The sequence below is a fragment of the Zea mays genome, chromosome 1 (genome assembly GCF_902167145.1).
Source record: "Zea mays cultivar B73 chromosome 1, Zm-B73-REFERENCE-NAM-5.0, whole genome shotgun sequence".
NCBI classification, from domain to species: domain Eukaryota; kingdom Viridiplantae; phylum Streptophyta; class Magnoliopsida; order Poales; family Poaceae; genus Zea; species Zea mays.
The window spans coordinates 155,546,950-155,618,746 of record NC_050096.1 but is presented as its reverse complement, the minus strand read 5'-3'; the positions used below and the strand labels follow the sequence as shown (position 1 = coordinate 155,618,746).

At 47.2% G+C, this 71,797-nt stretch overlaps 2 protein-coding genes and 1 pseudogene across 3 annotated transcripts; 1 reads left to right on the top strand and 2 right to left on the bottom strand.

Moving 5' to 3' along the window:
- Window positions 1-58,211: 58,211 nt before the first annotated feature.
- Window positions 58,212-58,362, top strand: LOC111590637 (uncharacterized; annotated as a pseudogene).
- Window positions 58,363-59,982: 1,620 nt separating this feature from the next.
- Window positions 59,983-60,877, bottom strand: LOC100285468 (uncharacterized). The gene has a single exon (NM_001158361.2). The coding sequence runs from the start codon at window positions 60,810-60,812 to the stop codon at window positions 60,153-60,155; it is 660 nt and encodes a 219-aa protein (NP_001151833.1). The 5' UTR covers window positions 60,813-60,877; the 3' UTR covers window positions 59,983-60,152.
- Window positions 60,878-61,349: 472 nt separating this feature from the next.
- LOC100383778 (uncharacterized) lies at window positions 61,350-66,513 on the bottom strand. 2 transcript variants are annotated; one of them, XM_008647239.3, is made up of 3 exons: window positions 66,270-66,513; window positions 62,571-64,997; window positions 61,350-62,467 (listed from the first exon to the last, which is right to left on the bottom strand). In XM_008647239.3, exons 2-3 carry the CDS (start codon window positions 64,988-64,990, stop codon window positions 62,269-62,271), a joined length of 2,619 nt encoding a protein of 872 aa, XP_008645461.2. In that variant the 5' UTR covers window positions 64,991-64,997; window positions 66,270-66,513; the 3' UTR covers window positions 61,350-62,268. The 2 variants fall into 2 exon arrangements, with proteins under 2 accessions (XP_008645461.2, NP_001346559.1); NM_001359630.1 differs by having other exon boundaries at window positions 61,393-62,467; window positions 66,281-66,428.
- Between the last annotated feature and the right edge of the window lie 5,284 nt (window positions 66,514-71,797).

Sequence of the window (71,797 nt, the reverse complement as noted above, 5' to 3'; positions counted from 1 at the left end):
TCTGAGCAGAAAGAGTCAAGTTAATATGTTGGCCACTCACCCGATGTCATTCAAGCTAGCGAAGGAATTCGACAGGTTGAGTCTCGGATTTCTGAACAACACTCAAGGAGTGACAGTCGAGCTAGAACCCACCCTAGAGCAAGATATCAGGAAGGGCCAAAAGGATGATGAGAAGATCAACGAGATCCGGCAGCTGATCATAGATGGGAAAGGTCCAGATTTCTGTGAAGATGCAAAAGGAGTGATATGGTTCAAGGATAGGCTGGGCGTTCCCGACATCAAATCGATCCGGGAACTGATTCTCAAGGAAGCTCATGAGACAGCATATTCTATACACCCTGGTAGCGAGAAAATGTACCAACACCTGAAGAAGAGATTCTGGTGGTACGGTATGAAAAGAGAGTTAGCAGAGTATGTGGCCAGATGCGATAGTTGTCAGAGGATCAAGGCAGAACATGAGAGACCCACAGGTATGTTGCAGTCGTTGCAGATTCCTCAGTGGAAATGGGATGAGATTGGGATGGACTTTATAGTCGGTCTGCCCTGCACTCGTGCTGGTTATGACTCCATCTGGGTAGTAGTGGACCGTTTAACAAAGGCGGCCCATTTCATACCAGTCAAGACCACCTATAATAGTGCGGTGTTGGTAGAATTATGCATGTCTCGGATTGTGTGCTTGCATGGCATTCCGAAGAAGATAGTATTAGATAGAGGCACTCAGTTCACCTTGCATTTTTGGCAGCAGTTGCGCGAAGCTTTGGGCCCACACTTGAAATTCAATTCAGCTTATCACCCGCAGAGAGATGGTCAGACTGAAAGAACCAATCAGATTCTCGAAGACATGTTGAGAGCTTGTGCTTTGCAAGGCAAGTTAGGTTGGGATAAGAGGCTACCATATGCAGAATTCTCCTACAACAACAGCTATCAAGCCAGTCTGAAGATGTCACCATTCGAAGCACTTTATGGGAGGAATTGCAAAACTCCATTGCATTAGGACCAGCTCGGCGAAAGGCAGGTCTTCGATCCAGATATTTTGCTTGAAGCTGAAGACAATATTAGAATGGTCCGGGAAAATCTGAAGGCAGCACAGTCCAGACAGTAAAGCTATGCTGACACCAGAAGAAGGGAACTCAGTTTTGAAGTGGGAGACTATGTTTACTTGAAAGTGTCACCCATCAGAGGAACCAAAAGGTTTGGAGTCAAAGGCAAGCTAGCACCTCGATATATCGGGTCGTACCAGATTCAAGCAAGACGTGGAGAAGTGGCATATCAACTCGGCTTACCAGAAAATCTGTCCGCTGTGCACGATGTGTTCCATGTGTCTCAGCTGAAGAAATGCTTGCGAGTACCAGAAGAGTAGTTGCCAACGGAAGACCTTGAAGTTCAAGAAGATCTGACGTATATTGAGAAGCCAACTCATATTCTGGAGATAGCAGATCGGGTCACTCGGAGAAAAACCATCAGGATGTGCAAAATTAAATGGGGCCATCACTCAGAAGAAGAACCAACCTGGGAAAGAGAAGATGATCTGAGAATCAAGTACCCTGAACTCTTTGCTAGCCAGCCCTGAATCTCGAGGGAGAGATTCTTTTAAGGGGGTCAGGTCTGTAACACCCTGAATTTGGGGGTATAAAATTTCTTTCTAAATATCAACCAAATTCAGGTGTTACTCTTCTCTCTCTCTCTCTAGTTTCTCTCTCTCTTTTTCTTTTGGTTCGGGTTAGCTTAATTAGTGAGGGATTTTTTATTTTATTTTTGACAAAACATATGAGTCATGAAATGTTGCATCATGTTGAGTTCCAAATATTCTTTGAATTGTTGCACATGTTTGATTTGGTTTGAATTTGAAACTTGGTTTGAAATTGAATTGAAAACCCTAGAGAAAATAAATAGAAAAGGCATTAGAAATTCCCTGAAATTAGAAAAAACCCCAATTTGGCCCATTTAGCCCAAGTCGGTGCACCCTGTGCGCCCGTGCACCCGCCCGCGCTGACAGGCGGTCCCCGCCTGTCAGTCTGTCTCGCCCGCGCATTCTCTCCCTCTCTCCCTCCCACTGCCCAGTGGGCCAGGCTTGCCGACGTCGTTCCTCTCGCACGCGTGCCCACTTCTCTCTGTCCCGCCGACCCCACTTTCAGCTCATTCCCAACTTCCAGCCCACGTTCCCCTTCGTGGACGCGCCCACGACTGCGCGATCTCTGGCCACCTCCGCACGTCCTCGCCCCTTTTGAGCCCCATGCCCCGCTCGCTCACTTCCCCCCGCTTACTTGCGCCCTCATCCGAAACCTCTCGCCCCCTCTCTCGCTCTGCGCACACGACCAGGTAGCTCCGCCACCGCTCACCGAAGACCGACGTCCGTTCTACGACCGCCGTCGAGCTCGCGGCCCGTCTGTTGCCTCGGTGAGTTCCGCCTCGCCGTCAGCTACTCGGGACACCCTTCGGTTTGCCTTTTCCCTCCCTGGTTTCCCTGGTCCGCGCACACCGAAGCACTTCTTGCGCAGCCGGAGCCCACCGTCGTCGACCCGAGGGTCCACCGCACCCCCACCGTCCCTCAAGCGCTCTGGAGTTCGCACTCGAGGTGAGCAACCTTCCCGTGCCCTTAATTCAGCCGTTATTGCCCTTTTGCCCGCGCAATTCCTCGCCGGAGTTGATCCGTGCCGCCATTAGCCCGCCTCGCCATGTCCCGCGCTCTTTGGTGCTCCTGCGCCGGCGTGGTGCCCACGGTCGGGTTCGTCAGATTGCCCTGAGTGCGCTAGAGCTATTCCCCAAACCCCTAGAGCCTCGTCGTGGCAATCCCCCTCATCTCCGGCGAGACCGAGCGGTGCCACCGCACCCGCGTCCGGCCACCAGCAGTTGGATCTCGGGTGTCTGTCCGAGATCGGGGGGTTTAGAATTAATCAGAGCGGATCTAATCTCAGCCCTTCGATCCAGATCCGACTGCTCTCCTCTCTCCCCCTCACCCGCACCCATGCCGCTGGGCCCAGCTGGTCAGCCTGCCCTGGTTTGCTGACACCCTGTCCCCGCCTGTCAGTTGCGTCCAAGCGCTCGCACCTGCGCGCCCGTCCATAGGATCTAATCCTGTCCGTTGATCTCTGATCCGATGGTCGAGATCACCCTGTACCCCTTTGCGTGTATGTTTTGTTTAAGAGACCCTCGGTTTTTAGGAAATAAACCCGTCGTCCCTGGTTTTCGCGTGCAGGTCCCTAAACTCTTATAAACAGACCCCTGTGCTTTTAAATAATTACAGAATTGGACCTATTTTTATATTTCAAACTTCAAAAGTTGTTTATTTCATATCTTTTTCATATGAACTCCAAATTTAGTGATTCAAATTGCAAAATGTTCATAAGATTATTCTCTACCAAAATAAATTATGTTCATCTATAGTCTGTACACTTTAATTTACACCGAGAATATAAGATTAATGTATATGTTGATTTATTCATTTAATGAAATAAATATAAGGAAAGCCCTAGAAGTTAAAGTATATTTAATCTTGTGAGATTAATAATATGTATTACATGAATTCATCTCTGGTTTAACTTTTAGGTCTCAATAAAATGATTAGAATTAGGTTATGTAATCATGGATAACACTTAGAATAATCAACTCCTAAATTAGATTAGTTCATCCTATAATTTAATCTCTTTCTTTGTTAAATTACTACTTTACCTTTTGAGATGTGTTCCAAACACTTAAAGAGTAACCAACTCCTAATTAAGTTTAGTTCATTTTATAATTTGATCTCAATCTTCTTTAATTAATACTATACCTTTTGAGATGTGTTCCAAACACTTAAAGAGTAACCAACTCATAATTAAGATTAGTTCATTTTATAATTTGATCTCATTCTTCATTAATTAATACTATACCGTTTGAGATGTGTTCCAATGTTTGTACATGTTTGATGTGTTGTTCATTTGTACTTTCCAAATGTATTGAATGTATGATCGCTTTATTTAGACAACGAGCAGCCCGTGGTTCCTGAGTGTGTTGCCGAAGATCTCTCTGAGCAACAACCTGGTGAAGGCAAGTGTCCTCAGACCTACATGTCCTACTTTACTTTATAATTCACTGTCCCGCATTACATTATTGAAACTTAAGGATTGACTAGTTGAGAGCACCTAGAGGGGGGGTGAATAGGTGATCCTATAAAAACTTGAAACTTAAAGCCACAAAACTTGATTAAGTGTTAGCACAATGAAATCAAGTGGCTAAGGACCGAGCTCTTGTGAAACACAATAGTCACAGTGAGAACAAACACAAGAGACACGATGGTTTATCCCGTGGTTCGGCCAAGTACACCACTTGCCTATTCCACGTTGTGGCGTCCCAATGGACGAGGGTTTCACTCAACCCCTTTCAAGTGATCCAAAGATCCACTTGAATACCACGGTGTTCTTCTTTCTTTCACTATCCCGTTTGCGAGGAATCTCCACAACTTGGAGCCTCTCGCCCTTACAAAAGATGATCACAAAGAAACACGGATGTAAGGGAGGGAAAAGCAACACACACAAATCCCAGCAATACGCACACACACAAGCCAAGACTTGAGCTCAAATGAAACACAACAAATTCACCACTAGAACGGAGCTCAAATCACTAAGAATGTCAATCGAGTGTGCAAAGATGGAGCGGGAGTCTTAGAATGTTCAGAGTATGCTTGGTATACTCCTCCATGCGCCAAGGGGTCCCTTTTATAGCCCCAAGGCAGCTAGGAGCCGTTGAGAGCAATCCATGAACGCAATTCTTGCCTTCTGTCGGGTGGCGCACCGGACAGTCTGGTGTGCCACCGGACAGGCACTGCTCAGTGTCCGGTGCAGATTGCTTTCCTAAATTGGCGTAGCCGACCGTTGAAGATTTGGATCCGTTGGCGCACCGGACATTGTCCGGTGCACACAGGACAATCCGGTGCTCCTATCAGATCGTTGGCTCGGCCACGCGTCACGCGCGGATTGCGTGGTCGACCGTTGGCGCGGCCGACCGTTGGCTCACCGGACAGTCCGGTGAATTTTAGTCGTATGCCGCCGACGAATTCCCAAGAGCGGCCAGTTGACCAGACTCCAGCCTGGCGCACAAGACACTGTCCGGTGCACCACCGGACAGTCCGGTGCACCCAGACTGCGCAGAGTCTTGGCTGTTCCAGCCAAGTCTTTTTCCTTTTGCATTTTCTCTGATTCTAGCACTTAGACAAATATGTTAGTACACGAAAACAATGTACTAAGTCTAGAATCATACCTTCTTGATGTTTTGCACTTCATCCACCATTTTGCACAATTTGCACTTAAACCATTTGTGTTGGGCACTTAATCACCAAAATACTTAGAAATGGCCCAAGGGCACATTTCCCTTTCAATCTCCCCCTTTTTGGTGATTTATGCCAACACAACACAAAGCAACTCATAGAAGTGCAACATTAATGCAAATAAGAACAAGAATTGTTTTTTATTCAAATTTGGCATATTTGGATCATTCTTTGCCACCACTTGGTTTGTTTTTGCAAATCAAACTCAATTTTCTATCTCTAAGTCAAACACCCTTGTTGAGACATAAAGAGATATATTCTAAGAGAAATTGATCAAAGATTCAAAAACTCCCCCTTTTTCCCATATTCAACCATTCTCCCCACAAGAGACCAACTTTTGACAAAAAGAGACAATAAGAGAATTTTGACAAAACAAAGACTCTAACTCTACTATTTTCAAAATTCTCAAGTGGTAGCTGATCCATTTCTTGTTTGGCCTTAATTTCTCCCCCTTTGGCATTAAGCACCAAAACATGATCATTTTTGGCCCTTTAACCTCATTGCCTCACCAAAATCTTCAATTAGGAGTAAAAAGGCAATAAGAGCATGGAGATGAACTTGGAGTTAGTTACCCTCTCATCGGAGTGCAGTGGAAGTCTTTCATGGTCCAAGTCCACCTTTCCCTTTCAATCCACTTTTGAGACTAAAACAAGTAAACTCAAACACAAGATTAGTCTCAAAGTATCAAGTTGTAGCATGCCTCCCCCTAAATAAGTGCATCACTTGCAAATGGACTTGTGAGGTCTGGGGATCATGTGTACAACTTGAGCACCATACATAAGCAACAATATGCGTGAAAGAACATGATCAAAGGCATAAACACATGTATGCTATAGATCAATCCAAGTTACACGAATCTAAGACATTTAGCTCACTACACAGCCTGCAAAAGGTTGACTCATCTAGAGGCTTGGTAAAGATATCGGCTAGCTAGTTCTCGGTGCTAACATAAAACACTTCAATATCTCCCTTTTGCTGGTGGTCCCTCAAAAAGTGATGCCAGATGTCTATGTGCTTCGTGCGGCTGTGTTCAACAGGATTATCTGCCATGCGGATTGCACTCTCACTGTCACATAGGAGTGGGACTTTGCTCAGATTGTAGCCAAAGTCCCGGAGGGTTTGCCTCATCCAAAGTAGTTGCGCGCAACACTGTCCTGTGGCAACATACTCGGCATCAGCGGTGGATATGGCAACGGAAGTTTGTTTCTTAGAACTCCAAGACACCAGGGACCTTCCTAAGAATTGGCACGTCCCTGATGTACTCTTCCTATCAACCTTGCATCCAGCATAATCGGAGTCTGAATATCCAATCAAGTCAAAGGTAGACCCCTTTGGATACCAGATCCCGAAGCAAGGCGTAGCAACTAAATATTTGAGAATTCGCTTAACGGACAAAAGGTGACACTCCCTTGGGTCGGATTGAAATCTAGCACACATGCATACGCTTAGCATAATATCCGGTCTACTTGCACATAAATAAAGCAAAGAACCTATCATAGGCCGGTATGCCTTTTGATCAACGGACTTACCTCCTTTATTGAGGTCGACATGTCCGTCGGTTCCCATTGGAGTCTTTGCGGGCTTGGCGTCCTTCATCCCAAACCGCTTGATCAAGTCTTGTGTGTACTTCGTTTGAGAGATGAAGGTGCCGTCCTTGAGTTGCTTCACTTGGAACCCAAGGAACTAGTTCAACTCGCCCATCATCGACATCTCAAATTTTTGAGTCATCACCCTGCTAAACTCTTCACAAGACTTTTGGTTAGTAGAACCAAATATTATGTCGTCGACATAAATTTGGCATACAAATAAGTCACCATCACAAGTCTTAGTGAATAAAGTTGGATCGGCTTTCCCAACCTTGAAAGCATTAGCAATTAGAAAGTCTCTAAGGCATTCATACCATGCTCTTGGGGCTTGCTTAAGTCCATAGAGCGCCTTAGAGAGCTTACACACGTGGTCGGGGTACCGTTCATCCTCAAAGCCAAGGGGTTACTCTATGTACACCTCCTCCTTGATTCGCTCATTGAGGAAAGCGCTCTTCACATCCATTTGGAACAACCTGAAAGAATGGTGAGCAGCATAGGCTAACAAAATACGAATAGACTCTAGCCTAGCCACAGGAGCAAAAGTCTCCTCAAAGTCCAAACCTGCGACTTGGGCATAACCTTTTGCCACAAGTCTAGCCTTGTTCCTTGTCACCACCTCGTGCTCGTCCTGTTTGTTGCGGAACACCCACTTGGTTCCCACAATGTTTGCTTGGGACGTGGCACCAGTGTCCAAACTTCATTTCGCTTTAAGTTATTAAGCTCTTCCTGCATGGCCAACACCCAGTCCGGATCTAGCAAGGCCTCTTCTACCCTGAAAGGCTCAATAGAAGAGACAAAAGAGTAATGATCACAAAAATTAGCTAATCTAGAGCGAGTAGTTACTCCCTTGCTTATATCACCCAAAATTTGGTCGACGGGATGATTCCTTTGAATAGTCGCTCGGACTTGAGTTGGAGGGGCCTGTGGTGCTTCTTCCTCCATAACATGATCATCTTGTGCTCCCCCTTGATCACACGCCTCTTCTTGATGAACCTGTTCATCATCTTGAGTTTGGGAATGCACCATCGTCGAGGAAGAAGGTTGATCTTGCTCCTTTTGTTCCTGTGGTCGCACATCTCCAACAGCCATGGTGCGTATTGCGGCCGTTGGAATATCCTCTTCATCTACATCATCAAGATCAATTTGCTCTCTTGGAGAGCCATTAGTCTCAACAAATACAACGTCGCTAGAGACTTCAACCAAACCCGATGATTTGTTGAAGACTCTATACGCTTTTGTATTTGAGTCATAACCTAACAAAAACCCTTCTACAGCTTTGGGAGCAAATTTGGAATTCTTACCTTTCTTTACTAGAATGTAGCATTTACTCCCAAATACACAAAAATATGAAACGTTGGGTTTGTTACCGGTTAGGAGTTCGTACGATGTCTTCTTAAGGAGGCGATGAAGGTAGACTCGATTTATGGCGTGGCAAGCCGTGTTCACGGCTTCCGACCAGAACCGCTCGGGCGTCTTGAATTCTCCAAGCATCGTCCTCGCCATGTCGATGAGTGTCCTGTTCTTCCTCTCTACCACACCATTTTGTTGTGGTGTGTAGGGAGCGGAGAACTCGTGCTTAATTCCTTCCTCCTCAAGGTACTCCTCCACTTGAAGGTTCTTGAACTCGGACCCGTTGTCGCTTCTTATCTTTTTCACCTTGAGCTCAAACTCGTTTTGAGCCCGTCTTAGAAAGTGCTTGAGGGTCCATTGGGTTTCTGATTTATCCTGTAAATAGAATACCCAAGTGAAGCGGGAAAATCATCAACTATAACAAGACCATACTTACTTCCCCCGATGCTGAGGTAGGCGACGGGTCCGAAGAGGTCCATATGAAGTAGCTCCAAGGGTCTTGATGTGGTCATCACATTTTTGCTGTGATGAGCATTTCCCACTTGTTTACCTGCTTGACAAACTGCACAAGGTCTATCTTTTTCGAAAGTTACATTCGTTAGACCTAACACATGTTCTCCCTTTAGAAGTTTGTGAAGGTTCTTCATCCCCACATGTGCTAGACGGCGATGCCACAGCCAGCCCATGCTAGTCTTAGCGATTAAGCATGCATCTAGATCGGCCTCCTCCTTCGAAAAATCAACTAAATAGAGTTTGTCGTCTAGTACACCCTTAAAAGCTAATGAACCATCATTCCTTCTAAAGACAGACACATCTACATTTGTAAATAAGCAATTATACCCCATATTACATAATTGACTAACGGACAACAAGTTATACCCGAGCGATTCAACCAAAAACACATTAAATATGGAATGCTCGGATGAAATAGCTATCTTTCCTAGTCCTTTAACCTTGCCTTGATTCCCGTCACCAAATATGATTGAATCTTGGGAATCTTTGTTCTTGACGTAGGAGGTGAACATCTTCTTCTCCCTCGTCATGTGGTTTGTGCATCCGCTGTCGATAATCCAGCTTGAGCCCCCAGATGCATAAACCTGCAAGGCAAATTAGGCTTGGGTTTTAGGTACCCAACTCTTGTTGGGTCCTACAAGGTTAGTAACAATAGCCTTAGGGACCCAAATGCAAGTTTTGTCTCCCTTGCATTTTGCCCCTAATTTCCTAGCAACCACTTTCTTATTCTTACTAAAAATTGCAAAGGAAGCATTACAAGCATGGTAAATTGTAGACGGTTCATTACTTACTTTCCTAGGCATATGAACAACATTTTTCCTAGGCATATTTCTACCATGCGCAAAGGAAGAACTTGAAGCAATCATGGATGTGAATCATAAGCATTACCACTCCTATTATGATAGCATTTCTAGAAAATTTTCTATCATAAATAAATGCATGATTCTTTTGACTACTATTAGCCATAGGAGCCTTCCCTTTTTCCTTGTTGAAAATGGGAGCCCCTTGACTTGTTAAGTTCTTGGCTTCCCTCTTAAAGCCAAGCCCATCCTTAATTGAGGGGTGTCTACCAATAGTGTAGGCATCCCTTGCAAATTTTAGTTTATCAAGGTCATTCTTGCTAGTCTTGAGTTGGGCATTAAGACTAGCCACTTCATCATTTAATTTGGAAATGGAAATGAAGTGTTCACTACAAGCATCAACATTGAAATCCTTACACCTATTGCAAATCACAACATATTCTACACAAGAGCTTGATTGATTAGCTATTCCTAACTTAGTATTCAAGTCATCATTAATACTCTTTAAGCTAGAAATAGATTCATGGCATGTAGATAACTCACATGAAAGCATTTCATTTCTTTTAACTTCTAAAGCAAGAGAATTTTGCGCACTTACAAATTTATCATGCTCTTCATATAAAAGATCCTCTTGCTTCTCTAACAATCTATTCTTCTCATTCAAAGCATCAATTAATTCATTGATCTTATCAATTTTAGTTCTGTCTAAACCTTTGAATAAGCTTGCGTAGTCTACTTCATCATCACTAGACTCATCATCACTTGAAGAAGCATACGTAATAGTACTTCAAGTACTTACCTTCTTCTCCTTTGCCATGAGGCAGGTGTGACGCTCGTTGGGGAAGAGAGACAATTTGTTGAAGGCCGTGGCGGCGAGTCCTTCGTCGTCGGAGTCGGATGAAGAACAATCCGAGTCCCATTCTTTTCCAAGGTGTGCCTCGCCCTTAGACTTCTTGTAAACCTTCTTGTTCTCTCTCTTCCCATTCTTTCCTTGTTCCTGGTCACTATCATTATCAGGACAGTTAGCAATAAAGTGACCAATCTTACCACACTTGAAGCAGGAGTGCTTTCCCTTCGTCTTGCTTTTGTTGGGATGCTCCTTGCGACCTTTGAGCGCTGACTTGAAGCGCTTGATGATGAGGGCCATTTCATCCTCATTGAGCCTGGCCGCCTCAACTTGCGCCACCTTGCTAGGTAGCCCCTCCCAGCTACTTGTTGCTTTGAGAGCAACGGTTTGAGGCTCGTGGATCGGCATTGGGCCATTCAACACCTCATCAACATATCTTGCCTCCTTGATCATCATTCGCCCGCTTACAAACTTTCCGAGTATTTCCTCGGGCGTCATCTTGGTGTACCTAGGATTTTCACGAATAGAGTTTACAAGATGAGGATCAAGGACAGTGAAAGACCTTAGCATAAGCCGGACGACGTCGTGGTCCGTCCATCTCGTGCTTCCATAGCTCCTTATTTTGTTGACCAGGGTCTTGAGCCTGTTGTACGTTTGAGTTGGCTCCTCCCCTCTGATCATTGCGAACCTTCCTAGTTCGCCTTCCACCAACTCCATCTTGGTGATCATGGTGGCGCCGTTCCCCTCATGTGAGATCTTGAGGGTGTCCCAAATTTGCTTGGCATTATCCAAGACGCCCACCTTATGATACTCTTCCCTGCACAAGGATGCTAAAAGAACAGTGGTAGCTTGTGCATTTTTGTGAATTTGTTCATTGATAAACATGGGATTATCTGTACTATCAAATTGCATTCCATTTTCTACTATCTCCCATATACTTGGATGAAGAGAGAATAAGTGGCTACGCTTTTTGTGACTCCAAAATCCATAGTCCTCTCCATCAAAGTGTGGAGGTTTACCAAGAGGAATGGAAAGCAAATGAGCATTGGAATTTTGTTGAATACGAGAATAATCAAAAGAAAAGTTGAGTTGACCGTTTTCTTTTTCTCGTCGTCGTCATCTCTTTGGGAAGAAGAGGACTCGTCGCTATCGTAGTAGACTATCTTCTTGATGCACCTCTTCTTCTTCCCATCCTTCTTTTTGTGACTTGAGCCCGAGTCAGTGGGCTTGTCGTCTTTTGGATCATTGATGAAGGACTCCTTCTCCTTGTCGTTGATCACCATCCCCTTTCCCTTAGGATCCATCCCTTCGGGCGATTAGTCCCTTTCATGAAGAGAACGGCTCTGATACCAATTGAGAGCACCTAGAGGGGGGTGAATAGGTGATCCTGTAAAAACTTGAAACTTAAAGCCACAAAACTTGATTAAGTAGTGTTAGCACAATGAAATCAAGTGGCTAAGGACCGAGCTCTTGTGAAACACAATAGTCACAGTGAGAACAAACACAAGAGACACGATGGTTTATCCCGTGGTTCGGCCAAGTACACCACTTGCCTATTCCACGTTGTGGCGTCCCAATGGACGAGGGTTTCACTCAACCCCTTTCAAGTGATCCAAAGATCCACTTGAATATCACGGTGTTCTTCTTTCTTTCACTATCCCGTTTGCGAGGAATCTCCACAACTTGGAGCCTCTCGCCCTTACAAAAGATGATCACAAAGAAACACGGATGTAAAGGAGGGAAAAGCAACACACACAAATCCTAGCAATACGCACACACACAAGCCAAGACTTGAGCTCAAATGAAACACAACAAGTTCACCACTAGAACGGAGCTCAAATCACTAAGAATGTCAATCGAGTGTGCGAAGATGGAGTGCGGGAGTCTTAGAATGTTCAAAGTATGCTTGGTATACTCCTCCATGCGCCTAGGGGTCCCTTTTATAGCCCCAAGGCAGCTAGGAGCCGTTGAGAGCAATCCAGGAAGGCAATTCTTGCCTTCTGTCGCGTGGCGCACCGGACAGTCCGGTGTGCCACCGGACAGGCATTGTTCAGTGTCCGGTGCAGATTGCTTTCCTAAATTGGCGCAGCCGACCGTTGAAGATTTGGAGCCGTTGGCTCACCGGACACTGTCCGGTGCACACCGGACAGTCCGGTGCTCCCATCAAACCGTTGGCTCGGCCATGCGTCACGCGCGGATTGTGCGGTCGACCGTTGGCGCGGCCGACCGTTGGCTTACCGGACAGTCTAGTGCACCACCGGACAGTCCGGTGAATTTTAGCCGTACGCCGCCGATGAATTCCTAAGAGCGGCCAGTTGACCAGACTCCAGCCTGACGCACCGGACACTGTCCGGTGCGCCACCAGACACTGTCTAGTGCGCCACCGGACAGTCCGGTGCACCCAGACTGCGCAGAGTCTTGGCTGTTCCAGCCAAGTCTTTTCCTTTTGCATTTTCTCTGATTCTAGCACTTAGACAAATATGTTAGTACACAAAAACAACGTACTAAGTCTAGAATCATACCTTCTTGATGTTTTGCACTTCATCCACCATTTTGCACAATTTGCACTTAAACCATTTGTGTTGGGCACTTAATCACCAAAATACTTAGAAATGGCCAAGGGCACATTTCCCTTTCACTAGTTTGTATTTACCTTACCCTTGTTTACCTTTTTGGGTTAATCATGGTTAGCTTATGCCATTGCTTTAACTTAATCAATGAACATGATGTGATAATTTGTGATATGATGATGTTATCCCGATGAGGTTCTCGTGATACTTTAGGGGACTCAGGTTGTTTCCTGAGTACATATCCGTAAAGACCTGTTTGGGGAGTGACAACCCGGGATAACAGTGCAACTATGAGGGTGGAATGGGATGCCCTTAGCTGATTAATTAGAGGAACCAGAGGAGTAGTTGGCTTCGCCGTAGGGCCGTCAATGGGGTCTGGGCACAGTACTTGCTCTGCCGAGGCTGGTTGTAGAGGTTCTTGATTTGGTTTTGTTAGTCACCCTTCCTTTGGGGAGATGTATTGTGTTTATCAAACTGGAGAAACCTAACGGGCGACTATGACCTCTGGGAAATATTTGTAAATGCTACGTAGTGAGACCCTGCTAGGTCACCTTGGTAGTGATCAATGGGGAGGCTAGAACCCCGGGCAGAAAGGGAATCATGACTTGTGGGTAAAATGTGTGACCTCTGCAGAGTGTTAGAAACTGATATATCAGTCGTGCTCATGGTTAAGAGCGGCCTTGGGATCCTCTTTGATTAGAAGAACTTTGGTTACTTTTATGATGATGATTAGCAATGATGGTTATAAATTTGATCTCTGGTATTTCCTCTTAAAGGGTGTGCTTCTGGGTAATAACTGGGTTTATTACTAAAAGTTGGCTCTATTTATAGTAATAAAACTTGACCAACTAAAAGCAACTGCTTAACCCTAACTCCACATATAGCTAGTCCACTTTAGCCAAACGGGACATTTGCTGAGTACGTTGATGTGTACTCATCCTTGCTTTACAAACCACCCCGCCCCAGGTTGTCCCCACTGTACTCATTGCTGAGGAGGAGATGTTGGCAACATGGAGGACTTTGTGGAGTTCTAGGACTACGATGAGTTCTAGTTTATTTTAGTGGCAAACCCCCAGTCAGCTGCCTGTGTAGGCTTATCTATTATGTTTCGTATGTCCGCACTTTGATAGTAATGTTGAAGACAATGGTTATGTATTAGACTCTGTGGATGTCTTGGACATATTGATGTAAATAAAGTACCTTTCCGCTATTTACTTTGAGCATTGTGTGATGATGTCCAATTATGTAATCAATGTGTACGTGAGTTATGATACTGGCACGTACATGGTTCGCATTCGGTTTACCTTCCAAAACCGGGTGTGACATCATCCGGATGACTCCCTCGTGCGCGAAGGTAGGAACTAGGTCGCGCGCATAGTGTGTAGGTGGGTCGTCCGGTGAAGCCAGCCCAAGCTGTGGGTTTCTCTTCTCTTTTTCTTTTTCTTTTTCTCTTTTTTCTTTTCTTTTCTTTTTATTTTTGAATCTCAAATTTGAATCCAAATTTCGTTGTGAATTTTGTACTTTTATTAAATGTTCAAATTAAAAATACCAGTATGAAAAGGATATATTTACTTATATATAGGTTTCTTTATAATGTATCCTCCGTTCCTTTTCTTTTCTATGTTATTTTCAATTTCTAGATTGCAAATTAGGTTAAATCTCATCCTCATCATCAATATATTTTATTACTAATATTATTATTATTAAACGCATAAACAAATAAACTCCAACATGATACACTATTTATTTTATTTAATGTAATTGTTAGTAGTCTATGTGACTCCATGATTTGAGTATGCAAAAATGAGAGAAACATAACAAGTAATCAAATAAGCCTTTTATAATCCCCAATTCTTATACATTTTATAGATCCCATCCTTTGGGTATTACAAATCCTACCCCCTTAAAAATAATCTCGACCTCGAGATTAAGAGGAACTAGGGAAGAGGTAGGGAAATTCTATTCATAGCTCTTCTTCTCTTTCCCAAATAGCTTCATCTTCACCATGATGACTCCATTGCACTTTGCACATTTTTATCATTTACTTCTTGTAACATGAGTCAAAGTGTCAAGGATCTTGATGGGATGCTCCATGTAAGTTAGATCACCTTGCACACTAAGTTCTTCCATTGGCAACTATTCCTCTGCGACACGAAGACACTTCTTAAGTTGGGATACGTGGAATACATCATGTACATCAGATAGGTGATCTAGTAGCTCAAGCTAGTAGGCCATCTCCCCAACTCGCTTAAAGGTTCTGAAGGGTCCAATAAAGCAAGGGGATAGCTTGCCTTTAACTTTGAATCTTCTCATTCCACGAATTGGTGACACCTTGAGGTAAACGTGGTCACCCTCTTTGAATTCTAGTGGTATTCTCCGGTTATCAGCATAGCTCTTCTGCCGGGTCTGTGCTATCCTCAAGTTCTCCCGGATCATACGAACTTGGTCTTATACCTCTTGAACAATTTCAGGCCCAAAGAACTGTCTTTCACCAGTCCCATCCCAGTTCAGAGGGGTTCTATAATTTCTGCCATATAAAGCTTCAAATGGAGACATCTTGAGACTGGCCTGATAACTGTTGTTGTAGGAGAACTCTGCGTATGGTAGACTCGTGTCCCAACTGCCTCCATGCTTAAGAGCACAAGCTCTTAACATTTCCTCAAGTACTTGGTTAGTTCTCTCAGTTTGGCCATTAGTTTGGGGATGATAAGTCGAGCTGAAATTCAACTTCGTATCCATGTTCTTGTGAAGACTCTTCCAAAATCTTGAGGTAAACTGAGACCCTCGATCAGAAACAATCTTCTTCGGTACACCATGTAGGCACACAATTCGAGCCATGTATAACTCTACCAACTAGGAACCCTTATAAGTGGTCTTGACCGAAATGAAGTGAGCCACTTTGGTTAATCTATACATGATCACCCATATGGAATCATAACCTTTCTAGGTGCGAGGCAACCCGATAATGAAATCCATACCAATTTCTTCCCACTTCCATTCGGGCACTTTTATTGGGTGTAGCAGTCCAGCTGGCCTCTGATGTTCAGCTTTGAATCTTTGACATACATCACATACAACCATGTGTGCAGCTACATCTCTTTTTAGCCCATACCACCAGTACTTCTGCTTTACATCTTGGTACATCTTGGTGCTACCAGGATGAATAGAATAGTCTGAGTCATGGGCTTCCTTCAGTATGGTCTCACGGAGGCTGTCAATCTCAGGAACACATATCCTATTCTTGAACCATATTGTGCCTCGTTCATCCTCCGTGAAGTCTAGACCTCTGCCTTCTGCCATCAGATCTTTGATTTCTTGAATTTTAGCATCACCGATCTAACCCTTGCGTATTTCTTGCTCTAAGGTAGGTTCCACCTTTATGGTGATCCCTTCATCATGTGCAACTATTCCCAAGTTGAGCCTTTCAAAGTCTTCAACTAACTCATCAGGTAATTGGGTGAATATAGCTGCATGAACATGTTCTTTCCGACTCAAGGCATCTACAACTAGATTCGCCTTGCCTGGATGATAGTGGATCTCCAAGTCATAATGTTTGATGAGCTCCAACCAACGGCGTTGCCTAAGGTTGAGATCTTTCTAAGTGAATATATACTTTAAGCTCTTATGATTAGTATAGACTTGGCACTTGGTCCCCATTATATAATGCCTCCAAATCTTGAGAGCGTGCACTATGGCTGCCAATTCTAAGTCGTGAGTGGGGTAGTTCAGCGCATGTTTTCGCAACTGGCGAGACGTGTAGGCAATGACATGTCCTTCTTGCATAAGAACACTTCCCAAACCATGGCGGCATGCATCACAATATATGTCAAATCCCTTCTGCAGATCGGGCATAATCAACACTGGGGGTGACATCAATTTAAACCTCGGTTGATTTGAAACTCTCTTGGCATTCATGGGTCCACTTAAACTCTTTCCCCTTCTCCAATAGTGAGGTCATAGGCTTCGCTATCTTGGAGAATCCTTCAATAAAACACCGGTACTAACTCGCGAGTCCCAGGAAACTCTGGACCTCCGTGACTAAACTTGGTATCTTCCAACCTACTATCTCCCTTACTTTAACCGGATCCACTGAGATTCCACCATTGGAGATGATATGCCCAAGAAATGGTACTTCATCAAGCCAGAACTCACACTTGCTAAACTTGGCATAGAGTTGATTATCCCTTAGCTTCTGTAGTACAAATCATAGATGTTCCTCATGATCACTATCATTCTTGGAATAAATGAGAATGTCGCCGATGAATACCACGACGAACCTATCAGGATACTCCATAAACACCTTATTCATCAAATTCATGAAGTAGGCTGGTGCATTAGCTAAGCCAAACGACATGACCATGAACTCATACAGACCATATCGGGTAGAGAAAGCCGCCTTAGGAATATCAGATGGCCTAATCTTCATTTGATGGTATCTCGATCTGAGATCAATTTTAGAGAATACCCTAGCACCTCTCATCTGATCAAACAAATCTACAATGCGAGGTAAGGGATACTTATTTTTAATTGTGACATCATTAAGTGATCTGTAATCAACACACATCGTTTGTGAACCATCCTTCTTCTATACAAACAGAACTGGTGCTCCCCAAGGTGAGGAACTCAGACGAATGTACCCCACCTCCTGTAACTCTGTTAGTTGCTTCTTAAGTTCTTTTAATTCTTCTACTGACATTTTGTATGGTATTTTAGAAATAGCAGCGTTTCCAGGTAAAAGATCAACAACTAACTCAACTTCCCTATCTGGTGGCATTCCGGGTAACTCCTCTAGAAAGACACCTGGGAACTCTCTAACAATTTTGATGTGATCTCCCACAAATTTATCGTTGATCATGTATACAGCAGGTGTGTTAGATGTGGGTGGTGCAATTGTGACTTCAAATCTATCCCCATCAGGAGTAGAAAGTTCTATTGTTCCTCTAGCACAATGTATTATTGCTTTCTACTATTTTAACCAGTTCATGCCAAGGATTAAGTCCATTTTACTCTCTTCTAGCACTATAGGCACCCAAAACTTTCTTCCCAATATTGTTACTTCTATTCTATGACTCATATATGTTGCTTCATAAGCCCCTTTAGGTGTAATGACTATCAAAGGTCTACGCAGGGCAAGGTAAGGTAGACTATTTGCATGAACATAACGAGCAGATATGAATGAATGTGAAGCTCCAGAATCAAAGAGTATAGTAGCTAGCACGGAATTAATGAAGAATGTACCAATGACAATGTTGGGACCATCCTCAGTAGATTCAACATTGATTTCATTAGCCCTGTGATGCTATAACCACTGTTGCTGCCTGGAGTCTATGTCTACTTGCCCTGAGAATTACCACGAGCCGGTGTGTTGGGGTTTCTCTTCAGACAAACAATAGCATAGTGACCAACCTCACCACACTTGAAGCATGTGGTGCCTATAACAGTGCCCTGGCCAGAAGGTCTCGCCGGGGTGCCAGTGGGGGCAGCCTGACGAGTATGCGGAGTCTGCGGTGTCGTCTATGGTGTCTACTGATCAGGTCGTTTGTAGGACTGTTGCCCTCCTCTAGGACGAGCTGGTGTACTGCTCTCCTGACCCTGGGTGATAGCCTTCCTCTTCATCTCGTCCTGCTGAACGCATTTGTGTTCAACAGTTATAGCCTTGTCCAGAAGCCTCTGGAAAGATGGGAAGGTGTGAGATACCAGATGGTACTAGAGCGGCCCAATGAGTCCCTCCATGAACTGCTCCTACTTCCTTTCATCATGAGCAACCTCCTCTAGAGCATACCTTGACAGCTCAATGAATTTATCTCGGTATTCACTAATTGTCATGTTGCCTTACTTAAGTGACAAGAATTCATTCTTCTTAATTTTCATCAAGCCTGCAGGAATATGATAGTTCCTGAATTGTGTAGAGAATTCTACCCAGGTGATAGTGTGGGCAGCAACATGGGTAGCATAGTAAGAGTCCCACCAATCAGCAGTGGGGCCAGTGAGACGACCCAATGCATTGAGCACCTTCTCCTGATCAGTACATTGAGCAATGTTGAGCATTTTGTCCACTGTCTTTAGCTAGTCATTTGGCTAAAGAGGATCTGGAGAGCTGGAGAATGTAGGTGTCTTGTGACTCATGAATTCCTGGTGCTTGTCCCGGGGTGGAGCTAGTGGTGGTGGTGGTGGTAGTGGGGGTTGTTGCTGCTGTTCCAGTCGTTCCAGTCGGAGTTCCTGTCGCATTTCCTGCCGCTCCTAGCACATCTCCTGACGTTCTTGCCGCATCTGAGCTTGCATTTCTGTCATAGTGTTTTCCATTTGTTGCAGCAGCTGCATCTGAGCGGCAGCTATTTGTCACACCCGATTTTAGGGGTCCAAAACCTCGGCGCGAAATAATCACCAGGTGTGCTGAAACCAAGTCTCACACATATGATGAATAATGGTACAGAAACGAATGTCACATCTTTACTATATAATAAGAGTTCTGTACAAAATAAATAAATGATTACATCATAAGGAGACAACGATCCAGCAACCCAAATTTGACAGGGAGACGACGACCTAGACCTCTCATGAACTCGTCACAGCATCCTCCATGCGCCTCATCGTGCGGTACCTATTCCTGACCTGTGGGGGTGTGAGACAGTAAGAGTGAGCTCACATACATTCATCGCTCAACAAGTTGTGGGGAATAATGTGCATGAACTCGCCAAAGGTGGGAGCTCATGTGAAGTGTAAGGCTTAGCAAAGAGGATGGTTAAAGCTGAGCATTGCTTTTAAGGTTGGTCAAAATTTTATTAGCAATTACTAAGTATAAGTAAATACCAACCCAATTAAGTAGTAGAACAAAAGTGATAACAACACATGCAATGCAATGCATATGACAAATTGAATTTAGTACCATAAATTAATCATGTGAGTGTCCGAGCTGCTCATGACCGTGAGCACGGCTAGTATACCAGTTTTACACTCTGCAGAGGTTGCACATCTTTACCCACAAGTCATGTTACCCATATGCCAAGGGATCGTGACTTCCCATACACCTCTACCGAGGAGGCGAGGCAGGGTAACACTACGAGGACTTTACAAAGTTCCACTAGCTTCAGAAAACCCGCTACAGTTTCTAGGAAGCTCCAATGCAGGGACCCCTCGCCTGACCGCCATCGCAGCAAAATCAACCCAAGGGCCTCCCTACACTGACCACTCCCCTACTGCCCTTGCCCCTTTTGAGTAAGGTAGTCCTCCACTAGCTTTCCTAATTAGTCAGCCAAGGGCGTCCCATACCACCCTTGTGGCAGCACTGTTTTCCTGGGTGGTTCTCCATGTTCCAATTAACATAATGATCTTATCATGAACAGTAAATAACAACTGATAATAAAAGTATAATCATGAATAATGTGTATCTCTATACCCAAAACCACATAAAGCAGTAGCAGGTACTACCCAAAAATTCAGTGGTAACCAAGGTATAAAGATAGTCAAACTAGGGTAACCTATTGGGTCCCATCAAAATTAACATATGCAGATCATTATGATTAATAAGAACATGACTGGGTAAAAAGGAGTGATCAAGGGCACAACTTGCCTAGGACTTGAGATTCTAGGTACCAACTTGCTCTTCAGATGGCACGTAACCTCGCTGCTAGTCGTAGCAATACAAACAAACATGGTATCAACAAAATTAACATCACAGCAAACATAAGAATAAACTGCGTAATAATAATCTACGTGTTGCTACGAGATCGTGGAACCGAGAACTAGTAAAATCGGAGTCATGGTTAAGGAGTTATGATTTATGGGAGATCTATGCGAATTAAATATTATAAATTGATTAGTGAAAGTCGCCTAGAGGGGGATGAATAGGCAAAACCTGAAATTTGTAACTTTAAACACACACTAAGGTCGGGGGTTAGCGTTAGAATTAAATTCAAGTCGGAAAGAGAGGGAAAACAAATCAACTAAGAAATAAGGCGAGTGAACACGGTGATTTGTTTTACCGAGGTTCGGTTCTAAAGAACCTAGTCCCCGTTGAGGAGGTCACAAAGACCGAGTCTATTCCAACCCTTTCCCTCTCTTAAACGGTCACTTAGACCGAGTGAGCCTTCTTCCTTAATCTCACGGGTCACTAAGACCCCGCAAGGACCACCACACACTTGGTGTCTCTTGCGTCGCTTACAAAGCACTTGAGAGTAAGAATGGGAAAAGAAGAAAGGCAATCCAAGCGACAAGAACTCAAATGAACACAAAAATCTCTCTCTCACAAGCCACTAAGTGTTTGGAGTGAATTTGGGACTCGGAGAGGATTTGATCTTTTGTATTGTGTCTTGGAGTGAATTCTAGAGCTCTTGTATTGAATGTGATGTTCAAAAAAATTCGATGCTTGAAGTTGTGGTGGTTGGGGTATTTATAGCCCTCAACCACCAAAGTAGCCGTTGGGGAGGCTGCTGGCGATGGGCGCATCGGACAGTCTGGTGCGCCACCAGACACTCACTGTTCAGTGTCCGGTGCGCCGCCACGTCACCCAACCGTTAGGGTTCTGGAGTAGTTGACCGTTGGCGCCTTTGTCTTCTTGTGGCACTGGACAGTCTAGTGGTGCACCGGACAGTCCGGTGCCCCTCTGACTCGCTGCTCTGACTTCTGCCGCGACACTGTAGCGTTGTCAGAGTCGACCGTTGCGTGCAGGTAGCCGTTACCCCGCTGGCTCACCGTACAGTCCGGTGAATTATAGCGGAGCACGCCTATGTTTTCCCGAGAGTGACTGGTTGACCCTTATACGGTCCTGGTGCACCGGACACTGTCCGGTGGCACACCGGACAGTCCGGTGCGCTAGACCACAGCACACACAGTTCTTTGCCCTGGTTCAATTTAGTCCCTAATTAGAATCTTTTATTGGTTTGTGTTGAACCTTATGCACCTATAATACATGAGTTCTAGAGCAAACTAGTTAGTCCATATGTTTGTGTTGACAATCAACCACCAAAATTAATTATAGGAAAAGGTTAACCCTATTTCCCTTTCAATCTCCCCATTTTTGGTGATTGATGCCAACACAAACCAAAGCAAATATATAAAGTGCAGAAATGAATTAGTTTGCTTATGGTAAGTGCATAGGTTACTTGGAATTAAACCAATTGATAATCTTACTAGATATGAATGGATTGCTTTTCTTTTATTTAACATTTTGGACCACCATTGCACCACTTGTTTTTGTTTTTGCAAATTATTTTGGAAAATCTTTTCAAAGACTTTTGCAAATAGTCAAAGGTATATAAATATGATTTCAAGAAGCATTTTCAAGATTTTGAAATTTCTCCCCCTATTTCAAATGTTTTTCCTTTGACTAAATAAAACTCCCCCTGAATGAAATTCTCCTCTTAGCTTTCAAGAGGGTTTTTGAAATGGATATCAATTTGAAAATTGACCTTTAAAGATACTAATTGAAGGATTGATTGTGAATTGGATACCAATTTTGAAAATCTATCTTTAAAGATACCAATTGAAGAGATTTCCATTGTGAGGATACCAATGTGAAAATCATCAATTAAAACTTTATTTTTGAAATTTTTTGAAATGGTGGTGCGGTCGTTTTGCTTTGGGCTTAATATTTTCTCCCCCTTTGGCATTAATCGCCAAAAACGGAGACGTTGAGAGCCCTAGAATTTTCTCCCCATTAGTACAAGTAAATAAGAGTGAAGGATTATACCAATTGAGAGTGGAGGAACAAAGGCAAAGGGTAAATGATACCGTCAGAGTTGTGGAGTGGAAGCCTTGTTCTTTCCCGAAGACTCCATTTCTCTTTCAATCTACGACTTAGTATAGAAATACACTTAAAACACATTAGTCGTAGCCTTGGTACATAAATAATAAGAAATATGCATTTGTACCAAAATGAAAGAGACATGATCAAAGGTATATAAATGAGCTACGTGTGCAATGTTTCAATCAAAATTCCAAGAATCAAGTATATTTAGCTCATTCCTAAGTTTGCTAAAGGTTTTCTCATCTAAGGGCTTGGTAAAGATATCAGCTAATTGATCCTTGGTGTTTACATAAGCTATTTTGATATCCCCCCTTTGTTGGTGATCTCTCAGAAAGTGATACCGAATGTCTATGTGCTTAGTGCGGCTATGTCATTCAACGCGATTATCCGCCATGCAGATTGCACTCTCATTGTCACATAGGAGAAGGACTTTGCTCAATTTGTAGCTATAGTCCCTGAGGGTTTGCCTCATCCAAAGTAATTGCGCACAACAATGGCCTGCGGCAATGTACTCGGCATCGGCGGTAGAAAGAGCTACGGAGTTTTGTTTCTTTGAAGCCCAAGACACCAGGGATCTCCCCAGAAACTGACAAGTCCCTGATGTGCTCTTCCTATCAATTTTACACCCTGCCTAGTCGGCATCGAATATCCTATTAAATCAAAGGTGGATCCCTTGGGGTACCAAAGCCCAAACTTAGGAGTGTAAACTAAATATCTCATGATTCTCTTTACGGTCCTAAGGTGAATTTCCTTATGATCGGCCTAGAATCTTGCACACATGCATACAGAAAGCATAATATCCAGCCAAGATGGACATAAATAGAGTAAAGATCCTATCATCGATCGGTATACCTTTTGATCTACAGATTTACCTCCCGTGTCGAGGTTGAGATGCCCATTTGTTCCCATGGGTGTCTTGATGGGTTTGCTATCCTTCATCCCAAACTTCTTAAGTATGTCTTGAATGTACTTTGTTTGGCTGATGAAGGTGCCATCTTGGAGTTGCTTGATTTGATTCCAAGGAAATACTTCAACTCCGCCATCATTGACATCTCGAATTTCTGTATCATGATCCTACTAAATTCTTCACAAGTTGATTTGTTAGTAGACCCAAATATAATATCATCAACATAAATTTGGCATACAAACAAATCTTTTGCAACAGTTTTAGTAAAGAGAGTAGGATCGGCCTTGCCGACTTTGAAGCCATTAGTGATAAGAAAATCTCGTAGGCATTCATACCATGCTCTTGGGGCTTGCTTGAACCCATAAAGCGCCTTTGAGAGTTTATACACATGGTTAGGGTACTCACTATCTTCAAAGCCGGGAGGTTGCTCAACATAGACCTCTTCCTTGATTGGTCCATTGAGGAAGGCACTTTTCACGTCCATTTGATAGAGCTTAAAGCCATGATAAGTAGCATATGCAAGTAATATACGAATTGACTCAAGCCTAGCTACGGGTGCATAAGTTTCATCGAAATCCAAACCTTCGACTTGTGAATAACCTTTGGCCACAAGTCGGGCTTTGTTCCTTGTCACCACACCATGCTCATCTTGCTTGTTGTGGAATACCCATTTGGTACCTACAACATTTTGATTAGGACATGGAACTAAATGCCATACATCATTCCTTATGAAGTTGTTGAGCTCCTGTCACACCCGGTTTTAGAAGGCAAACCGAATGCAAACCATGTACGTGCCAGGATCAGTTATTCACGTACACAGCAGTTACATAATATGGACATCATCACACAGTGCTCAAAATAGTATTAAAAGGGGAAATAGTCGATTACATCATACGTCTGAGACGTCCATATAGTTCTTACAATAAATCAAAGTGCGGAAAAGAAACGTAGATAACGCGGCCTTCACAGGCAGCTGACTGGGGGTTGCCGCTAACGCACACCTAGAACTCGTCGTAGTCTTGGAACTCCTGGAAGTCTCCTTCCACAGCTTCATCTTCGCCTGAGCAGTGGTTGCAATGCTGACAACCTGGGGGGGGTTTGGTGTGTAGAGCAAGGGTGAGTACACATCAACATACTCAGCAAGTATCCTGTTTGGCTGTAGTGGACTAGCTGTATGTGGGGATAAGTCAAGCAGTTGCTTTTAGTTGGTCAGGTTATTACTTACTAGTAGAAAGCCAGGTTTTAACATTAACCCAAGTTATTAGCCCAATGTATCCTTTCCAAACGGAAAGAATACCACTTACCAATACCATAATCGTAATCAGAACCATCAATCTCATTGTCACCTGTACCAAAGTATCTCTGATCAAGTATCACTAATCTCTGGAGCTCCCTTGGCCGCTCATAACCGCGAGCACGGCTGATATATCAGTTTCCAAACACTCTGCAGAGGTTGTGCACTTTACCCACAAGCCATGATTCCCTCTCTGGCCCGGGCTTGCAAGACCCTTATTCACTCCCGAGGTGAATGGCCAAGGATTCACTACGAAGCCTTTACAAAGATTCCCCGGGGCTGTAGCCACCCGTTAGGTTTCCTAAATGTACCGCACTCCTCCCCAAGGGACAAATCAACCTTGGCAGAGCGAGCCGCATACACCGAGCCCCATTGACGGCACGACGGCGAAGCGAACTACACCCCGGATCCTCTAATTATTCAGCTAAGGGCACCCCATTCCACCCTCATGGTTGCACTGTTTTCCCGGGCGGTCATCCATTGAACAGGTCCTTACGGAGAGGCACTCGAGAAACCGCTCGAGTCCCCTTAAATGCCACAAGTATAATCATAAATAAGAACGGGAAAACAGCGTATCATAGATAACCACATCATGTTCATTGATTAAAGTTGAGCAATAGCATCAAACTAAGCAGTAATAATCCGACCCAAATAGGTAAACAAGGACATGGATAACAAAAAGCTAGTCAATCCTTAGGTATAAATGTGTGATGCGGGAGGTGAATTAAAGAATGATTAGGACAGAGATAGGTCAAAGGACACTTGCCTCCACCAACCGACTGCTGCTCAGGGGCTTCTCCTGCGAATTCCTCGGGCTCTTCGACCGGATCGTTCTCTATGCGATTGCATACATACATACATCCACCCACATTTAATACAAAAGAACAGTACACCATACAAGGGAACAAATAAAGTGAGTATGCATCAAGTATGACATTCGATATCGCATTTGTTATGGTTAGAAAGAAACGGGAAAGGGTCTCGCAGGGGGTTAAATCTTATGCACTAACGATCAATTACAATTGGTTCTTAACAAAAGAATTCTGTTATATGCACTAGTGGGAACCTAATCATTTTAAGTTGATTAACATTGCACGGGATAAACAATTAACTAAATGAATCAACTAGCGCAACGAAATTCTAAATTAAACTTCTCATTTCCATAGCATGAACAATGATTAACCTACCTAAAATAAAGTAACTAGGATCACAGAAAGTAAATAAAATAAAATAAAAATAAAAAAAACAGAGGGGGGGGCGGTTGAACCGGCCCTAGGGCGGTTGAACCGGCCCTAGGCTGGGCGGCCGAGCTGGGGGCCGGGGCGGCCGAGCTGGCCCGGTTGAACCGGCCGGCCAGGCGGGCGCGCTGGGGGGTCGGGCTGGCAGGCGGCCGAGTCGGCCAGGCGCGCGGCCGGGGCGCGGGCCAGGGGGCGGCCGGGGTTGGCCAAGGGGCGGGCCGGGGGCCAGGGCGGCGCGGCAGCGGCCGGCTGGGGGCGCGGCCAGGGCGGCCAGCGGCCACGGCGCGGCCGGGCGCGGGCTGCCGAGGAGAGAGGAGGGGAGAGGGGAGAGGGAGGGAGGAGGGAGAGAGGGAGGAGGGGGGGGCTCGCCGGCGGGGGCGGCCGACGGCGGGGAGCGGCGGCCGAGCGCTAGGGCAGGGCGGCGGTTGGGCAGGGGGTAGGGGCGGCGCTAGGGAGAGAGAGAGGGAAAATGAGAGGGAGAGGGAGAGGGTTTGGGGAAAAAAGGGGGGATGGGGGGGCGGCTGGGCCTGCCAAGGCCCAAGAGGGGGCGCCAGGGGCGGCTGGGCCGGCCGGGGTCGGCCCACGGCGCGGGAGAGAGAGAAAAAGAGGAGAGAGAAAGAGAGAGAAAAAGAAAGAAAAGATCTTCTCCTCATTTTCGAAATCCGATCTTTCTACATGAATGCATTTGCACTTTCAAAGCAATCAAAAGAAATGCAAGGTTCGGCATGGTGCATCAAACAACATAAAGTATTTAGGGTTTTTCTTACACGGGAAATCCAAACCGAATCCCGCTAGAACTTTGGAAAAGGTCAAGGTTTAGCGAGGGAAAAAAAAGAAAAAGAAAAGGTAACGCCCGAATTTTGGCGAGTAAAGAAAAGAAAAAATTCAACTGCAAAATTCGGGGCGTTACAGCTCCTCTTGCATTGCCAGCACCCAATCCGGATCTCTTAGTGCATCCTCCACCTTGTATGGCTCAATAGAGGACACAAAAGAGTAATGTTCACAGAAATGAGCAACTCGAGATCTAGTGGTTACCCCCTTATGAATATCACCAAGGATGGAGTTGACGGGGTGATCTCTTTGAATTGCTTGGTGGACTCTTGGGTGTGGCGGTTTTGACCCTGAATTTCTTGATCATCTTCCTTGTCTTGATCATTTTCATCTCCCCCTTGATCCATGTCTTCCTCTTGAGGTGGCTCATCTTCTTGATTTTCATCCTCATTATCCTGAGCTTGTTCCTCATCTTGGGTAGGTGGAGATGCTTGATTGGAAGATGATGGTTGATATTGCGCTTGTGGAGGCTCTTCGGATTCCTTAGGACACACATCTCCAACAGACATGTTCCTTAGCAAGACGCACGGAGCCTCTTCATCATCCAGTTCATCAAGATCAACTTGCTCCACTTGGGAGCCATTAGTCTCATCAAACACAATGTCACAATAAACCTCAACTAATCCAGTGGATTTGTTGAAGACTCTATATGCTCTTGTGTTTGAGTCATAACCAAGTAAAAAGCCTTCTACAGCCTTAGGAGCAAATTTAGATTTTCTACCTCTTTTAATAAGAATAAAGCATTTGCTACCAAAGACTCTAAAATATGAAACATTGGGCTTTTTACCAGTGAGGAGTTCATATGATGTTTTCTTGAGGATTCGGTGAAGATATAACTGGTTGATGGAGTAGCAGGCGGTGTTAATCGCCTCGGCCCAAAACTGGTCCGGAGTCTTGTACTCATCAAGCATGGTTCTTGTCATGTCCAATAGAGTTATATTCTTCCTCTCCACTAGACCATTTTGTTGAGGTGTGTAGGGAGAAGAGAACTCATATGCTTGATGCCCTCTTCCTCAAGAAAACCTTCAATTTGTGAATTCTTGAACTCCGTCCCATTATCGCTTCTTATCTTTTTTATCCTTAAACCGAACTCATTTTGAGCCCGTCTCAAGAATCCTTTTAAGGTCTCTTGGGTTTGTGATTTTTCCTGCAAAAAGAACACCCAAGTGAAGTGAGAATAATCATCCACAATAACTAGACAGTACTTACTCTCGCCGATGCTTATGTAAGCGATCAGGCCGAATAGATCCATATTAAGCAGCTCGAGTGGCCTGTCAGTTGTCATGATGTTCTTCTGTGGATGATGAGCGCCAACTTGCTTCCCTGCTTGGCATGCACTACAAATCCTGTCTTTCTCAAAATGAACATTGGTTAGTCCTAAAATGTGCTCTCCCTTTAGAAGCTTATGAAGATTCTTCATTCCAACATGGGCTAGTCGGCGATGCCAGAGCCAACCCATGTTAGTCTTAGCAATTAAGCAGGTGTCTAGTTCAGCTTGATTGAAATCAACTAAGTATAGCTGACCCTCTAGCACCCCCTTAAAAGCTATTGAATCATCACTTCTAAAGACAGTAACACCTATATCAGTAAAAAGACAGTTGTAGCCCATTTTACATAATTGAGAAACAGAAAGCAAGTTGTAATCTAAAGAATCTACAAGAAAACATTGGAAATAGAATGGTCAGGTGATATAGCAATTTTACCAAGTCCTTTGACCAAACCTTGATTTCCATCCCCAAATGTGATAGCTCGTTGGGGATCTTCGTTTTTCTCATAGGAGGAGAACATCCTTTTCTCCCCTGTCATGTGGTTTGTGCACCCGCTATCGATTATCGAACTTGAACCACCGGATGCATAAACCTACAAAACAATTTTAGTCCTTGTTCTTAGGTACCCAAATAGTCTTGGGTCCTTTGACATTAGAAACAAGCACCTTGGGTACCCAAACACAAGTCTTTGAACTCTTGTATTTGCCCCCCAACATATTTGGCAACTACTTTGCCTGATTTGTTAGTTAAAACATATGAAGCATCAAAAGTCTTAAATGAAATGTTATGCTCATTTGATGCAGTGAGAGTTTTCTTTTTAGGCATTTTAACATGTGTAGAATGCCTAGAGCTAGAAGCCTCATTTTTATACATAAATGCATGATGAGAAATAGTGTGACGTTTCCTAGCATGAATTTTCCTAATTTTGTGCTCAGGATAATTAGCAGGATATAAAATGTAGCCTTCATTATCCTGAACCATAGGAGCCTTACCCTTAATAAAATTAGATAATTTCTTAGGTGCATTAAGCTTGACATTGCTCCCCTGTTGGAAACCAATGCCATCCTTAATGACAGGGCGTCTCCCATTATAAAGCATACTATGAGCAAATTTAAAATTTTCATTTTCGAGCTCATGCTCGGCAATTTTAGCATCTAATTAGCTATATGATCATTATGTTTCTTAATCATGGCAAGGTGATCATCTATAGCTTCAATATTAACATCTCTACATCTAGTACAAATAGAAACATGATCAACAGTAGATGTAGAGGGTTTGCAAATATTTAATTCCTCTATCTTAGCACTTAATATAGTATTCTCATCTCTAAGACAGGAAATAGAATCATTGCAAACATTTAATTCTTTAACCTTAGAAACTAAGCTAGCATTTTCATTTCTAAGGCTAGAAATTGAATCATGACAAATGCTAAGCTCCTTAGATAAATTTTCATAATTCTCTACTTCCTGAGCATAAGCATTTTTTAATTTAACAAAATTTTTGTTTTCTTTAATAAGGAAGTCCTCTTGGCTATCCAAGAGTTCATCCTTCTCATTAATGGCTTCTATTAATTCATTCAATTTCTTCTTTTGATCCATGCTAAGGTTGGCGAAAAGAGACATTAAATTGTCTTCATTATCACTAGAGCTACCCTCATCTCTAGATGTTGTATATTTGGGGGTGGCTCTAGATTGTACCTTCTTCTTTTTGCCATCCTTAGCCATGAGGCACTTGTGGCTGACGTTGGGGAAGAGGAGGCCTTTGTTGACGGTGATGTTGGCGGTGTCCTCGTCGGAGGAGTCGGTGGAGCTCTCGTCGGAGTCCCATTCCCGACATATGTGGGAATCACGGCCCTTTTTCTTGTAGTACCTCTTCTTCTTTTTCTTCCCCTTCTTGTCGGCGTCCCTGTCACTTTCACTTGAGATAGGACGTTTAGCAATAAAGTGACCGGACTTACCACACTGGTAACACACTTTCTTGGAGTGGGATTTGTAGTTCTTCCCCCTCCTTTGCTTGAGGATTTGGTGAAAGCTCTTGATGATGAGTGCCATTCCTCATTTTCAAGCTTGGAGGCATCGATTGGAAGCCTACTCGATGTAGACTCCTCCTTCTTTTCTTCTGTCGCTTTGAATGCGACGGGTTGCACCTCGGGTGTGGACGTTTAGCAATTAAATTCAAGTTGGAAAGAGAGGGAAAACAAATCAACCAAGAAATAAGGTGAGTGAACACGGTGATTTGTTTTACCGAGTTTCGGTTCTAAAGAACCTAGTCCCCATTGAGGAGGTCATAAAGACCGAGTCTATTCCAACCCTTTCCCTCTCTCAAATGGTCACTTAGACCGAGTGAGCCTTCTTCCTTAATATCACGGGTCACTAAGACCCCGCAAGGACCACCACACACTTGGTGTCTCTTGCCTCGCTTACAAAGCACTTGAGAGTAAGAATGGGAAAAGAAGAAAGGCAATCCAAGCGACAAGAACTCAAATGAACACAAAAATCTCTCTCTCACAAGCCACTAAGTGTTTGGAGTGAATTTGGGACTCGGAGAGGATTTGATCCTTTGTATTGTGTCTTGGAGTGAATTCTAGAGCTCTTGTATTGAATGTGATGTTCAAAAAACTTGGATGCTTCCAAGCTTGACCATTGGCCGTTGGAGAGGTTGCTGGCGATGGGCGCACTGGACAGTCCGGTGTGCCACCGGACACTCACTGTTCAGTGTCCGGTGTGCCGCCACGTCACCCAATCGTTAGGGTTCTGGAGTAGTTGACCATTGGCGCCTTTGTATTCTTGTGGCACCGGACAGTCTGGTGGTGCACCAGACAGTCCGGTGCCCCTCTGACTCGCTGCTCTGACTTCTACCGCGACACTATAGCGCTGTCAGAGTCGTCCGTTGCGCGCAGGTAGCCGTTACCCTGCTGGCTAACCGTGAATTATAGCGGAGCACTCCTATATTATCCCGAGAGTGGCTGGTTGACCCTTGTACGGTCCTGGTGCACCGGACACTGTCCGGTGGCACACAGGATAGTCTGGTGCACCGGACCACAGCACACTTAGTTCTTTCCTCCGGTTCAATTTAGTCCTTAACTTGAATCTTTTATTGGTTTGTGTTGAACCTTATGCACCTGTAATACATGAGTTCTAGAGCAAACTAGTTAGTTCATATGTTTGAGTTGACGATCAACCACCAAAATTAATTATAGGAAAAGGTTAACCATATTTCCCTTTCAATTAGTATACATCATATAAGAGAGATTACTCTATAAATAATTAATCTCAACTTTAATTTTAATTATACTTAACTAGAGATCATGTTTTAACCAAATTATAATTATGGTCAGGTTGGTTTTGATTTAGAAGAGCTAATCTAGTAGACATAGGATAAATAAATATCTAACTATAAAATTATGTGACATGGTTTAATTAATGTTGTTACTGCGTAGTAAATATTTATACGAAACTAACGTAACTAATCAGAGTTGAAGTGTGGTAGTTACGATTTTTTGAATAATTAAGTGCTTGGCACAAAATTAATTTAGTAATCAATTCTAGTATGGCTTTCATGTTAAAACAGTGTTACCAAGTGGTAAACATAATTAATACAAAATTATAGGAACTAGAATGGATCAATTTGGACTTAATATGAATTTTCTAGGAATTAAACAAGTTCTAGTAATTATTTTTGCATTAAAAATCAATTTCTATTCCATTTTACTGGATTTTCTATTCCCTTAGACTGCGCGCATTAAATCAGAGGAGTGTAAGGGGTATTCTGTAAAAATTCCGGGTCACTGTGTAAATACTTTTGTCGGTGTTCCGAGACCGGGGGGTCCCTGAGCCGACGAGTGAATGTCGCCGCGTGCCCTAGCCCAGATGGGTCGAGCGCGAGGGCGAGCGCGAAGGGGGGAGAGCGAGGCGGCCGGAGACCGGCGTGAGAGAGGTGGGAATCCCGCGGCCTTCGTGTTCGTCCCGCGCCCAGGTCGGGTGCGCTTGCAGTAGGGGGTTACAAGTGTCCACGCGGGAGAGGGAGCGAGCGGCTTCAAGCGAGCGCCTGTCTCGTCCTCGTCCCCGCGCGGCCAACCCTCTCTAAGAGGGCCCTGGTCCTTCCTTTTATAGGCGTAAGGAGAGGATCCAGGTGTACAATGGGGGGTGTAGCAGAGTGCTACGTGTCTAGCGGAGGAGAGCTAGCGCCCTAAGTACATGCCGTTGTGGCAACCGGAGAGATTTTGGCGCCCAGCTAGTGTGATGTCGTGGCCGTCGGAGGAGCAATGGAGCCTGGCGGAGGGACAGCTGTCGGAGCGGTTGAGTCCTTGCTGACGTCCTCTTGCTTCCATAAGGGGGCTGAGAGCCGCTGTCGTCACAGAGTGTGCGGGGCGCCATCATTGCCTATCTGGCGGAGCGAGCCAGATGGGACGACAGTCTTGTTCCCTGCGGCCCGAGTCAGCTCGGGGTAGGGTGATGATGGCACCTCCTGTTGACGTGGCTGGTCTGCGCCCTAGGTTGGGCGATGTGGAAGCTCCTCCGAAGCCGAGGTTGAGTCTGTCTTCCGTGGCCGAGGTCGAGACCGAGCCCCTGGGTCGGGCGAGGCGGAGGCCGCCGGCTGAGGCCAGGGCGGAGTCCGAGCCCTGGGGTTGGGCGGAGCGGAGTTCGCCGTCTTCTGGGGCTGAGCCCAAGTCCGAGCCCTGGGTCGGGCGGAGCGGAGTTCGCCGTCTTCCGGGACTTAGCCCGAGTCCGAGCCCTGAGCGGAGCGGAGTTCGCCGTCTTCCAGGGCTTAGCCCGAGTCCGAGCCCTGGGTCGGGCGGAGCGGAGTTCGCCGTCTTCCGGGGCTTAGCCCGAGTCCGAGCCCTGGGTCGGGCGGAGCGGAGTTTGCCGTCTTCCGGGACTTAGCCCGAGTCCGAGCCCTGGGTCGGGCGGAGCGGAGCTTCCTATGGTGCCTTAGGCCAGGCCTGACTGCCTGTCAGTCTCACTCTGTCAAGTGGCACCGCAGTCGGAGTGGCGCAGGCGGCGCTATCCTTCTGTCAGGCCGGTCAGTGGAGCGGCGAAGTGACGGCGGTCACTTCGGCTCTGCCGGCTGGGGGGCGCGCGTCAGGATAAAGGTGTCAGGCCACCTTTGCATTAAATGCTCCTGCGATTTGGTCGGTCGGTGCGGCAATTTGGTCAGGGTTGCTTCTTGGCGAAGACAGGGCCTCGGGCGAGCCGGGAATATGTTCGCCGCTGGAGGGGGGCCTCGGGCGAGACGGAAATCCTCCGGGGTCGGCTGCCCTTGTCCGAGGCTAGGCTCGGGCGAGGCGTGATCGAGTCCCTCGAATGGACTGATCCTTGACTTAATCGCGCCCATCAGGCCTTTGCAGCTTTGTGCTGATGAGGGTTACCAGCTGAGAATTAGGAGCCTTGAGGGTACCCCTAATTATGGTCCCCGACAGTAGCCCCCGAGCCTCGAAGGGAGTGTTAGCACTCGCTTGGAGGCTTTTGTCGCACTTTTTTGCAAGGGGACCAGCCTTTCTCGATTGCGTTTTGTTCCGGTGGGTGCGCGCGAGCGCACCCGCCGGGTGTAGCCCCCGAGGCCTCGGAGGAGTGGTTTCACTCCTTCGAGGTCTTAATGCCTCGCGTAATGCTTCGGCTGGTCTGGTCGTTCCCTCATGCGAGCTGGCCGTAGCCCGGGTGTACGGTCGGGTCCCAAGTTCTCGGGCTGGTATATTGACGCTGTCAACGGTTCGGCCGGAGCCGGGTTTGCGAGAGCAGCCCCCGAGCCTCTGCACAGGGCGAGAGGGCGATCAGGGACAGACTCGGCTTTTTTACATACGCCCCTGCATCGCCTTTCCGCAAGGAGGAGGGGGGAAAGCGCCATGTTGCCCTCGATGGGCGCCGAACATGGTGTCTTCGGTGAGCGGGTAATCCGAGTGGACGTCCGTGCCCCGTTCGTTAGGGGTCGGCTAGGGGCCCAGAGGCACGCCCAAAAGTACCTGCGGGTGATCTACCGGACCCGGTCCCCTGGCGACGGGGTCCGAGGGCTCGATGCCTCCCTCTGATGGGATTCTGTTACAAGATCGTTCCCGCTGGTCTCGGAAATGTCCTAGGGTACCTCGGGAGCGCAGCCCGAGCCTTGGTTATGTATCGAACGTACCCATGGTCATCCCTCGCTCTGTGTCTGAGGCGGCTGTGAACCCTTCGGGGGGCAGCCTTCTAACCCCTGATCAGTAGTGGGAGCGGAGCCCGAGTAGCCTGAGGCGGTCGTTGAACCCTTCCGAGGGGCCAGCCTTCGAACCTCTGACCAGTAGTGGGTGTAGTGCCCACGTGATCTGAGGCGGCTGTCGAACCCTTTCGAGGGGCCAGCCTTCGAACCTCTGATCAGTAGGGAGACTCGGAGCCTGGTTCCTTCACGGGGAAGGATCCTTTTCGGGGTATCCCCCTTTCCCGGTCCCTGCTGCAAGAGAGAGAAAGAGGGAAAAAAGGAAAAGGATACAAAATCGAATGACGCGGCGTACCTTTTTTGACGCGGTCATTATGGCGAAGGCGAAGCGTCGCCCGCTTCTCCTGCCAGAGGCGCCGCCTGTCCCACCGCGGAGTTAATGCGATGGGGCGAGTGGTTCGCGGGGCGGCCGTTGCGCGTGCGCGAGCCGTTCGGGGAACGACTGTTTCGCTTTGCATTTTTTAATCCCGCGTCCGGTCCGGGCGGAGCGTTTGAACCGGTCTCGCCTTGGTCTTTATATACTCGGGAGAGGGTCTGGCGATGGTTCTGTGCTCCGCTTCCTGCCTCCCTCTTAGGTTTTCGCAACCCGAGAGACTTAGCCAGAGAAGAGGAAACCGCCCTCCCTGTCCCTTGCGCCGCCACCCCTTCCGCTCGGTGATAGCTGACCAGGTGACCATCATCTCGCCGCGCGACCCATGGCCTTTTTCCACGGTGACGGCGAGTGATCTGGAGGATCTTGTTGGCGAGGGTTTACTTCGCCCTCTCACCGATGAGCAGCGGCCGGAATGGATTCCCCCCGTGGGCGGAGCCGCTCTGTCCCCACCGCCGGGGTACATCGTGAGCTTCTTCTCCTTCCACGAGCGGGGATTTGGTGTGCCGGCGAGCCGCTTCATGCGGGCGATCTTGCACCACTACGCGGTGGAGTTGCACAACCTCAGCCCCAACTCCATCTCGCAGGCCGCCATCTTCGTAGCGGTGTGCGAGGGGTACTTGGGGATCGCCCCCCATTGGGATTTGTGGACCCATCTCTTTTTCGTGGAGCTCTTTGCTTCGCCGACGGGGGAGAGGAAGGTCCACGCAGCAGTGCGGGCCGGCGGCTGCACCCTCCTGCTGAGGCAGTCGCGGGCGTCGCTGTATATTCCTGCCATCCTCGCGTCCTCGAACAAGGGGTGGCAACGCCGGTGGTTCTACCTCCGGAATGACGGTGAGTTGCTCCCGCCGTTCTCTCAGCGAGTAGTCACTACTGCCGCCGATGCTTGGCGCCACGGGACCCCGCACGAAAGACAGAAGAACCTCGAACCCCTTCTCAAGGCCTTGGAGGCGTTGTGGAAGGGGGGACTCACCGCAGCGGGAGTGATTGCCGCCATCCACCGCCGGAGGGTGCTTCCCTTGGCGGAGCGACGGCTGCCGCTTTGGGAGATGACACCGGAGGCTGACTTGGAGGGCTCGCGGATGTCCTCTGATCCTCTTCCCTTCGACGTCCTCCATGGGCGGGTGTCCGTTGCGTTGGGGAAGCCGGACCCCAGCGCCTTCTCCCAGCCTTTGATGCGCCCTGACCAAGGGTGCGTGACTCTGGTGAGTGTCCACTCCTTCTTTCTCCTTGCGTCGGATTGCCCCTGGTTTTTACGGTCGGGATTTCCATCCGTCTTCAGGAGGTAGGGTGGCACAAGTCTTCCCTGCCATGGGTCCCGCAGGATGCGGCGGACCGAGCAGCGCGGCGGGTTGCCGCAGAGGAGAATAAAAAAAAGAAGGACGCGGAGAAGGCCCGGGCTCGCAAGCGGAGGCGGGCTCGAGATGCCTTGGAAAAGCTTCGTCGCCGGCAGGAGAGGGAGGGGCTCCCGAGGGAGCCGTCGCCGGAAACGCCCGACGACGACGACGATGATGAAGATGATGACGAGGAAGACGACATGGCTGCCCGCCTTGGCCTCAGCCCCGGCTTGGGGTTAGGCCAGGAGCCGTCAAGCCAGCCCCCGAGCGGGCTGATGCCGTCGATCCCGGGAGTCGGGACGCCGGGGTCCCGGCCCGAGGGGCGGGGGCAATCCGAGAGGGTACTTGACCCCTCGGCTGGAGGAGCTGAGGCGACCCTGGGGAGCCAGGCCGAGGCGTCTGCTCCCCGAGAGCCGCCGCCCACACCGGCAGCGCAGGGGAGCGACCCTCAGGTCATCGTGGCAGTGTCTGGGCAGTCCGCCCCCCGGGCGTCCAGGGCGCCCAAAGCAAGAGTGGTGCCGAAGCTGCCGGCGAAGCGGACCTCAGCGGCGGCTCCGGGGGTCGAGATCCGAGAGACCTCCCCCCAGGCACGGTTGATCATGGCCCGGAGCGGGTAAGTATCTTGGAATGTCTTCGTCCTGGCTTTTCATTCATATGTCCCGGCCGTGATTTTTCTTTTTCCCTCAGCAAGCGAAGCCATGGCCTGACTGACCTGGCACCCCGGAAGGCCCTTAAGACGGCGCCGGCTTGCGCGGCCAGCACCGCTCCAGGTCTTGCCGTTCAGCTAACCTTCTCGCAAGGTGCTCCACAGCAGGGGGCTCAGGCGGCACCAGTTGCCGTGGAGCGGGTTCCCGAGGCTAGCTCTTCTGCTGAGGCGGCCATTGTGATAGGGGAGGCGGCTGACGCAGACGTGGTTCCATGCCCACCGGACGTGCCGGCGTTGCCGGCACCTGTCGCTACTGAAGTCGTCACCGCCCCAGTCGGGGAGCGACCGGTCGCTGCCGACGTTGAGACGGCTGAGGCGTCGGTGCTCGGTGCCTCCGAAGAGGGGGGCGTGGAGACGCGATCCGTCCCGCCGGGCGGCAGCCTCGTCGTTGTGCGGCGGAGCTCCGAGGGTCGTCGCCAGTTGCTCCGGTTCCGGACTCGTGAGGCCTCGGATCCCGTCTTCGTTCTCGACGATGAACGAGAGGACCAGTCCTGGGACGAGCTCCGCGAGTGTGCCGAAGCAACGGTGGGGTCGCTCCGGTCGTCGCTGGAGGTTTTCTGCAGGGACGTCCCCAAAATCCTACAGGTAACGGTTTCAGGCATACCTTTTCTCTTTTGTGACCAAGGCGTCTTTCGTGACGCCCCGCTTCCTTCCCTCAGGATCTGACGGATCGGAGCGCCGCCAAGTCGTCGTTCATCCGCCGCGAGGTCGACGTCTGGGGCTCGCTGTGATCCCTGAGGACCTCGCTCGCCGGGGCTACTGCGCGCCTCTCTCAGCAGGGTGCCGAGGTGGCGGACCTTTGGTTGCTCTGCACCGATCTGAGAGCCGAGGCGGCAGCGGCGCGCGCGGAGGCGGCCGCGGCGCGCGCAGAAGCGCAACGACAGCAGTCGGAGTTCGACCGGGTCGTCAAGGAGCGGGACCAATCTCGGGGTCGGGCTGCCGAGGCTGAAAGCCGGGCCGAAACCCTTGCAGCCGACCTAGCCGTAGCCCAGGTCACAGCCTCGGAGCAGCGTGCCCGAGCCGGAGGTATGCCTTGGCCATCTTCGGTTTTCGTTCCTGCTTGTTTCCTCTGCTTGTGTTTGAGATCTTTCTTCTGGCTGTTTGCAGAGCTCGAGTCCGCCCTCGATGAGTCCGCCAAGGCGCTTGTCGAGGCGCTTGCCGAGGCGGCCGAGCAGAGGGAGGCCGACCACGCGGCCATGTCCGAGGCCGTCTCGGACGTTTACCGGGTCCTTGGCTCCGGCAACGTCCCCTCAGGAAGCTCCCCTCAAAGTCGCCTTCAAGTCTTGGGCGATCATGTGCGCGGCAGACTCCGCGAGGCGCTACACCACGGCGTCAGGCGGGCCTTCGCCGTGCTCGCTTCCCACTATGTTGTGGACCTGGAGCGGGTCAGCGAGGGGTATTGCCTTCCCGACGAAGATGAAGCCGCCCTGGCAGAAGTCCAGAGGCTCGATGCGGCCGCCGCGGGTCCGAGCGCAGTGCTGGCGACCACCTTTGAGGCAGAGATCCTCCCACCTGTGCCGTCGCCGGAAGCCGGGATGGACTTTGCCGAAGGTGGGGACGAAGCCGAAGGCGCGGCTCCTTCCCGAGGTGACGCCTAACTCTGTTGGAACAGTTTCTGTTAAATGCACGTGTGTCTTTCTGCGGCCGCTGAGGCCTGAACACTTTGTTACCGTTGCATGAAGTCGTACTCCTTTCCCTTTTATTTTGCTGTCCGGCTTCGCCTGTTAGTAACAGGGTGGCTTCCCCAAGTAGGGGTCACTTTTCGTGGCGGGTGACGAGTGAGGTGTCCCTAACCCGGAGGCATAGGAGTCCCTCGACTCAGTCGGCCTTGCCACTTACATGCACCCGCGTTTGCTCCTTGGGGTCCTGCTTCCGATATAGCCGGGGGAACGCAAAAGCCTTTTTGATTGAAAATTTTGGACGCAGAGAGGTTCCCCAATCTTGACGCAGAGGGGTTCCCCCCTTTTTAGCCCCCGAGGGAGGGTCGGGCTCTGCCGAGGCGAGGCTGACCCTTCCTTGACGACTAAGACTTGCGTGGGAGCGAGGTATACGAACAACTTGAAAACATCTTAAGGGTAGAAGCGGCGTAGCTGTTGGATGTTCCCAGCGTTGCCGTAGACCTCGCCTTGACTGTTGGCCAGCTTGTACGTTCCGGGCTTCAGAACTTTGGCGATGACAAGCGGCCCTTCCCAAGGGTGCGTGTAGCCCCCGGGTGTCCCCAACAAGGGCTCGGGGTGCTGCACGATGGTCGCGATCTTCTCCGGGTTGGCTTCGATGCCCCGCTTGGAGACGATGAACCCCAAGAACATGCCCTAGGGCACCCCGAAGACCCACTTTTCGGGATTGAGCTTGATGCCTTTCGCCTCTTTGATGAACCCCGCCGCCATTAGCTTGTGGATCTCCTCGCCTATGGCTCTGCGCTTCTCCTCGTCGAATCGGCGCAGAGGCTTCTTGACGGGTCGGGCTCCGGCTCGGACGTCCAGCGAGTGCTCGGCGGCATCCCTCGGTATGCCGGGCATGTCCGAGGGACTCCGCGCGAAGACGTCGGCGCTCGCGCGGAGAAAGTCGGCGAGTACTGCTTCCTATTTGGGATCGAGCCCGGAGCCGACCAGGATCCGCTTGGAGGCGTCGCTGCTGGAGTCGAGGGGGACGGCCTTAACCGTCTCCGCTGGCTCAAAGTTGCCGGCATGACGCTTCACGTCTGGCACCTCCTTAGAGAGGCTCTCCAGGTCGGCGATGAGGGCCTCGGCGTATTCCACGCACTCCACGTCGCATTCGAACGCGTGTTTGTACGTGGGGCCGACGGTGATGACCCCGTTGGGGCCCGACATCTTGAGCTTCAGGTAGGTATAGTTGGGGACGGCCATGAACTTTACGTAGCATGGTCTTCCCAGTACCGCGTGGTAGGTTCCTCGGAACCCGACCACCTCGAACGTCAGGGTCTCCCTTCGGAAGTTGGAGGGTGTTCCGAAGCAGACGGGAAGGTCGAGTTGTCCGAGGGGCTGGACGCGCTTCCCGGGAATGATCCCATGGAAGGGCGCAGCGCCTGCTCGGACGGAGGACAGATCGACACGTAGGAGCCCGAGGGTCTCGGTGTAGATGATGTTGAGGCTGCTGCCTCCGTCCATAAGGACCTTGGTGAGCCTGACGTCGCCGATGACGGGGTCGACGACGAGCGGGTATTTCCCCGAGCTCGGCACATGGTCGGGGTGATCGGCTCGGTCGAAGGTGATGGGCTTGTCGGACCAGTCTAGATAGACTGGCGCCGCCACCCTCACCGAGCAGACCTCCTGGCGCTCTTGCTTGCGGTGTCGAGCCGAGGCATTCGCCGCTTTCGCACCGTAGATCATGAAGCAGTCGTGGACCCCCGGGAACTCTCCTGCTTGGTGATCTTCCTTCTCATCGTCGTCGCGGGCCCTGCCACCCTCCGCAGGTGGCCCGGCCCTGTGGAAGTGGCACCGAAGCATGACGCACTCCTCAAGGGTGTGCTTGACGGGTCCCTGGTGATAGGGGCACGGCTCCTTGAGCATCTTGTCGAAGAGGTTGGCACCTCCTGGGGGTTTCCGAGGGTTCTTGTACTCGGCGGCGGCGACAAGGTCCGCGTCGGCGACGTCGCGTTTCACTTGCGACTTCTTCTTGCCCTTCTTCTTGGCACCGCGCTGAGTTGACGCCTCGGGGGCATCCTCCGATGGGCGGCCCTGGGGCTGCTTGTCCTTTCAGAAGATAGCCTCGACCGCCTCCTGGCCGGAGGCGAACTTGGTGGCGATGTCCATCAGCTCGCTCGCCCTGGTGGGGGTCTTGCGACCCAGCTTGCTCACCAGGTCGCGGCAGGTGGTGCCGGCGAGGAACGCGCCGATGACATCCGAGTCGGTGATGTTGGGCAGCTCGGTGCGCTGCTTCGAGAATCGCCAGATGTAGTCCCGGAGAGACTCTCCTGGCTGCTGTTGGTAGCTTCGGAGGTCCTAGGAATTCCCGGGGCGCACGTACGTGCCCTAGAAATTGCCGGCGAAAGCTTGGACTAGGTCGTCTCAGTTGGAGATCTGCCCCGGAGGCAGGTGCTCCAACCAGGCGCGAGCGGTGTCGGAGAGGAACAGGGGGAGGTTGCGGATGATGAGGTTGTCATCGTCCGTTCCACCCAGTTGGCAGGCCAGACGATAGTCCGCGAGCCACAGTTCCGGTCTCGTTTCCCCCGAGTACTTTGTGATAGTAGTCGGGGGTCGGAACCGGGTCGGGAACGGCGCCCGTCGGATGCCCCGGTTGAAGGCCTGCGGACCGGGTGGTTCGGGCGAGGGACTCCGATCCTCCCCGCTGTCTAGCGTCCCCCACGCCTGGGGTGGTAGCCTCGGCGCACCCTCTCGTCAAGGTGGGCCCGACGGTCGCGGTGATGGTGCTCGTTGCCGAGGCGACCCGGGGCCGCAGGCGCGGTGTTGCGCGTGCGCCCGGTGTAGACCGAGGCTTCCCGCATGAATCGGGAAGTCGCGGCATGAGGTTCCGAGGGGTACCCCTGCCTTCGGGAGGCAGAGCTCTCGGACCGTCGGACCGCGGCGCCTTCCAGGAGATTCTTGAGCTCCCCCTGGATTCGCCGGCCCTCGGTGGTTGATGGCTCCGGCATCGCGCGGAGAAGCATCGCTGCTGCAGCCAGGTTCTGGCCGACCCCACTAGATGCGGGTGGTGGCCTGACCCTGACGTCGTCGGCGACGCGGTGCTGGAAGCCCTGGGGCAGATGACGTATTTCTCCGGCCGGGGGTTGGCCCGCCCATGCCTGCCCGACGTCCCGGTGGATCGGCTCAAGCGCTCCTGCTCCCTCGTCGAGCCTGGCCTGCACCCCGCGGATTTGCTCGAGATGTGGGTCATGGCCCCCCGCCTGAACGGGGACCACAGCTAGCTCCCGTGGGATGTCAACGCGAGGCAACGGCCTAGGGAGATCACCGTCCTCCGGCATGCCGAGATGATTGCCTTCGGAGGGACCCCCTAGATCGACGTGGAAACATTCGTGGCTTGGGCCGCAGTCCTCGTCGCCGAGGCTGCGGCTACCGTCGGAACAGTCGGAAAGGCAATAGTCGCATGTGGTCATGAAGTCCCGTATGGCACTGGGGTTGCCAAGTCCAGAGAAATCCCAACAGATGTTGGGCTCGTCGTCTTCCTCGGACCCAGAGGGCCCGTAGGTCGAGACGTCCGTCAGCCGATCCCAAGGTGACCGCATATGAAACCCCAGAGGGTTTGGACTTGCCTCTACGAGAGCGCCCACCAAAGCAAAGTCGCTAGGCGGGTTGAGGCTGAATCCAAATGACGTGGGATGGGAATCGGTCGGTACCTCTTGGTCGACGAGCGGCGATAAAGTCATGTCGGGGACTGACTGCGCCGCCGTCTCAGGTACGAGGGTGACGTCCAGCAAGCTTTTCGCGAGCGTGCTGGCGTCGTCCGCTTGCTCGGGATTGGCGTGTCGCGGGGAGATGGCGCTCGTCTTCATCTCAAGCGCGAAGTCGATACCCGGTGCACCCCCCGTTGGGGTGCCGGCGCTGTCGACTCGCTCGACAGCCGACGAGGCGCTGCCTCTTGCTTGGCCTTGGTTGCCCTGCCTTCCCCTCCGTCGGCGGGGAAGAGGGCGGGATGAGCTCGAAGGTTGTTCTTCCACCACGCGGGGAAGACGTCGTCGATTCTGCCGCCGGCGGGCGGGCTGTCGGCCGCCATTGTCGTTGTCGCGCGGCGGTGGAAGGAGTATCATGTCGTAGCTGCCGTCAAGGGACATGAACTCAAGACTCCCGAAACAGAGCACCGTCCCGGGTTGGAGAGGTTGCTGGAGACTGCCCATCTGGAGCTTGACGGGAAGCTGTTCGTCAACACGCAGCAGGCCTCTACCTGGCGCGCCAACTATCGACGTTCTGAGACCGGGGGGTCCCTGAGCCGACGAGTGAATGTCGCCGCATGCCCCAGCCCAGATGGGTCGAGCGCGAGGGCGAGCGCGAAGGGGGAAAGCGAGGCGGCCGGAGACCGGCATGAGAGAGGTGGGAATCTCGCGGCCTTCGTGTTCGTCCCGCGCCCAGGTCGGGTGCGCTTGCAGTAGGGGGTTACAAGCGTCCACGCGGGAGAGGGAGCGAGCGGCTTCAAGTGAGCGCCTGTCTCGTCCTCGTCCCCGCGCGGCCAACCCTCTCTAAGAGGGCCCTGGTCCTTCCTTTTATAGGCGTAAGGAGAGGATCCAGGTGTACAATGGGGGGTGTAGCAGAGTGCTACGTGTCTAGCGGAGGAGAGCTAGCGCCCTAAGTACATGCCGTTGTGGCAGCCGGAGAGATTTTGGCGCCCAGCTGGTGTGATGCCGTGGCCGTCGGAGGAGCGATGGAGCCTGGCGGAGGGACAGCTGTCGGAGCGGTTGAGTCCTTGCTGACGTCCTCTTGCTTCCGTAAGGGGGCTGAGAGCCGCCGTCGTCACAGAGTGTGCGGGGCACCATCATTGCCTATCTGGCGGAGCGAGCCAGATGGGACGCCGGTCTTGTTCCCTGCGGCCCGAGTCAGCTCGGGGTAGGGTGATGATGGCACCTCCTGTTGACGTGGCTGGTCTGCGCCCTAGGTTGGGCGATGTGGAAGCTCCTCCGAAGCCGAGGTCGAGTCTGTCTTCCATGGCCGAGGTCGAGTCCGAGCCCCTGGGTCGGGCGAGGCGGAGGCCGCCGGCTGAGGCCAGGGCGGAGTCCGAGCCCTGGGGTCGGGCGGAGCGGAGTTCGCCGTCTTCTGGGGCTGAGCCCAAGTCTGAGCCCTGCGTCGGGCGGAGCGGAGTTCGCCGTCTTCTGGGACTTAGCCCGAGTCCGAGCCCTGGGCGGAGCGGAGTTCGCCGTCTTTCGGGGCTTAGCCCGAGTCCGAGCCCTGGGTCGGGCGGAGCGGAGTTCGCCGTCTTCCGGGGCTTAGCCCGAGTCCGAGCCCTGGGTCGGGCGGAGCGGAGTTCGCCGTCTTCCGGGACTTAGCCCGAGTCCGAGCCCTGGGTCGGGCGGAGCGGAGCTTCCTATGGTGCCTTCGGCCGGGCCTGACTGCCTGTCAGTCTCACTCTGTCAAGTGGCACCGCAGTCGGAGTGGCGCAGGCGGCGCTGTCCTTCTGTCAGGCTGGTCAGTGGAGCGGCGAAGTGACGGCGGTCACTTCGGCTCTGCCGACTGGGGGGCGCGCATCAGGATAAAGGTGTCAGGCCACCTTTGCATTAAATGCTCCTGCGATTTGGTCGGTCGGTGCGGCAATTTGGTCAGGGTTGCTTCTTGGCGAAGACAGGGCCTCGGGCGAGCCGCGAATATGTTCGCCGCTGGAGGGGGGCCTCGGGCGAGACGGAAATCCTCCGGGGTCGGCTGCCCTTGTCCGAGGCTAGGCTCGGGCGAGGCGTGATCGAGTCCCTCGAATGGACTGATCCCTGACTTAATCGCGCCCATCAGGCCTTTGCAGCTTTGTGCTGATGGGGGTTACCAGCTGAGAATTAGGAACCTTGAGGGTACCCCTAATTATGGTCCCCGACAACTTTATACGGTATGTGTACTGCGGATTTATTTCCTACTAGTCGGTTGCCCGTATGTTGCGACGGATTACAACAATACCCACGTAAACTATCCACCAACAAAATTTCAAGATTTTTTATTGATTGTCTCCGCTCTCCGTATAATATTTTTTTGATTTGGTTAACTGATGTTATTGTTTACTCCATGCAATATGTCTTGGTATAACATGACCAATGAAATGAGCGATTAGAAGAGAGTTCACAACGACTGACTGAACGAGCAGAGATTATAAAATGACATAATTCCACCATACAGAGACCAAATAATAGAAAGTTTGTGAGCTCAAGTTTCTAAAATAAGTCACATGAACTCAAACTTATAAAAAAAGATAAATCAAAATATGGAGTGATTGCTAAAGTCAGGTATCAATAAAAACTGAATACATTCCATATAAATTATGCTACTTCGTAGCAATTACTAACGTTTCAAACCAACAAATAACATTTTATTTTACTGTTAGTGTGACAAATCATTGTTGCTCCATCCAATTCAGCAACCTCAAACACCATGGAGTCCATTGTGCCAATGTGGTCTCATAAACGACCTAATGCTTGCAAGAGCCAAGAACGTCGTGCCGTGCTTGGCTGTAGTCTCGGCCCGTAGTGCTGACCCGGCCCGACACGATTATATTTTTTATTTTACAAAAAAACATATATACGTATATACAGTTAATATTAAATATTAAAAACATCTGAGCATGATGTTCTACTGGTTATACAACTTCACCCAGTGTCTCCTGCCCTTTTCCCATCAGAGCATGGGTTCGAACCCCACCTTCTGCACTGTTTTTTAACATTTTACGCTGATTTAATCAAATGAACCTACGGGCTAACGGGCTGGCCCAGCACAGTCAGCAGGCTGGCATGACGTGTCTGGGCCAGAGTTGTGGCCGCGTGCGTCTGGCCCGTGCCGGGCGCCGTTTGGCCATCTATAGGCGTGCAGTCGATTAATTTGAAATAGCTGTGAGGGGTTATTTGTAAATAGATGACGCGTGATGACCGTTGAAATGCAGCTAGCGCTGTCCGAAAGGGTATCTGGCGATCTAGACCGCCGGATCTAGAACTTGTGCGCTAGATTAGACCTAGGTTAGATTTTACCTGTACCCGCCCCTGGTCGTCGGATCCAAGATCCGTGGTACACAGCGCACGGTTCCTCGCTCGCTCAATTTCTATCCAACGGCGAAGATCTATTCTACACTAATCGGTACGCTTCACGCGATCATGGTCGTCCAACACGGGATCAACGGCGCTAGGCTCATCTTCTCCACACGAACCATTAGCGCGGCGGAGCAGAGCGCGTGCAGCGGCGCTCACACTGGAGAGAGTAATATCGGCGCCCAGGTCACCGAATCACGACACGGGGGGCAGCAAAACGAAGCAGAGGATCACACAGACATCATGGATAGGTTCTTACCCTAGTAGATACCTCGAACGCGTGCGATCACAATGAGTAGCGACACCGAGGCACCGCGCGACAACGGCGAGGAATTTCCTAGCCACTGGTCAATCTCGCACCCGCCAACTTACTCTATCCGCTTCCGCATATGCCGAGGAAGACTCCTTAGTATTCAATCGAGGCTCCGGCGCAGGCTTGTTCGCGAATCGATGATGGCGGCCACGGCGGGTCTTTTCCCCCCAATTCTCCCGAGCGCTCAGCAACATGGCTAGCTATCGAGTTCATGGCCAGGAAGGTTGCGGCGGACGTTCCTTTTTATATCCCGAACGTGAGGCCGAGGACCTATCCAAATCCCACCGACCCGCCAAAATCGTGGACGGAGTTGTTGCGAGGCTTGCGTGTCTACATCTCTGGCCTCCCTTGATTCGTCTGGAAGAAAAACCTGACAAGTGGGCCCCACACAGCAGTGGAACACCAGTGCGCAGAGGCTGAAGGCCGGTCTCGCAAGCTAGAGACGCGGCGCAAGTGGCGCACGAGCCGGGTAGGTGGTAGTTAGTGGGCCGAGGACAGGGGAAATCGGCCCAAGATGAGTGGTTCTCTTTTTCTTTTCTTTTTTTCCTATTTTCTTATTTCATTTCCCTATTTCATTTTATTTCAAGTTTCAATTTCAATCTTCAAACAAATTCAATTCTGAGTTGAACAAACAAAATAATCCCAGCATGATGTGATGATATTTTATTATTTATTTTATTATTTGAATAATATTGATGCCTAATTTATGAGAGAGAGAAAAGAATAATTCACTCATCCAAAATTAGAAATCTTTACGTTTATTAAAATATTTTCAACTTTGACTTTTAGTTTTGAGACTCAAATCTATCTTTGATAAAATATATATATATATATAATATTGACATTTACTTAATTCCAAGAAATATTTACTAAGCTAATAAAATCTTTATTCATTTGTTTTCTGGTTTTCAAGTTGAATCCCAGTTCCAAACTTTAACTCAAATATTTTGGACAAACTTTTATGAAATTCCAAAGTTAGGATTTTGGGATGTTACAAATCCTACCCCTCCTTAACAGAAATCTCGTCCTCGAGATTTGTCAGAAAAGGGATATAGAAGGATTGTTTGAACTCTATGTTTCAGTTTCTAATTGGTTTTAATACCCAAAAGATTATTTTTCCTAGTCTATATCTCAAATTATCATGTGACTAAGAAAGCATGGGTATGTATATGTGTAGCCACTTTATTAGGTACGATAAAAGATGTCTTTAAAGCATAGATAGGTTTGGGTAAGAAGGAGTGGGTAAGAAAAGACTCCATCCAAGATTGTGGATCTTGATTCCTTTGAAGGTATGGCTTGACTCTTGTTATTCTTTCAACGAGTTTGATCTCCTTCTTCTCGAGTCTTGGTGTCTTCATCCGGATTAGGAACAAGAGGTTAAGATAGATCTGTAGGTAACAAATTAGTAGGTTGAGTAGCTAGTTTGGTAGATGGCTATGAATTAAATGAGATTAGTCGAAATCTGGTTTGGTTGTTGGCTTCTAGATGGGTGGGATAGGTTATGTAACCTATTATATAGGTCAAGTTGTTGGGTATGGCCGAGTTGATCTAAGCCACCAATTTAGGCCTAAGTGAAATAGGAGTATGGCCTTATCCCTTGTGCCATCATTAAGTAGCCCACTCTATATTCGATCATGTTAGATTAGATAGAATCTAGATTAGGTTGAATATGACTAGATTAGACTAGTTTAGGTTAGATAGATCTACTAGGCTATGGTGAATATTATTAGGATATGTTAGAATCTTTTGAGATAGGATGGAATATATGGTATAGGTAAATCAGAATCTCTGTTAGGTTAAAACAGAGGGGTTATGCAACCATCGGATGGTTAAGATAGTTGCACGAGGCCGAGTTGGTCTATCGTTCTTAATTTAGTGAAGAGTGAATTAAGTTAAACATATTTTATAGGAGTAGAGTCTAATCCATTTTATCAGTATTAACTTTCCTGTTAAGCAACTTACATTAGATTCGCTCAATTTGAGGTTAGCCTTCGTTAGGTTAGATTAATCTATCACATTAGATCATATCTAAGTTATATTTGTGTGACTAGATTAGACTAGATAAGATCTCATTATTTTGGATTAGATCCTGGTTGTTACTTGAGGATGAGATAAGTAAAGTGGTTAGAATAAGATGATTCCTTCAAGGTAAGATGAATCTGTTAAGATAAGAGAGAATCTTTTAAGGTAAGATGGATCTATTTGATATATTCTAGTGGGGTATTCTTAGTTGGTCTAGTTTATCTTATAAACAATTTATGAGGATAAGATTTTTTTAAAACATAAGATGAACCTATTAGGATAAGATAGAATCTTTTAAGTTAAGAGGGATCTATTTAAAATAGATACACTTTAATGGAGGATAATCTAGGTTGTTTAGTTATCTTATGAATTTTATTTATTTATATTTATGCCTATATGTATATGCAGATGTAATTGTGGACATTACTCCACAACTCATCACACTCAATCAAAGATACAAATCATACATGTATTAGAAGAACAAACATTTCAAGCATACAAATATTTACAAAAACAGTTTTAATTTTGTTCCTAAGAGTAGGTCTCCTAGTCCTAAAGGTCACTTTAGGCACAGGATTTCAAAGTGTGAAATCCAAATTTGTCTTTAGAAAGAAAAGGTAAGAATAACCAGAGTAAAGCGGAAATAGATGAGAAAAGATTAAGAAAAGTTTAGAAGAATCAGAGTAGCAAAGGTAAGTAAATAAGGTTGTCCAGTTCTATCTAGGTTTCGTCCTACAGTCAACATTCCTCTAATACCACTTCTGTCACGCCCGGGTTTTAGGGGTCCAAAACCCGGGCGCGAAATAATCACCAGGTATGCTAGGACCAAGTCTCACACATATGATTAATAGTGGTACAGAAACGAATGTCACATCTTTACTATATAATAGGAGTTCTGTACAAAATAAATAAATGATTACATCATAAGGAGACAATGATCCAGCAACCCAAAGTTGACTAGGAGACGGCGGCCTAGACCTCTCACGAACTCGTCACAGCAACCTCCATGTGCCTCATCTTGTGGTACCTGTTCCTGACCTATGGGGGTGAGACAGCAAGAGTGAGCTCACATACGTTCATCGCTCAACAAGTTGTGGGGGAAAATGTGCATGAACTCGCCAAAGGTGGGAGCTCATGTGAAGTGTAAGGCTTGCCAAAGAGGATGGTTAAAGCTGAGCATTGCTTTTAAAGTTGGTCAAAATTTTATTAGCAATTACTAAGTATAAGTAAATACCAACCCAATTAAGTAGTAGAACAAAAGTGATAACAACACCTGTGATGCAATGCATATGACAAATTGAATTTAGTTCCATGTTGGGGACTTGTTCTCAAATGCTATGAGTTGAGAACAAGGCAACACAAAATGTTAATGGTTAAAGACTTTTGTCCTTCGAAGCATTATCTCCCTTAGGATATAATGGTCTTCAGACGAAGGTTATGAAGGATGTACCTTCATCATCTTAGTATATAATAAAGTAAGTAGAAGCATATGAAACATGGAAAATAACATGAATAATTATATGATATCATCAGAACATTTTTATTATTATATCATGAATAAACATGAACACTATCGAATTACATTTATACCTTCGGCTTGACAGAAGGTAAAAAATCCAAGCGTGACGTGCGAGTGAATACAAGTCAGCGTGAACAGTACGGTGTCACTGTTCATCTATTTATAGGCACAGGACGCAGCCTGTGTAGAATTACATTCATGCCCTTGACATTTACTAATGACTTAGGTATAATCTATCGAGGACTAGACAGCCTTTTCCCTTTTAAGTCGGTTTCATTTTCCACCGCTAAGCCGAAGCTTTTTCACGGGTAGCTTCGGCACTGGTTCATCCTTCTCCCGAACCGTGCTCTTCATATCATGTACAACTTCATCCCATGTCCGAAGGTTTCTATACATATATTATACTTGGGAAACATGTTAGTCGTGTTTTTGAGGACCTTCGGAAGACGAATGCCCCCAATAGTAGCCCCTTACGGTGTTAATTTGTCATAACAACGGATTTAGACTGCGATGTGAACGAAGGCCTTAAGCCGAAGGTCCGAAAAAACACCTTCCCTTCGCTAGAATAGCGACAGTCAATGACAGACGGGCCCCGCCAAGTTGCAAAGCACTAGGCGTATAAATATGAACCCACAGCGGCAGCATTTGATACGCTATTTCTGCTATTTGCGTTATTTTCTCAAATTTCTAGCTCTTGCTCAATAGCTCTCGCCTGATTTTCGAGCTTTTAGAGCTTCGTTTTAAAGGTGTGCTTGCTCCAAATTTGAGAAGAAGATGAGTGGGGAGAAGAAGATGACTGAAGAGAAGAAAATAACCGAGGAGAAGAAGCTGTATGAAGAGAAGAAAGTTGCGGATCCTTTCATCGTTGGGTTTTATGAGTCTATGGCAAAAACAAATACAGAGAAAATTACTAAGGAGATCATGGAGGGTTTGTCCAAAGATTCTGATGACAGTGATAGTTATGACGTGGAAAGTGGGGATGAAGATTTTGAGGATCAGCCCTGGCGGCCGAGTCATACTATCTTTGGAAAATCGACTATCAAACAAAGTCATATTGACGCCATGAGAGGGAGATATTTTCGCGACATGTCTATTATCAGAGTTGGAGGAGACAGCACTGCCCCTGCTGTGAGGAAAACGAAGTTGTTATTTACCGAAGCTTCTTGTAGGCAGGCCTTCGGTTCCCACTGAGTAAATTTGTGGTTGAGGTATTAAAGATATTCCAAATCTTTCTTCATCAGATTACCCCCGAATCTATAATTAGGATGGGGATGTTTGTCTGGGTTGTAAGGAGCCAGGGGCTGGAGCCGAGTGCGAAGTGCTTCTGCAACATGCACGAGCTATTATACGAGATGAAGGCTACCGGCAAAGAACAATACCACAACAACTTTGGTTGTTATGGGTTCATTGCCCGTTCTAATGCAAGCTTTTCGATGCCAACATTCCGGAAAAGATTGCCCGGGGCCTGGATGGAGGAGTGGTTTTACGTTAAAAATGATTTAATTAAAAGGGAAGACATCAAGGAAATTATCCAGCGCCCTATCTGGTCTCGCTTCGGCCTTCGAAGGCCGAAGGTCATTATTGAAAGTGACGTCGAAGCATGCCAAAAGGCCTTTAGCAATGTTTGTGCCTTCATTGGCACAAGGGATATAATTCAAGAGCACATAGCCTTTGGGGTGTGGCCACTTGTGGAGAGCTAGGATATGCCGAAGGAGACTGCTGCCGAATCCAACGAAGGTGGCCTGGTTCGATTGAAGTATACCTTCAGATTTAGAGAGAAGTTTGATGAGCCAAATGATGACTGGTTGAAATGTATTGAAGCTACCAGTGACGAGCTGCTTGGGACATATTCCAAGGCCGAAGATGATGCCTTGTCCGCAGCCTTCGGGGTCGGGGCAAGAAAAGATTGAATAGGGTATTTGATGTGATTGGCTTCGTATACCCTGATTATCACTACCCGCTACGAGGGCAAGGAAAAAAGAGAAAGACTGTCGCTTTGGCCACCACAGTTGTGCCGAAGGGCAAAAAAGTGAAGGTTCTGACCCACCGAATGTATTGAACCGGCCGTAGTGCCTAAATTTGACAAAGGGGCCCCTTCAACTGCCGAAGCAAAACAAGCTGCTCTGATTGTGCAGAGCGTTGAAGAGCCGAATGTAGTGCCGAAGGTGCCTACAGTCGGGCCAGCCGAAGCTAAGGATGATAAGGTCGAAGAGCCACAGGTGGAAAAAACAGTGAAAATGTCAGAAATTCTGATCCCACTAGCAGAGGCAAAATTGCCGAAGGTGCAAAGGGCTCCTGCAACAACTCCCAAGAGGAGGAGGATGGCCAGCGTGCTGGACGCTGTTCTAGAGACCACAAAGGCCTTGAGCCTTGCTCCTGCTAAGAAAATTGCTGAAGCTGCCAAAGTCCAAGTCGGAGCCGAATCTGGGCCTTCAACGCCCATTGAGACGAAGGCTGTCGCGCCTGAAGATAAAGCTGATCAACAGACTTCAGATACCAGCATGGCAGCAGGGCAAGACATGGCAGAAAAAGCAAAATCCCCTACCCCCGAAGCTTCAGTCGAAGATGTTGATTACATTTTTTGACATGCTTCGGGGAAAAAATTATACGAAGAAGAAATCCTGGAAGCCAGACACTATGCCCAAAAACTAAAATATCCGAAAGGAGCCTTAGTGTTTAATGGCACTAACGAACATGATTTCCTATACTGTCTCCCGGGTAGCAAAGAAATATTCGTTTGCTGGGAGATAGCTAAACGTATGGGATTTCCAAAGCTTGAGGAAGGCCTTTCGATTATGTCGAAGGATGATCTTGCTGATAGCCTCGCGTATAACAGTATAAAGGTATAGAAGTTAACTTTGAAGTTGGAAAATAAAGTATTTTATTTCCATGCTCAATTCTTTCTTCTTCTTTGCAGGGCCTAATTCTTAGTAATGCCTTGAGGGCACAAAAGAGCGCCGAAGACGAAGGTTGTACAATGGCTCTTAACAACCTTCACTCAGAGGTGATTGAACTGAGAAACGAAGGTCTAGAGAAAGACAAAATTTTGATTTCATTGGTGAGTAAAATAAAAGAAGACGAAGCTAAGTACAATGCTCAGGCCGAAGCCCAAAAAGTTGAGGTTGAAGACTTTCGGAGACAACTGGCCGAAGCTAAGGAGAACTGCGCGCTCGCACAGGCTAACCAAGAGATTAGTGAATATTGGATGAATAAACTAGAGAAAAATGTTGAAGAACTTCGCGAATCCAAGGAAAAGTGTTTTTAAAATTCCTTGGATTGCGTGAAGAAATTAAAAACTAGCTTCTCCAAAGTGGGCGCCTATTCTTCTGAAGAAAATTTTGTCCGAGGCGACCCCGAAGGCGTTATTGAATGGATAAGTGGGGAAGTCAAAGCTTTTGAGGAAATATTGAATGATCGTGGGGATATTTGTGCTTTCTCCGGCGCTCGGGGAATCGCAGCTATTCTGGAGAAGGCCGGATGTGATCACGTTAAGGCTATAGCCCAGGCCGAAGCTGCCTTCTCCATAGACGACACGAAGGATCCTTCAGTCGAAGCAACTTTAGTGGGCGGGAAGTTTTATTCTGATGTCTGGGTGAACGGTGGCCGAGAGCTGGCCAACGAAATTATAAAAAAGAATCAAAAAGACACCCATGACGCCCGGGAAGAAGCAAAGCGAGCTGAAGAGGCTGCTGAACGCGAAAGGCGCATAGGTATTGTTTTTGATTTTTTGGCTTCAGTACTTGCTTTGTGGCTTCGAACTAACAGTTTACCTACTACAGCTGAACTATCCCCGCCACCGGAGCCGTACAATCCCCTAGCTGATCCAGATATGAAGGAAGCACTTGATATTATAAGCATGGCGAACTCCATTATCGATGAAGTCATCGATAAACTATTGAACGAAGTCGCAGAAAAAGTCCTTAGAGAAGAATATATTTTATTGTAATAATATTTTGAAATGCTTGATGTATGGAACAATTGAAGGAAGATTAGACTTCTATTGTAACAAAACTATGTAACATTTGATGTATGTATCATTGAATCGAATATGTAAGTTGTTGTAATTTATTTCTTTGTGATGCATGAAACATACACACATACCTCTTTTTGAGCCTTCGGCGAAAAAACACCTTCCCTTCTTTTCATGCTTCGTAAAGAAGGAAGCCCCTTCTAGGGCAGATCTGATAGAATTTTTACCCGAAGCTTGCTTCGTGCCTTAGCACATTTTCATTCAACGAAGTATTTCCAAAGATTTGCTTCGTATTCAATCTTTCTGTTGATGCGATATGATGTATGATGTGATGCTATGCTAAATGATGCGATGATATGACGCAATATGATGATGCTTTAACACCCACACTTACACCCACACTAGTACACGAAAGACTATGCATCCCCTTGGGAACGTCTTTTGAGTCTAAGCTCTACATCCCCTTAGGAACGACTTTTGAGCTTCTTCACCTTCTATTTCGATGGTATAAGTTCTGCATCCCCTCAGGAACAACTTTTGAACTTCTTCGCCTTATATTTCAGTGGTATTTGGCTCTGCATTCCCTTTGGAACGACTTTTGAGCAGAAAACTTACACTGCGCTCCCTTAGGAACGACTTTTTGTAGCTTTGTCAATTTTGGCTCTGCATTCCCTTAGGAACGACTTTTGAGCAAAAAACTTACGCTGCGCTCCCTTAGGAACGGCTTTTATAACTTCGTCAATTTTGGCTCTGCATTCCATTAGGAAAGACTTTCCAGCTTCGAAAATTTACTCCACTTTCTTAGACACGTCATTTGAGCTTGGTAAACCCATGAAGAAGATATATTTCACTCTGGTGCAAGCACGATTATTACAAAAAATTGAAATTAAGTTCTTCATTATTTGTTTCTCACACAGAAAATAAAATGGCATAAAAGATAAAAGTGCTTCAAAAGTAGGATATTCCTCAATATATGTGCTTTGACTCTGGTACAGTCCTGTTGATTGTACGAGTTTCGGACTCCTCCCTGAAGTCACGTTGCTGTTGGGGGTGCTGGCGCCCTTCTGGCTGCTGGCTTTGGGTATGAGTAGGTTGCAATGGTGGTGGCGGTGGTAGCTTAGGCCAGGAAGCTTGTGAATGGCTTGTCGAAGCAACAGAAGTTGTAGGTTGATTGCCCACATATTCTGGTATGTAGGCAGAGTAGCACGAAGCAGTATGTAAAACCTGCTTTGGCTAATTTTGCCGGGCTTCTGCTTCGGCAATCTCTTTTTGCTTCTGAATGGTAACCTGGCACGTTCTTGTAGTGTGGTCCTTGTCTTCACCACAGAATAAGCAATAGATTTTCCTGGGTTGATCCCCATATCTTCCTCTAAAGCCCCTGCTGCCCCTGCCCCTTTGAGCTGGTGGCCTGAAGGAGCTATGTTGCTGCCCTGAAGACTGTGCGCTGTGTTGTGGCCTCTGAAACTGGCTTCCTTTGTCATCACTTTGACTGGAGCTGTGGATTAATCTGACATGCCTCGGGTGGATTCTTCCTCCAAAGCCCCTAGTCATCTTAGAAAACCTATAAGCTTCTTCCCTTCTCTGGCGAAAATCATTATCGGCTCGGATGTACTCATCCATCTTCTGAAGCAGCTTCTCCAGGGTCTGAGGGGGTTTCCTGGCGAAGTATTGAGTCGTAGGTCCTGGCCGAAGACCCTTGATCATGGCCTCAATGACGATTTCATTGGGCACTGTTGGCGCTTGTGCTCTCAGACGCAAGAACCTTCAGACATACGCCTAAAGGTACTCCTCATGATCTTGTGTGCACTAGAACAAGGCCTGAGCGATAACTGGCTTCGTCTGAAACCCTTGAAACATGTCCTTAAGCTTCTGCCATGACGTGATTGTCCCTGGCTGGAGAGAAGAGTACCATGTCTGGGCCACACTTCGGACTACCATGATGAAGGACTTTGCGATGACAGCGGCGTTGCCTCCATATGAGGATATTGTTGCCTCATAGCTCATCAAGAATTGCTTTGGGTCCGAGTGCCCATCGTACATGGGCAACTGGGGTGGCTTGTAGGATTGTGGCAATGGAATAGCCTGCAATTCTGCTGCCAGGGGAGAAGCATCATCAAAAGTAAAGTTACCATGATGAAAGTCATCGTACCATTCATCTTCATTGAATGAGCCCTCTTGACGAAGCTCCCTGTGCTGAGGCCTTCGGTACTGGTCATCTTGAGTGAGATGACGCATTTCTTCAGTGGCCTCATCGATCTTCTTCTGAAGTTCGATGAGACGAAGCATCTTCTCCTTTTTCCTCTGGACCTGTTGATGAATAGCTTCAAGATCCCTGATCTCTTGGTCCAACTCTTCCTCCTGAGGCGTTAGACTTGTAGCCTTCCTTTTTTGGCTTCGGGCTTCGCGCAATGTGTCTTGGTTGACGTCTAGTGGCTGCAGTGCAGCCCCTAGCCCTAAAGCTTTCTTCGGCAGCATGACGAAGGTCACAGCTTGCCGAAGGTGATCGAATGAGTTCACCGGAGGTGGGCGCCAATGTTGGGGACTTGTTCTCAAATGCTATGAGTTGATAACAAGGCAACACAAAATGTTAATGGTTAAAGACCTTCATCCTTCAAAGCATTATCTCCCTTAGGATATAATGGTCTTCAGACGAAGGTTATGAAGGATGTACCTTCATCATCTCAGTATATAATAAAGTAAGTAGAAGCATATGAAACATGGAAAATAACATGAATAATTATATGACATCATCAGAACATTTTTATTATCATATCATGAATAAACATGAACAATATCGAATTACATTTATACCTTCGGCTTGACAGAAGGTAAAAAATCTAAGCGTGACGTGCGAGTGAATACAAGTCAGCTTGAACAGTACGGTGTCACTGTTCATCTATTTATAGGCACAGGACGCAGCCTATGTAGAATTACATTCATGCCCTTGACATTTACTATTGACTTAGGGATAATCTATCGAGGACTAGACAGCCTTTCCCCTTTAAGTCGGTTTCATTTTCCACCGCTAAGCCGAAGCTTTTTCACGGGTAGCTTCGGCACTGGTTCATCCTTCTCCCAAACCGTGTCTTCATATCATGTACAACTTCATCCCATGTCTGAAGGTTCATGTACATATATTATACTTGGGAAACATGTTAGTCGTGTTTTTGAGGACCTTCGGAAGACGAAGGCCCCCAAGATTCCATAAATTAATCATGTGAGTGTCCGAGCTGCTCATGACCGTGAGCACGGCTAGTATACCAGTTTTACACTCTGCAGAGGTTGCACATCTTTACTCACAAGTCATGTTACCCATCTGCCAAGGGATCGCGACTTCCCATACACCTCTACCGAGGAGGCGAGGTAGGGTAACACTACGAGGCCTTTAAAAAGTTCCACTAGCTTCAGAAAACCCGCTACAGTTTCTAGGAAGCTCCAATGCAGGGACCCCTCGCCTCATCGCCATCGCAGCAAAATCAACCCAACGGCCTCCCTACACTGACCACTCCCCTACTGCCCTTGCCCCTTTCGAGTAAGGTAGTCCTCCACTAGCTTTTCTAATTAGTCAGCCAAGGGTGTCCCATACCACCCTTGTGGTAGCACTGTTTTTCCGGGTGGTTCTCCATGTTCCAATTAACATAATAATCTTATCATGAACAGTAAATAACAACTGATAATAAAAGTATAATCATGAATAATGTGTATCTCTATACCCAAAACCATATAAAGCAATAGCACGTACTACCCAAAAATTTAGTGGCAAACAAGGTATAAAGATAGTCAAACTAGGTAACCTATTGGGTCCCATCAAAATTAACCTATGCAGATCATTTTGATTAATAAGAACATGACTGGGTAAAAAGGAATGATCAAGGGCACAACTTGCCTAGGACTTGAGATTCCAGGTAGCAACTTGCTCTTTAGATGACACGGAAGCCTGTCTCGAAAGAACCTCTAGGTTAAGTGTGCTTAGCCCAGAGCAATTTTGGGATGGGTGACCGACCAGAAAGTTTTCTCGAGTGTGCATGAGTGAGGACAAAGTATGCACAAAAGACTCGTGTTGGTTTACGGGGATTGTCTATGGTCTTATAGGGTTGTCAGGAGTAAGTACCGACAATCCGGGAGTGGATGGGGTGTTACAAATGGTATCAGAGCCGACCCTCGCGGTTTCACGAGTGTGTGTGGGCTAGGGGTTCGGGTATATGGCGCATGGCGCATGTGGGCCCGGAGTGGTCACATGGCATGGCATATGACGACACTAAACACACAAACGTGGCCAAAAGGAGAGGTTCCTAGCTTGGGGTTGACCGACGAGGATGTCAGTCTTCTATGGGGGTGGATTGTGATATCCTAGTCCCAGTTGATGGTGATATCCTGGTCTAAGGCTTAATAGAATTAATAGAGTATTCATACCAACAAGGTGCATCTTTTTCCAGAAGCCTATCTCGAAAGAACCTTGGGTTAAGCGTGCTTAGCCTAGAGCAATATTGGGATGGATGACCAAGCAGGATGTTTTCTCGGGTGTGCATGAGTGAGGACAAAGTGCACACAAAAGACTCGTGCTGGTCTATGGGGATGATATATTATCTTAGAGGGATGCCAGGAGTAAGTACCTCCGGTCCGGGAGTGGACGGGGTGTTACAGTGCGTCACGTGCGAAGCACGTAGATCTGTTTCTCTTCCACACTTCTCGTCTAACAATGGGCCGTTACACCACAGATGGGCCTTGAGAAACCATCGTCTAACACGATAGGAAGCCATGTGCAGTGCAGCGCTCCCACATAGTACCACATCGCTAGCTGAAGGGGGAAGAGCAATCGAGCGCCCTATAAAAAAGGGTCGGGCTCTCTTTCAACTCATACATTTCTCGGTCTTTTGAATAAGATAAGGTGTAATATTTGTTCTTATTAGTTTAATATTTGATATGTAGACCATATGCTCACTCTGATATTAAATTTATTTTTTATGGGTATTAGATTACATGTCGTCGTAACGCACGTGCATTGTACTAGTTTTTTCTCTATAGGTTTGTCTTCACTTGCTTTCAAACTAACTTTAATAGAAGAATTCCCTCTGAATTAACGGTATCAGGTCCCGCATTAACACTGCTAATCTCGACAGCCCCACTTCCACTTGCATGCAGATTTCGGCGACACCCCTGCCTCGACGTTGTTGATTTCACCTTTGTGCAGGCGTAAGCGGCGGCCACTGGCTCGACATCGGCGAATCAATATAGGGCCGAGGCTGAGTAGATGGTGGTGGATCCATCCATGGGTATGGGGCGACGGGTCCCCACCTTTCCATCTCGGCCTCCACTCTAGTGGCACGAGGGATGAGGCCTTTGGTGGGATCGAGGACATGAGATTGACAGTAGATCCATCCACAAGGTTGGGATTGTGGGAGCGACGATCGTCGCGGGACCTGTTTGTTTCAGCTTTTTTGCTGATTATATCCGCCACAAGCTACCGCGGACTGCCAAACGTCCAGCTTTTCAGCCCGCTTTTATGAGAATTGCTTCCGTGAAAATCATTCAAAATCAACGTGAACACATAATCAGTCGAGTCGTCACGATAGGAGTAGAGATGGCAATGGGTACCCGCTACCCAAAACCCAGTGGGTTTTTGATCTATTAGGGTATGGGTTTAGGTCAATTTCTCTACCCATGGGTTTGTTAATGGGTCCAAATGGAAACCCAACGGATACGTGGGCATGGGTTTGTTCTTCCACTACCCATACTCGCAAACCTATGGGTTTTTAAAACCCGCCTTAAAATCAACATTCCTTATAAATATGTCTCATAATATTATTAATTGAATATGTTCTAATAAAAATAAACTTCATGTAACAAAGTTTAAGCTAAAATTAGTTATCACTTGTTCCTTTTATCTCGGCTTATTATTGTATTGATTGTCATTTATATGATGAATTATTTTTTATGTTGATGTTAGTGCGTATGGGAAACCTGTTGAGGTACCCCAAAACCTGCATGGGCATAGGTTTGGGAAAAATTTTATACCCGTCATGGGTATGGATTTTTTTAGCGGGTGCATTTTTTCGTAGGTATGAGTTTGGACAAGTAATGTCCGGCGGGTTTTTACCTATTGTTATCTCTAGATAGGATGAATATTTTACTTTCTAGATCGTAAACTCTATATACTCATTTATCATCCTTGACACGTAATCTTCATGGTACACAGATTTTCTCATAAAAATTCGTTAGAAAAAAATCGAAATAAACAAGCCTCTAGTGCACGAGGAATGAGGTTGCAGGGAAGGTGGAAGGGAGATGTGGGACCCGCACCTCTAAACGTCAATTATGGAGACAATTGGTCTAATGCTAAAGCGACTATTTTAGTGTGCGTGGAGGGGGTGGGGGGATGATTCTTCGTATCTCATGATCATATCTTATTTGCTTTGGTCTTTGACACAATTCAGCTTTGTCAAAAGTTGATGAGACATCCGCAACTTTTGCTTTCACGCTTTTTCTCCGTAGAAACAAGGTATATATGCCAAAACCTGCTACGGCACGGCCGTAAGCGTTTTCATCGTCCCCATTCCCCAACCACAACCACATTCAGATGCACCTCACTCGCGCTTCGTGGATTTTGAATGGCTCAGCCAGTTTAACATATCCGAAGACAATTATTTTGCTTCACTGCTGATTTCTAAAATAAAACCACCGGAGTACACGCGCGTCGAAGCCAAAGCTAACAAACACATGGAGCAAAAGAAAGCATGACAATTACTGTAAGGATTCAGCGGAGCCTGGAGGCGAATGGAGCTGGACGGCTCGATCTGTCTAGCTGTCGGCGAGGACGGTGCGCTCTGCTTCGCCGCCGCATGTGACGATGGTCGCCTGGCAGAAGATGACCTTGAGCTCCCCCGGGGCGCGGCAGCTCTGCGGCACGGGCTCGACGTCGGTGGGCGTGGTCCTGGTGAGCGGGCACCGGTTCTTGAAGTACTCCGGCGGGCCGCGGCACGCGGCGCCCTCGGCGGTGCGGTTCTGGGGAGGGCAGTCGCAGTTGAGGTTGATGGGGCACCCGAGCGCCGGGCACTGCCCGCCGCCGACGGCCTGCGGGCTGACCACCATGGGCACGTTGAAGCCGTCGACGAGAGACACGCTGTAGGTGGCCTGGTCCAGGTTCCCGCCGTCGTGGACGGTGACCTGCACGACGGTGGCGGGCGGCGTGGTCCCCGTCCAGCAGCCGGACGCGGCGGCGTCGCAGCCCGTGCGCGCGGCGACGCGGCCGGCCCAGAAGGTGGGCGGGAAGGAGAGGGAGAGCAGCGCGTTGGGGCCCAGCCGCGCGGTGTTGGTGGAGATGGAGGGGAAGCCCGAGCTCGGGGTCACCAGCGGCCACACCGGGTGGGGGCAGAGGTTGTGGATGGTCAGCGTGGTAGCCGTCGTAGCGCCGACGCTTGCGGCGAGGAGAACAGCGACGAAGACGAGGGCTCCGGCCATGGCCTACACAGTACTTGATAGAGCTTCTGTTAGCTCGCTATAGCCGATCGTGTAGTGAGTTTGTGATGACAAGACATCAGACAGGTCTGCCTGGCTTTTTATATATAATATAGGCGAGCATAGCGATGTGACAGCATCCATGATCCACGCTAGTGTAGTATATTGCCGGCCATGGTTTTTGATATACTCCTACAATAGCTAGGATCCACAAGCGTTGATTAATCAATCAAAAAGGTGCAAAAGAGAAAGAGGGCATAGAATTGAAGCAAGAGAACAAGTAGCATTCCCTAGCACACCTTTTCTTCTTTCCGCTTTGTTAAACCGAAGGTACTTTTATTGTGTTTTCATCTTTACTTTTATTTGATTCAATGTTTGGTATTTTTGTTGTGTTCACAAGTTTGCTTGATTTGATTCCATGTTTAGATACACGTTCAGAGAAGAGAGAACTCCCAACACCCAGCAACTTATATATGCTCTCAGCCGGAGAAGCAGGAGCCAATTATAATAAGTGGGTGGGATCTGCAGTCTGCACGGAGGTTAGTTCCAAGCGTGAAATGAAGACCATTTACATTTCACCATATTATTCTCAATTCACTTTGTTTCTTCATAAATCACAAAAGATATCACAGCCAACTCAACTGCCTCTGCCCCGGCAAAAACAACTCCAAAGACCTATAAAACTGTCTCTTCACCCGCCCAGCTCCTGATAATCCGAAATGGAGCAGCATGTATGTATATTACCAAAAACAAGATGGAAAAAAGCACAAACACCCGCTGCTCCAATAGCACCCGTAAATAAACCAATGCACGCATGAACTTGACTTACAAATAGCGTGCGGTAGCAGACCAGACAGGACAAAGTTTTGCCCTAAAATAACTCTTACAAAACAATCCGACCAAGAATGAAATGCAAAGACAATGCAAGTGGATGAAAGGAAAAGAATGCTAGGAAATTAACATCCTACTATCAGCATGGACTTGGCCACCCTGATCGATACAAAAATAATCCTGTGACAATGCGTTTGAGCCCGCTCTTGCTTACTGGAGCAGCAGCAAGCAACTGGACCTGTTGTCCCAAGTGACCATCCGACCAATGTTCAATGCATGAGATGAATGCAAGGGGAAATGATAGGCCACAGATCATACGCTTGACATGCCAAGGAAACTGGTCAGCATGTCATGCGACAATAGAAGCTCACATCTCACCTCCAATAAGAAATGAAGGTTGCAGATGCCTTTAGAAAAAGTTAGCAGACGGCCAGCTTGAACCCTCTTTTCTCGCAGAAGCAAGAAGGGCGGGTTGACACATGTAGTGATGCATGAGTTAGTGAGGACCCTCAGACTCTGCTGTAAAAATGTTGGATTTCTCCCAAGAGCATGTCTGGACATGATGCAATCAAAGACCCAGGCATGATGATATGTAGATGAATGCAAGTGCAGACTCAAGACTCTGGCATCAACCCGAAACTGCACGGCTGATTGCTATCCTCGCCCAATCGGCAGATTCTTTCACCAAAGGATCATCTGATGCCAAGCATTCCTCTAAAAATGCCTGGGTTGAGGTGGATTGATTGATCAAAGGGCCAGCATGGACACCCAATGTGTCTGCCAGATCTCCCAAGACACCTATTGCAGTCTTCATCACAGCATCATCCCTTCAAAAGAGGTATAACATCATAAAGTGTTAGGTCAACAAAACAAATGACTCATATAAGTTAGGCAGCAAAGATAAGAACCAGAGTGTGAAGTTTGACATACATATCCTTTCCATTGTACAGAGCATCAAGGAACTGAATAATATGTGGAGCATATGACATCAGTAGTTGTGTCTTAGGTGAACTCTTAAATCCTTGCAGGATACCAGAGTAGGCTTCCAAGATTCCACTCCTTAGCTGATTGGTGTAGTCGAGCATCTCATCATCAGTTGCAGTGGTATGGGCAGACAAATCAGCAGCACTTTGGAGCATAGGCATCGCATAGATCAAATACTTCTCAAAGTTTTCCCCAATTGCCAGTGCAATATCACCAAAGCACGAAAATATTGGTGGTTTCACTGATCTGTGCAACTGGTTACTGGACAGGTCCTTCAGGAGTTGAGTCATGATGCCATCACAGAAGGGCAAAATTTTGTCTTCCAGTGCTCTACAGAGGTCACCAACAACGCCCACGGTAATGGCACACACCTGATACTCCTCAAAGTTCTGAAGACCCATCTCCAAATACTGATAAAACTGTGCCATGTATTTTGCAAAGTTTGGACCAGCTGCATATGCCAATGCACCAATAGCAAGCATAGCCTCCTCATGCACTGTGGCATTTCGACATGCGAAAACTCTCAAAAACAGTTCCATCATCTGATCAGCATACTGCAAGAAAGAGTACTTAGTTGACTCCATCCCTCCCAACTTTTGAATAATGACCTGCAAGCAACCACAAAGGAGGCCCTGCAGTTCGCTCCTCTTCTCCCTCTCATCAGTTGACAACTTTTCAGCTTCAAGTGTCTGATGGAGTTCCACCATGATCACAGGTACTAACTGCATAACAATAGCAGCCGTCTCCTCAGTGGAGCACCTGACAACTTCATTTAGGGTCTCATATGCTGCTGTTCGTAGCCGAGATTCCCCAGCATCCTCCCTGTGAGTGACCATAAGAAGGTTCTGAACAATATCTTGAAAGAAAGGGGATAGTGGCGATGCAGACCCAGAATCAACATAGCCTTGTGCAAGAAAATAGAGGGCTCCACAGGCCTTTTCAGCCACATTTGGGACATCCTTCATGCTGTGAAGCAACACAGTAAGTATTTGCTGACAATTCTCGGCCGTAATGATAGGAGGAGTTTCAAGCGCTGAACCATGAAGAAACTCAAAGATTCTCCCAAGGGTCCAAGCAGTTGTGTCCTTCACATGGTTACTTGGATCCTTCATCAGCGCGGACAGCATGAAGCCCAATGCAACATTAACAAGAGGAGCCAGTTTATCAGCTGATGGGCCCTCCAAGATAGAGCCAAAGGCATATGTTGCAGCCTCTCTTTGTCTCCACTCAGACTTGGTTATGTTCTCCTCCACAAAAGGCATTACGAGAGGAACAATGTCATCACCAACGGTCCTTGCCACCAGGCCCAGACAAGTTCCCCCAGCCATTGCAAGATTCCAAGCACCTTCATCCAAGTCTTGGTCTTCCTCTTGCTTGAGGAGAGTTTCTAACAACATCGGCACTAAGGCAGGAAGAGCCTGCTTGATAAAGTAGTAGCAAGGAACATCAGAATCAGCTGTAAATTCACTGCTGTACTCATCCAGAATGTCGATTTCCTCATCACATATGGAACTCCAGAATTCAATAGCCTGGAGCGCAACTGACTCCTCATCTCCCCTCACAGCTTTTGCAGTTATATTAAATATATCCCGCATGTATGTTGCCAGCTTATCATAATAAGTAGACGAGATAGCCACCAAACACTCAAAAGCAGCCTGCCTTATCTTCACATCTGGAGACTGTGTCGCTTCACAAACTACTCTCATGATATAGTCACGCTCCATGTCATTCGAGAAATTAACCTGAGCAAAGCCCAAAGCATTATACAATGCCCGTGTAGCTGCAAGCCTGACATCAGAGTTTGCCTCAGAAGCATTCATACCCTGAACAACAGCTGTAAGTATTTTATTGACTTGGTCTTGGTCAACAGCATCTGGAGAAACTTCCTCACATAAATAGCCAAGTGTCTCAAGCGTCGCTTGCTTGACATTTGGCTGGACCTGATGTATGTTTGCAAGCAATGATCCTATAAGTTCTGGCCATTGCTTCTGCGGAATCTCAATACCGGCAACCTTGGCAATAACTTGGGAAGCAGTGGATCTGGCACTTGCAACAGGAGATGTGAGAGTTTGCAGCAGCAATCCTTTAATTTGTGCTTTGGCACCAGCATCCAGTGCCAGCCATCTCTGGAAAAGCTCATTCTTCCTGTGCTGCTCCTTTGCATCCAGTGCATTCTTAAGAATCAAGCCAGCTAACCTGCGGCTCTCCTCAGGTTTCTCTTCATTGGCCAACTCACTTGAGAGAGAGAGCAAGAATCCAGGGAGGTTCTGCTCCTGGAACTGCTTGAGGCTTTCTTCAGCATGCTTCCTTACTGCGCCATCAGCAGATTGCGCGCTTAAGAGTACTTGAGTAACATCGAGCGACATATTGACTCTGAATGTAACAGTGAAAGCAGAGGAACAAAATTAGCATGCTTTGTATTGTTGTAACTCGTAACCATGAAATGTGGTAATTCATTAGTAAGCATGCCCACACAAATTGGAGAAATAATATAATTTCAGGAACGCGTGGTAGATTCTTATAGTAGTCCAATAAACAAATCAAGATGCCATATGAACAATAATCATGGTGTCATATGAACAATAATGATCCAATGCTAGTCATTGATGCACATGTAACCCCTTAGTGGAGCACAAGATCATAGACAAATTAGCAGTATAACAAGTTAAGAACCTAATACACTTTGGCATGAATCTTTTTCAACTCGCCGCAATAAACAAGAACTGGCATTCAGATTGATACTGTTTTTCATGGCCTCCAATCTAACACTGCAAGCTATAAACCAATGAAGCTAGAGTTCTCCAAGCAAGCAAGCAAACATGTGCCCTTACAAAACTAAATGGTTGCAGCGAAATTGGCCAGCTGTAGAAATTATTGCTTAACAGAAACTATACCAAGACTACGATCAATATGGGAGGTACTATAGGGCATGATACCTCCCTTTTCAGAAAATAGCTGGTGGCACTACCACAAGTAACTGTATACCAAACAAGAGTACGCGGAAGGAGCTAAGGGAGTATTTGGGAGTGCTCCAGGTTCTAGCTCCAGCATGGAAAGTTTATAACATAAATTTAAATAGTTTAAAACATTTTTAATCTAAATAATAAACAAAATAACTTATCTAAATGTCTTCTAAAGGTTCACAGCTCTTGCTCTACGGCTTTCTGGAGCAGCTAATGAAATGTTCCACCAACTCAACCAAATTTCTTGGAGCTAGAGCAGTCTCAAACAGGCCCTAAATCATACACAGAAACAGCAACGAAAATGGTACGACTAGCACGTGGAAGTTCATGTTACAAATTCACTAGAAACAATCAACTATACAAATTGAGTGCGCATCAGATTCTTCAACGCCTAACGCAACTCAACTCTACTCGTCGACGCTCCCCACAAATGAATCTAACTTCACACGCGCGGAAATGGCCCGGTCGTCAACTCTAACCACAAAAACTGACTCAGATCTAGAAACCAACGCAGGAACCAATCCCGCACAGCGAAGACACGAGCGAGCACCCAGCCGCGACGAACTGACGGATCGAGACAACCTAAACCACACCCGAACCGGTAGCACAGATCGGGCCCGAGATCCGGGAGCGGATCGAGACAGGCCCCTAGATCCAACTAGGGAGAGACTAGGGTCTTGACCTGCTACTTACGTCGTTGAACGCGGAGTGGCAAACCCCGCGGCGTACGGCCTGAGCGGAGCGGGAGGCCTCAGTCCACGGGGGCGCAAGGGCGGAGGGAGCGCGCGGCCCGGGCGCCGATCGACGATGCGCAGGCGCGTGGGGCGGAGGGAGGGCAGGGGTGGAGGCGGGCGGCGGCGGAAGCGGTAGGAGTGGAGGGAGGGCGAGGCGAGGAAATCAAATAATAATGCGGGGAAAAAGAAAAGGAGGGCATCTTTGCTGAGGTCGGAGTGCGACGTGGGGAGCGGCCGTGGGGGCACAGTGACCGTTGGATCGGGCGTCGATTGCTGCGATGGGGGCGAGGGTTTTTTATTGGGTGGGGTGATATTTTTTTGTAAAATGGTTTTCGTGTTGGTTTGGTTATCGCCTTTTATTGGCTTTGAAGTTTTGGACGCTACCGTACTGTGGTGGTGATGATTTCGACAGTGTGATCTCACTCTCACTTCCATTGTAGACTAAAAAGATGTTCGCTTTATATTAAAGTCGGTTGTTTAAATTACTATAGCTATAATCTTTAAAGACAAAAATATTATATAAGTAATAGAAATCATTACGGATTGCAAGCTGAGCTAAAGGGTAAAAACGGTCGCAAAAGGTCTGAGCGATCAAACAAAACCATTAACCACTTCTGTTTTCACATTTCTATTCAAAATCATAAACAGTCACAAGGAAGTGGTAGAGAATACGAAATCGATATAATGAGATATGAGAAACGAAACTATTTAGTTTTTCTGATTAAAGTTAGTTCATATCACATCAAATGTTTGAATATCAATTATAACTATTAAATATTGACATAATTAGGTTTAATAAATTTGTCTATGTCTTTTAGTCTTCGTATATGTAATTAGTTTTATAATTAGACTTAATACCTATAATTATCATTTAAACATTCGATGTGACATGGACTAAACTTTAGTAGTGTGAAATCAAACACCACCTTAAACGGTAGTTGTGGGCAATCGGTAATTAATTCAAAAATAGCGATTCAGGTAACCACTTCGAATGTTTGGTACTCCCTACGTCCAATATATAAGATGTAACCACCTTTAGTTCAAAAATCAAGAAATGTATCTAATTCTCTCTATATTATTGCATCAATGTACCATAACTAGAGGAAGCATGTCTTATATTATGGGGGCTAGAATAAAAAATAGTCACACCTTATATACTAGAACGAAGGAAGCACAACACAATGAATACAAAAATAAAATGGTCTAAGTGGGGATATATATCTCCTGGGTCCTCATAACACGAATTGGGTCCATAGGTTGTTAAAGGGCCTAAGTGGGCTGAACGGTTGGTTTTATGGGTTGTATGGCTAACTCAGACTCAGAGACGACACATGGCTTGGAGTCCAAACCATCGTGGAGGTCGTTTCTATACAGAAGCTTTGCATCGCACACAAGTCAGAAAGGATTTCTGAGCATGCAGGATAAGCGATAAGGGAGAACATCAATCTGTAATCATAATATCGTCATCTATATAAGGCGACTTAGTTACCCTACAAAACGATTAGACCCACTGATAGTCTAAGAGAGCATTTTTCACTTCCTAGATATTGTATAACCTCAAATTCAGAACAAGATCATCTCCACACCACATATGATGTAGGGTGTTACGTATTCCAGCGGCCCGAACCTGTATAAAATCCTCCTGTTGTGTCGTGTTAACCACGAACCATCGAGTTACAGTCAATTTCGCCAACCACAAAAAGCACTATGTAACACCCCTAGTGTTACGATAACTAAAACTCTGACATGTCATCATAAGCATTTGCATTAACTTGCTTGTTACACCTAGAGTGCATTTACTAGGTTAAAAAATTCTTTTGAAAAGTGTGATGTCGTGTGTTGAGTATAGGACTTAGGTTGTGAACCTTGCTTGAAATTGTGAGTAATCAAACAACTTTTAAACTAAGGACACTTTCGATCTGAATTCTACATATACCAAAGTGGATTGAGTTGATGAATCATTTGAAGAAAAGGGCCACATTCAAAACCCTAAACTTGCCCCAAAAGAGGAATTTGAAATTCAAAAAGAATTTGGCAAAAGTCCATACATCAAAGTTGTAGAGCTTAGAAAGGTGAACAACTTTTATATTTGGATATTTCTAAGTTATGTCGAAGAATTTGGAGTAATTTGCGGGGATTCGGTTTTGGGTTCAGATTGGAATTTCTAAAAATATATCAACTAGCCAACTTTGGGCCATTGTAACTTTTGATCTATAAGCACTTGAAAGATGATCATTATAGCAAACTTATAGAGCTACATGAGTAGTATAAGTTTGGTTAAGTCACCTAGCTCTAAATCTATTTGGAACCTAGAGAAAAGTTGGTCTAAAGTAGAGTTTTGAGTGCTGTTTTGAAGCCTATTTGTGGTTGTTCTATAAGGTTTAGACTTAGGTGTTTGTAGAGGAAGTGATGACCATATAGTGGTGAACAACTTTCTTTGAAGGCAATAGACATGATTCTATACAAAAATTGGAGTAACAGTTGCTCAAATTGGACTATTAGATGGCTGGTGACTTAGTTGGTTCAGAGCTGAAACACTGAAAAATGGTGTTTGGTGCCCAGTTTGAAGTTCTTTTGTAAGCTAATCAAGTTTTGGACTAAGAACTACATAGTAAAGTTGTAGGCCATAATAAGCTAAATAAGTGTACTAAAGTTAGATAGACTTGGTTCTACAGAAACTTGGGAGTAAAATACCTTCAAACTTCCTCTGTCAGACTTGAGTTGGGACTGATTTAGTTAATTGTTGCTGAGAAGTTCAGTGAGTTTTTACCCACCTTTGGAGCCTTGTGGTAATTAATCCATAGAGATTTGGGTTAAGTGTCTGTAGCAAAGTTGGAGACCACAGTACGGTAAACAAGTTTTATGTGGAGAGTTGGTGCTGCTACTGTATAAAGTTGAGAGAAGATGGTGTTACAAAACTGAAAGGGAAATGTGCCCTTGGGCCATTTCTATATTGTTTTGGTGATTAAATGCACAACACATTATGTTGAGACTAACATGAAAAATGAGCAAAGGTACATGAAGGAAATTGAGCTTGAAAGAGGCCATAATACAAATCTATATGGGACCAAGTGAAAAAGGTAAGCTCTGGGCACTTAGTAAATTGTTTTGGGTACTAATCATATTTGTCTAAGTGTTAGGGACTTTATGAAGTCAAGTCAAAAGGAGCAAAAGAGAACAAGATAGAAAAAGGAGAAGTTGTGCTGGACTATGGTGCACCGGATGTCCGATGCTACCCACCGGACAGTCGGGTATGCACCGGACAGTCTGGTGCACGGTTCGATTAACTGCCTGCTCTCAGGAATTTTAGCCCACGTCGGCTATAATTCACCGGACAGTTCGATGTGCCAGCTAGCCAACGGCTAGCTACCACGTCAGTCGAGGGCCAACGGTCACCTAGAGCACCTAATGCCCCCAAAACTGGAAACCAGCCAATCACGTGATTCTCTGTCGGTGCATTGTTCACTGTCCGGTGTGCACCGGATAGTCCGGTGAACCCGCGGATAGCAGCCAACCAAAGCCTACCAAATGGAGCTCCAACGGCTTCTAGGTCCCTTAGGGCTATAAAAGGGACCCCTAGGCGCATGGAGCACAACACCAAGCATCCTTTGAACATCCTAAGACACCGAGACACAGTGACCACGCTTTTGCTTTGATAGATTGAGATTCGAGCATGTGTTTTGAGTTCTAACTCCGCTGTGTTGTCTCTTGTGCTCTTCTCTCGACTTGTGTGCGTGTGTCGTTGTAACTTTGTCTCTTGTGTGTGTTTCTACTCCCCCTTACTCTTGAGTTCATTTGAGATCAAATTGTGTAAGGCGTGAGAGACTCCAAATTGTGGATATTCCTCACAATGGGAAAAAGTTGAGATAAGAAAGAGAATCGTGGTACTCAAGTTGATCAGTGGATCTCTTGAGAGGGGTTGAGTGCAACCCTCATCCATTGGGACGCCACAACATGGATTAGACAAGCATTTTACGCTTAACCGAACCACGAGATAAAATCATCATGTCACTTATCTTTATTCCTTATAGCGATTCTACTCTTTCTAGTAGTTCACTTCACTCCATAATTGCTCTAAGTTTAATACTCACCTTGTGAGAGAAATTAAGTGAAGAAGTTCACTCCTCTCATCCTCTTCCTTCGAACTTGGCTTTTGCTTTCACTAATCCAATATTAGTCCAAGTTTGTTTTGTTGAGTTATTTTTACAGGGTCACCTATTCACCCCTCCCCCTCTAGGTGATCTCAATTGGTATCGGAGTCGTTCTCTTCATCAAGGGACTAATCGCCCGAAGAGATGGATCCTAAAGGCAAGGGGGTGGTGATCAATGACAAGGAGAAGGAGACTCTCTATGTTGATGAGCCAAAAGGTGACAAGTCCACCGACTCAGGCTCAAACAACAAGAGAAAGGATGGGAAGAAGAAGAGGCGCATCAAGAAGATCATCTACTACGACAGCGACACCTCCTCTTCTTCACCAAGGGACGACGACGATGAAGACTCCTTGTCGAAAAAGAAAATGGTTAATCAAAACTATTCTTTTGATTACTCTCGTATTCCCTACAATTCAAATGCACATTTGTTATCTATTCCACTTGGAAAACCCCCTCAATTTGACGGAGATGACTATTCTTTTTGGAGTCATAAAATGTGCAACCATTTGTTTTCTCTCCATCCTATTATTTGGGAAATAGTGGAAAATGGAATGCATTTTGATAGTAGCGATAATCTCGTACTTATTAATGAGCAAATTCATAAAAATGCCCAAGCTACTACTGTTCTGTTAGCATCTCTATGGAGGGATGGGTACAACAAAGTAAGCGACTTGGACAATGCCAAGCAAATATGGGACACCCTCAAGATTTCTCATGAGGGAAACGGCGCCACCATGATTACCAAAATGGAGTTGGTGGAAGACGAACTTGGGAGGTTCGTCATGATAAGGGGAGAAGAGCCAACTAAAACCTACAACAGGCTCAAGACCCGGGTGAACAAGATCTGAAGCTACGGGAGCATAAGATGGATGGATCATGATGTCGTTCGACTCATGCTAAGGTGATTTACCATTATTGATCCTCATCTTGTAAACCTTATTTGTGATAATCCTAGGTACACCAAGATGACGCCTGAGGAAATTCTCAGAAAATTCGTAAGCGGGCGCATGATGGTGAAGGAGGCAAGGTATGTTGATGACATTGCCAACAGACCGCTTCCTCTCTATGAGCCGCAACCCGTTGCTCTCAAGGCAACAAACAACAAGGAGGCACTAACTAACAAGGTGGCACAAGTGGAGGCTACCGGACTTAACGAGGACGAAATGATGCTTGTGATCAAGCGCTTCATGACCACATTGAAGGGACGCAAGGAGTACTCCAACAAGAACAAATCAAGGGGAAAGCGTTCTTGCTTTAAATCTGGTAAGTCTGGTCATTTTATTGCACAATGTCCCGATAACGAGAATGACCAGGGACAAGAAAA

Excerpts from the sequence above, each read along its gene's own strand:
- LOC100285468 (NM_001158361.2), bottom strand. The coding sequence starts at position 60,812 with ATGGCCGGAGCCCTCGTCTTCGTCGCTGTTCTCCTCGCCGCAAGCGTC.
- LOC100383778 (XM_008647239.3), bottom strand. The coding sequence starts at position 64,990 with ATGTCGCTCGATGTTACTCAAGTACTCTTAAGCGCGCAATCTGCTGAT. Across the intron at positions 62,468-62,570 it reads CTGTACAATGGAAAGGATAT|GGATGATGCTGTGATGAAGA; the intron begins GTATGTCAAACT and ends CCTCTTTTGAAG.